The following is a 72,089-nucleotide window of genomic DNA, read 5'->3' as shown; positions in this document are numbered from 1 at the left end:
TCAGCTTCTGAGCACATGTTGATGCAAGGGTTGTCTGTGTTTTGTAGCCCGATTTCCAAAGCTGGGGTGCATTTAGTTCAAGATGCAAAGTGATATAAATTGTAATTTTCCCAATTAAACCTTAGATTAACTCTGCTACAGCAAAGGCCTCGATAGAGTGGATGTGGAGAAGTTTCCTATGGTGGGAGAGGACACGGTCTCAGAATAGAGGGATGTCCATTTAGAATGGAGATGAGGAGGAATTTCTTTAGCCAGAGAGTGGTGAATCTGTGGAATGCATTGCACAAGTGACTGTGGAGGCCAAGTCATTAAGGGCATAAAGGGATACGATGAGAAGGCAGGAGATTGAGGCTGAGAGGGAAATGGATCAGCCATGATGAAATGGCTGCCGCAAGAGGACACAGGTTTTCCCAGAGCTGAAATTGTTGCCACAAGAGGACACAGTTTTAAGGTGCTAGGTCCAGAGAAGATGTCAGGGGTAAGTTTTTTACTCTGAGAATGTTGAGTGCATGGAATGGGCTGCCGGCAATGGTGGTGGAGGTGGATACGATAGGGTCTTTTGAGGGGCTTTTAGATAGGTATATGGAGCTTAGTAAAATAGAGGGCTAAAGGTAAGCCTAGTAATTTCTAAGGTAGGGACGTGTTCGGCACAACTTGTGGGCCGAAGGTCCTGTATTGTGCTGTAGGTTTTCTACATTTCTATGAATTCAAGGTGGGGGGTTATAAGGGAGGCAGGGTTTGAGGGTCAGCACAACATTGTGGGCCGAGGGGCCTGTAATCTATGTTCTATGTCTTTTGACATGGTGGAGAATACTCAATTGTCCAAATGGCCTAATTCAGCTCCTATATCTTATGGTCTAAAACATTTGCTGGAAGTTTGGTGCAGCATTACGGCAAAGAAGAATGAAGAAAATGTGGGATTTGCTTGACACTATCTGTACTAAGATTTAGTCTGGTGATTCTTGTATGATTCTTTTGGAAGAAGAATAGTGACCAATTATACATAAAAATGATTTATGAATAAAATTAAATGATTTCATGCAGTATGTTTTATCTACCTCCATTTGCTGCTGATCATATCAAATACAATATGCAATGCAAGATTACCCCATGACATGTATCTTTCCAACTTCAATGTGCCTCAATTACATTTGCACAGAGGGCTCTTGTAAAATACATATGTTAGAGAATTAACAATTTTCTTTATAAAATTTTCCAAGCTGTTCAATATTTCTCTCAAATCTGAAAAAGAAATTTCTTCAAAAAATCTTACAAAGGCATATGTTTTTAAAGATGATAGTATTTTTATACATGATGCACCATCAATAACTCTCTCTGAGACGTAAAGGCGAGATATCGACTTTTATTGACTGAAAGAAGGAACAAGCAGTGGTTGACCACCATACTACATCCTGGAGACAGAGAGGCCGGGCTCAGACCTCAATCGCCCTTATACCGGGGTCTGTGGGAGCAGCCACAGGAGCAGTCAGCAGGGGGCGTGTCCAGACGGGTATATGTAGTTCACCACAATACAATTGATATTTTTGTGAACAAGTTTTTTATTCTCTAGCAGCCAAATAAATGTTTCCATCAGCAGACCTGCCAGTATTTCGAACAGCAGGAGATACTGTAGGTGGGATTCTTAATGAATATTTCTCCTCAGTACTTATGCAGGAGAAAATCACAGTTGATCAAGGGATAAAGGAAACAATTGGTGAGGACATTTGGTATTTCCAGGTTTCAGCACATTAGGGTGGTGTTACGAATGTGAAGCAACTCTGAGGGGCTGAAGGGTACAAAGTCGCCCCCTCCTTTTTGAGAATCGCAAAATTCGCTATTATTTCGGGTCTGAGACCTAGGAAATGAGAGAGAGACATCCAGAATACACAAGTTTTGGAATGTGTCCTGACATCAGCGGAACGGAACCACTGATAACGGCCATTGTCACTGTTTACGGAATTGTGTATTGAGTACTGTACTATTCATTTAAACCCCTCAGGGGACGACCAGAGTGGGCTGGTTGAGGGATTGCATCATCCCAACCTGATTGACATCTGAGACCCCATGAGTAAGGATAAAAGAGGGGTCTGGGGAACAACCCCTTTAGACGCACCAGGAGAAACGCTAGAGATCCTGTGACAGCGTTTTATAGCGAATGCCTGTGGGGGGCTCATGTGCCACCCTTGCCAGGGTGGCGGGCTCACCACGGAAGAACGGTTTAGCTAAAGGAGAGGCCACAATTGAACGGCCACGACAACGAGACACCTGATGGATCGAAATCATAAAGGTTGGAAAAACCTGTAGCGGTCAATGTTCCCATGATCTCTCTCTCTCTCTCTCTCCAACAAAGTGCAACACAGCGACAACCAAAAGACGGCAGCTTGTGGAACTGCAGTGAACTTTATGTTTCCATCGGACAATTCATTATCCCCTAGACAACGATAGAGCTTATTTCTTATAGATTATTATTATACCTGCACTTTTAGGTTTAGTATTGACGACGTATATTATCTGTATATTTGCATTGATATTATTTTTGTGTATTTTTACTAATAAATACTGTTAAAAATAGTATCATCAGACTTCAATGGACGTCTCTACCTTGCTGGTAAGTGACCCAGTTACGGGGTTCGTAACAGTGGATAAATCCTCATGACCAGACTGAATGCAAAGAAAAGAGAATGTGGAAAAGATCTATGAGAATGTTGCTAGGGCTAGAGGGCCTGAATGATAGGGAGAGGTTGGCCAGGCATGGCTCTATGACTCAGTAGAGGTGCAATTGAATTGGACGTAGAAAAAGATACACCATTTAAAGAAATGCCATACCTCCATTGACTCCCGGGAAAATCTGGTCCGTCCACACTCAGCATGGAGAAAGGCCAGTCAAACTGACATTGAGAACCAGTAGCCATGCATTGGGAGCACAAAGAGGCCCTGGGTAAGCAGCAGGAGCAAACTACCTCACAAACTGTAAACCTGCCCATCCCATCATCTGAACTATTAATGGAAGATTATGAAATTCACACACTGACCTCATCAGTTAACTCAGAATCATAAAAATGGAGTGGAAATAATTCATCTTCAATCCAGACACTTATCTCTCTCTCTCTTTCCCAGTTCTAATCAAAGGTCACAGATCCAAAGTACAGGTAGTTCATTTCTTTCTTTTCAGAAGCTGTTTGCCCTGCTATTTCTTTTCCAGCATGTTCTCTTTTGGTTTCAATGCCAAGGAACTGGTTAAGAAGGAGAAGAAATGTGTTTAATACTTTCTGATAGTTAAACTATGTATTAAAACTAAGAATTTTCTTGTGGAGAAGGAATTTGTCATTTGCTAAAATCTATCAGTGTTGGTACAATGGGCAATGTTACTGACAGATTCATAACATTGTGAAATAAATTCCACTCTGAAGGTTTGAGTACATAATCAAAACTGCTCTATTGAGGGAATGCTAATTTATTGGCACTGATATCTTTTACACAGATATTAAAAAGCAGCTTTATCTCCCATTATCTCTCAGATGAATATGAAAGATCCCTCAGGACAATTTCAAAGAACTAGGAGTCTACTCAATAATGGTCCTTTAACCAACAAATAAAACAGATGCAGCCTATCTGGCAAGTATGCTATTAACATGTAAATTATTCAGCAATGTTTGTTGAAGAAGAAATACCTTATGAGTTATAGATGGCCACAAATTGCCGGGCAATTCATTTTATTCTGCTAATGTACCTGTGAATTTTAACACATTAGTGTACTTAAGAGTGAATTATGAATTAAATTCATCACAGAAAGGTAGAACACTATTACCATTATGATAATTATGACTTCACTTCCATAATTTTGGTTCTGCATACATTGTAGCAAAGGCAAACCTTCAAAACAAATCTGAGACCTACTTCAGCATAATCTATATGGGGTGTAGACCAGGTCACAGGCTGTGATTATCAGTACTCAGAACCCACTTGAGTTCTCTTTGTAATAAACATGCATCTCAACAGCATTTCTTTATACTCCAAAACCCAATCCTTCCCAATCTGATATCCTAAAACATGACCCATCTCTCAGCAGGTAATCACCAAATTTCTCAGCATCCCCCCCCCCACAACAACCTAATTACCCCCAGTCTGAATCTTGAGGTCGTTGGATAGCTGACACTCTGGCTCACTCCATTATTGTGATGGCCCACACCCATCCCCCAACCACCAGAACCCAGGTCATGAAAGTAAAGCCCTTCCAAGAATTAGGTCTGGAAAGGCAATGCCTTGACCCTTGTGAATAATAAAATTTTGCAGCCATGAGGGCCTCGGCTAGCTCAATGCACAACCTCATCTGATGCATCTTTCTAGGACCAAAAACTGACTTGGCTTCAGATTATAACCTCTAGCATTCTCTGTGATATCATATCCCCTGATTCCTCACAGTTTATCATATTGCAGACCCACTAAAGAACCTTAAACTGAAGGTTGAGAGATAAAGTTCAACTAAAGAGCCACTCAATAGGATGCCCTGAACTGTTAGGTGTTCATCTATTTCATTGCTGTTTGTGGTACACCATGCCAATGGTTTGCTACTATTTAATAATGGGCACATTTCAAATGTATTTGTTATTAAGTGTGTTGCTGTCTTGAAACCATGAAATCAAAATACCTTTTTGTTTTACTACTAGATAATGCAACTAGAGCAAAGATAGGCTGCTTTATGTTGTATCATTAAACATTGCATGCAATTTTCAATATTTTTATCAGAAAATAAATGCAAATAGCTGTAATTAACTGATCTTTTAATTTTATCCAAATCTTTTTTATGACTTCTTGTCTAGAAATTCTACTGTACTCTGATGGATCTCAGTGTTAAATAAGTGATTACTGGGTACATGGGCCCTCTGATGAAAATGCACAGGCTGAAAACCAAACTTCTGATGCAACTGACGAAGTGGTGAGCATATGTGAAAACACAAACATGCCTGCCAGCTCTCATACTAACCTGCCAGTGGTTAGTGGCCAAATGGGCATGTGTAGTGGTTCAGCAGGGAGTGGGAAAGATTGCCTTGGAGTTTGGGATATTGGAAGAGAGACTAGGATTAGCAGACCAGCCATTGGTGATAATGGTAGTGGTGATGGGTGTGGGACCAGAACCAGACTGGGAGAATTAGTATTAAGGGCCATAAACTCATAACATGAGAATTGGGATCAGTTCTTCCAATAGGGCAGATGTGTGTGGAAGGTGTGTGGAATGAGGGTGAGGAGGGTGGTAAAGAGGAGTTTAAGGCAAAGAAGTGTGTGCTCCCAAATAAATATCGGTAACTTACCAGCTTCATTGGAAAGAGTACACGCCAAGTCAACGTGGCTGAATTACGAAATCTATAGACAAATATCTTATAGACAATCATTTCATTCCAGGTGCCCCTATGCCTGAAATTGTTCAGCTGAATTTAATCTGACTGAGGTCAAAGGACAAAGAAATACTGAATGTATATTTCAAAACAAAGAAAAATACTTGTATATTGCTGTTTAAGACACTGTTTTGTATTTGAATTTCAGCCATATGTCTCCCCCTTCTGGAATAAATAAGAAAACTTTCAGTCAGCTTTTTGGGAGAGCTAAATTATGAGTACAGTAATAGATACCATCCTTATCGTGGTTTGACTCCATAGCTAGTCAAACAATTGGTGTATCTTCATCACAAGGTGTTCAGCAGTTCAATAAGTCTCCCAACACCAATTTCTCGAGGGCAAATTAAAGTTGAGTATTAAGTCCTGCTCATTACCATTGATGACATATACCATGATAGATAAAAAAATTCCTATTATAATCTATAGTTTAAAATAAATTGACTACTTTATTCATATACATTACACAGCTACTTACTTATGCTTACATTGGTCCATAATTTTTAAGTGCTGTAACAGGAGCATAATGCATACAAAATTCTGCTAATTCATTTAGCATTCGTGAGATCATCAGTTGTTGAAAGCTGGTAAGCTGGCATACCCTCTCAGACGTACATTACGGAGATTAGATTATATTGCTTAATTGGTGTGATGTACAGATGATAGCTTTTTAAAAATGCACAAAATATCATTGACATTCTTCCACTTATCCAATTGTTTACATGTCATTAAAATATCCTAAGTATGATTTTATGGAACAGCTCAGTTTAAAGAAAACATTGCTGAATAATTCAGAAATACTGAAAACATCCCTGTAGTGAAAAATCATTGTACCAAATCAATATAAGCCATTCATTTTAGTTGTCATGACAATAAGCTGTCAGTATTTGCTATCATTATTTTCTAAAACTGACAGCAACAGTTAAATTCAGAAGAAACTATCAATAATATCCTTTTCCACATGATGTACTGTTGAAATCTTTGCCTTTTCAATCAGCACAGAATCAATGAAATAGTGTAAAATTCAACACTTCACTGATTGTTCTTGTAAAAAGCAAGGAAATTTATACTGCTAAATGGGCTTGTCTAAGGCAGATAAAGCCATTATTGCTCTGAATAACCTTATCCATCCAGAAAAACTAACTTTCCTTCCCTGGAGTCCAATTCCATCGGATAAATTATTTCAACATTCATGGACTTTTAAAACATTTTATAAATATTTTTAATGTTTATGATATTTTATCTATAAATTAAAGATAATAGTATCTTAATCAACATTATTACAATGTAAATTTTACCCAATGTAAATTTTTAATGGGTTATGAAAATTAGGGCTTTTTGGAAAAGGTGTTTTCAGAACACTATAGATTGATTGGTTGCTCAGCAACCAGGATGTGTCAATGTCTCTGGATGCCACAAGCCCCCTGCAGAAGGTGCCATAGAGCAAGGCACATCGGAAATGGAAATGTTGTGCCCCAGAGCTTGCTAAAACCTTGCCAGCAGAATTATTATCTTCTTATCACTGCTTTAAAATTAGAAAAATATATCAGCTGATATAGTTTTGCAGCTAATTCTTAATATGCAGCAGTTTCTATTTTAATCCCTTAATGTCATAGTCAAGCAAAACTGAAACCAGTCCTTCAGTGCACCCTATCTATGTCCACCATCAAGTACATATTTATATTAATCCCATTTACCAACACTTGGTCCATAGCCTACAATGTCTTGTTGATTCAAGGCTCATTCAGATGCTTCCTAAATTTTGTGCTAGTACCTACCTACCTCTGCACCTCTGGCAGCGCGTTCCAGATTGCAACCATCCTTTGGGTGGAAAAACTCTTCCTCAGATCCCCTCTAAACCTATTATATCTCAATGTTAAACCAATGTCTTCTGGTCGTGGAAACCTCTTCCATTGGGGAATGTTTCTCACTATATACTCTTCAATGCCTTTTATCATTTTGTGCAGGAAATAGCAATTGATCAGATGTGTTAAGATATTTTCAAATAATTTAAATTAAAACTTTTCTGTTTTACGTTGGCCATGTTGCCTTCACCCTTAAATCATCTCCTGAAAAAAAAGGGGATTTACAGAATGACTCAAGATAGGTGCTCTGGTGAGCAAGCCTCTGGACAGCTATTGATCAAGAGGTATGACCAGTGGACAAATGCAGGTGGGTCACAAGCCAGGGCCTGATCAACTGTGGCTCGGTAGACTGGGCGAGGGTGTCTGATGTTGAGAGACCCAAAATACCCGATGACCCCAGGTTACATCACTGGTGATGTGTCCCAGCCCATCCTAGGATGTGTCTCAGTACCATGAAGCTCTGATTTTAAAAAACAGATTTGTTTATCAGCTCCTCAGATACTGTCCAGAGATATTGTGTTCTTTAAGTGATTCACTGGGAATCCTGAATTAAGCTTGGGAATCTCAAATTAGCACATAGTCAACTTACTTCACCCATAGGGGCTTCCTAACTTCATTGTAGTGAACTGGGATTAAAGTTGGAAGCTGGCAGTTTTTCATTGCGTAATTAGATTCTATAAATTCAATTTCTGTCCACTCCCAGTGTTTCTGCATTTTGCAGACAAACATAAAGGTTGACACTGGTGTAAATAAGTTGTTAATTTTAGGATTAACAGTAAGTATGAGCTGGATAAATTTTATTGCTCATTCTGTTTTTAATATATATTTATCAATAATTTTAGAAGTGACCTATTACAACTCTCATTGTTTCACTAACATCTAGTTGACTATATATATTATTTGGTGTTGACACTTTGAGACATAATGCCTGGCATTTTAAACTATATTAATGCAGCTTCTGAATTTCATACGTCCTTCATCACTTTGGTTCTGGTGGTAGGAAGCCAGCAGAGCACTGATGGTGAAAATGATCTTGTGCTTTTATTTCTAAGGAAACCAGTGAAGTACCAATTTATATGGAAATGAGATTTTATAGTATTAGATCAAAAATCATTTAATGTATCCCATATTACAAGAATTTTTAAAATTTATATTAAAGAAACAAGATCCTTAAGTTGTGTTGTGGTCCTCCATGCAGAGATATTCACACACGTGGAACTATTGGAAATGGACAGTGACATCATCCTGTCATTATCACTTCCATGATTTTCAATCACGTAAATATGACTGACAAATAGAACAGGTTGTGACTGCCCATAAAGATTTTAACCTGAGGATTAAAGCTTGAATTTATATTACTTTAAGGACCCATGTGTACCTTGATAGTTTCCGAGAAATACTGTAGTGATAAGATGTTACAGGACAAGCTGTTCTTCGGTAAAATAACTTCTGTTTTCCTTCATCACTGATAATCACATTCCACGTAGCTTAACAGGTAAGGTAGATGAACAGAGGGCATGGGATGCCTCGGGACTGGCATGTTGGAGCCGTAATAGAAACGTGGCTGAGAGAAGGGTAGGACTGCAGCTCAATGCTCTGCGATACTGATGCTGTACATGTGACAGAGGTATAGGTAGGACTAGAGGGAGCTTTGCTTTTTGATAAGAGATTACATAACAACAGTGCTTAGAGGAAATATTCCTGAGCGGTCATCTAATCAAGCCATTTGAGTAGAAATTAGAAATAAGAAGAGTCGGGTCAACTTAGTAGAGTTATATCATAGACCATATCATAGCAATTATCAGTAAGTTTGTTGAGAAATTGCATACAGTTGTGAGAATAGAAGGGTACTGCTGGTGGAAGAATTTAACTTTCCCCATATCAGCTGGGCCACCCAGAGTGCAAGAGGCTTGGATGGAACAGAATTTGTGCAATGCATCCAATACAGTTTCCTCATACAATATATAGAAAATTCTATCTGGGAAAACAATACTGGACCACCTCTTAGGGAATGAGGTGGGCTGAGTGGCAATTGGGGACCACTTTGGGGCTAGTGATTACAATTCTATTAGTTCTAAAAGAGCTATAGACAAAGATAGAGCAGGTATAGAACAGGTCCACAGGTTAAAGCCCTGAAGAGGACCAGAACCATCTTTGTGGGCATTAGGCAGGATCCAGCTGGAGTTGACTGGATTTGGAAGGTAGGTTTAAAGGTAATCCAAAGAGGTTCTTCAGTTATATTAACAGTAAGAGGGTGAGTTGAGAGAGATTAGGTCCTCTTAAACCCCATCACATTGTGTGTGAAGTGCAGGAGATGGCTGAGAATTTTAACATCTATTTCTCCTCTATGTTTACTACAGAGAATACTGTTGATAAGTAGTGAGGTCTTGGATCATATGCTTATTATGAAGAATGAGGCATATGCAGGTTTGAAGTACATTATGGTAGGCAAATCCCCAGGGTCTGAACTAGTTCATCCCTGGACCTTATGGGAGACCAAGGAAGAAACCGCGGAGTCCCTTGTTATTTGCTTTGTCATTAGCCAGTGTGATGTTCAAGAAGATCAGAGGGTGGCTAAAGTTGTTCCATTGTTTAAGAAGATGGCAAGGATAGACCAGGTAACTACAGGTCTGTGAGCTTTACTTACTTGTAGGGATGTTACTGGAGGGAGTTCTAAGGGACAAGATCCACCATTGCTTGGATAGTCAAGACCTAATAAGGAATAGTCAGTAGCATTTTGTGTATGGGAGGTCATGGTTGATGAATATTTTGGAATTTTTGAAGAGGTAACTAAGGAAATAGATGAAGATAGAGCAGTGGATGGTGTCTATATGGACTTTAATAAGGTTCTGCATGGCAGGCTGATGTGGAAGATGAGCTTGCATGGGATTTTGAGGGAGCGAGGTGAATTCAGAATTACCCCGATGGTATGAGGCAGAGGGTGATGGTTAATTCTGCAACTGGTGACTAGTGGGTGCACCAGAAATCAGTGTTGGGACTTCCCTTATTCATTATTTATGTAAATGATTTGGATTTTAATGTATTTGGTATGATTAGCAAGTTTGTTGATGATTCTAAATTAGGGGGTCTTGCTGATAAGAGATCTTGATTGGTTAGAGAAATGGGTTGAGGAATGGAAAATGGATTAAACAGTTAAGTGTGAGGTGATGTATTTTGGACAATCAGACCAGGGTAGGACCTATATAGTGAATGGCAGGGCATTGATGAGTGCAGTGGGAAAGAGGGACCTGGAGATCACAAGTGCATAGTTTGCTGAAAGAGGCAACACATGTAGACAATGTGATGAAGGGGGCATTTAGTATATTGCCATTCAACAGTCAGGCCATCAAGTTTGGGAGTCCAGGGACATTATATTGCAGTTATGAGATCGCACTTGGTGTATTATATACAGTTTTTGTTTAATGGGTATAGGAAAGACATTCTCAAGTTTGAGAGAATGCAAAGGTTTAAGAAGATGCTGCCTGGAGTAGAGGATCTGAGTTATAAGGAGAGTTTGGCTACACTGGATCTTTATTCCTTGGAGCATAGGAGAATGAGAGGTGAACTCACAGACATTTATAAAATTATGAAGGGTATGAATAATGTAGATGGTCATCATGTTTCTCCCCCTGGTCAGGTATTCCAACACTACAGGGCACAGATACAAGATGAAAGGGGAGAGATTTAGAGTTATAGAGTCTTAGAACACTACATTACAGAAACAGGCCCTTCAGCCCATCTAGTTCATGCCATACCATTAATGTGCCTAGTTTCATCGGCCTGCACACAGACCATAGACCTCCACACCCATCCCATCAACATACCTATCCAAATTTCTCTTAAATGTTGAAATTGACCCTGCATCCACAACTTGTGCTGGAGGCTTGTTCCATACCTCACCACCCTCTGAGGGAAGAAACTCCCCCTCATGTTCCCCTGAAACATTTCACCCTTCACCCTTAATCCATGACCTCTAGTAGTCTCACTCAACCCCAGTGAAAAAAGCCTGCTTGCATTTACCCTATCTATACCCCTCATAATTTTGTATACCTCTGCCAAATCTCTGCTCAATCCTCTACATTCTAGAGAATAAAGCCCTAACCTATTCAACCTTTCACTATAACTTAGGTCTTCAAGTCCTGGCAACAACATTCTTGTAAATTTTCTCTGCGTTCTTTCAATCATATTTACATTTTCCTGTCGGTAAGTGACCAAAACTAGACAAAATACTCCAAATTAGACCCTACCAACATCTTATGCAACTTCAGTATAATGTTGATTTATGAAGTCCAAAGTGCCAAAAGCTTTCGTTAGTGATGCCACTTTCAAGGAATTATGGATCTGTATTCCCAGATACCTCTGCACTATCACACTTCAAGTACACTTTTGCTCATCATATAGGACCTACCCTGGTTGGTCCTCCCAAAATAGAACAACTCTTATTTGTTTGCATTAAATTCCATTTGCCATTTTTCAGCCCGTTTTTCCAGCTGGTCCAGATCACACTCAGCATTGATAATCTTCCTCACTGTCCATTACACCTCCAACCTTGGTGTCATCTGCAAATCTGCCAGTACAATTTACCACATTATCATCCAAATTGTTGATGTAGATGACAAACTACAATAGACCTAGCACTAATCCTTCTGGGACACCACTATAACAGACCTCCAGTCAAACACGCAGCCATCAACTAAAACTCTCTAGTGTCTCCTGCAAGGCCAATGTCTAATCCAATTTGTCACCTCATCTTGAATGCTGAGCAACTGAACCTTCCTGACCAACCTCCCATGCAGGATCCTGTCAAAGGCCTTGCTAAAGTCCATGTACACTGTCTTGCTTTTATCAAATTTCCTGGTAACTTGCTCAAAAAAACTCAATAAGATTGGTTAGACATGATCTACCACACACAAAGTCATGTTAACTATCCCTAATCAGTCCCTATCTATCTAAATACATATTTATCTGGTCTTAGAATATTCTCCAAGAACTTTCCCACTACTGATGTCAGACTCACCAGTTGATAATTTCCTGGCTTATTCTTAAACAACTGAACAACATTAACTATCCTGCAGTCTTCTGGCAACTCACATGTCGCTAAGGATGTTTTAAATATCCCTGTTAGGGCACTGCAATTTCTGCACTAGCCTCTCACAGGGTCCAGGGGAACACCTTGTCAGGCCCAGAGAATTTACTCACCCTTATTTGCCTCAAGACAGCAAACACCTGTTCCTCTGTAATCTGTATATGGTCCGTAACCTTGCTGTTGCATTGCCTCACATCCGTAGACTCTGTGTCTGTCTCCAGAGTAAGTACAGATGCAAAAAATACATTTAAGGTCTCCCCCATTTCTTTTGGCTCCACACCTAGATTACCACTCTGAGCTTCCATAGGACCAATTTTGTCTCTTGCTATCCTTTTGTTCTTAATATATCTGTAGAAGTCCTGAGGATTCTCCTTCACCTTGTCTGTTAGTGCAACCTCATTTCTTCTTTGAACCCTCCTGATTTCCTTCTTAAGTTTCTCTTGCATTTCTTATACTCCTCAAGTACCTCATTTGCTCCTACCTGCCTATACCTGTTACTCACTTTGAACACTCCCCCAAAGTTGTGCCAATCTTCGACCAATTTTCATACCATCAATCCTGCCCTTGACCTCTCCAAAATTTCTCCATTTTACCTCCCAAGCACCTCCCAATTTCTGGCAATTTTCTACCTAGCCCACCCAATCTCCCTAACATCTCACTCTGGTCTTATCTCCATCTCAGCCTCCAATTTTCTCTCGCCCTTGATCTTCCTACTAACCTCTCCTTGCCATCTCCACTCCACTGCTCTAATCATCACTTCCTAAACATGCTCCATCCCATGACCTTACTCCACCACATCTACCACCTTCTGCTATGATGGGAAATCATGGAAGAAAAGCTTATTATGGTAGTCCTAGTGAGTGCATATAGAGAGCCTAGAATTGGCTATTATAATGAATTCAACTCTCACAGGCTCACACCTAGCTGGTGAAGTCTGCAGTTCACTCTTGCTTCACCCCCTTCCTTGCCCCACTTCACTTCTCCAAAGAAATTACTCATTTCTAGGCCATAGTTCTTTTAAGCATTCTGCAGAGGTCAAGCTGCATGTATGTAAGAAGCAGCTCCACATCTTCCAGGTCAGGACACTTCTCTTCCAAAATAACTCATAGAAAATTGTTAGGAACCCTTGAAAGACAGAGCAAACATCCGTTCTTAACCATTTATATTATTTATCTGGGTGCTTCTGTTCTAGCTTCCATTCATACAATATATTGGCAGAATACAGTATCAGAAAAACACGTAAAAAATCGAGACACATTCAACACATAGTGCAAAATTGACAAATCTTGAGCTAACACCTGATTTGCAATTCTTAAGTCATGTGGAAACTAAATATTACTGTTCACAGTGTATTTCAGAAAGGATAAGGACGTGTGAAAAATGAGGAGAGCCAGAAATATTGACAAGTGACTTTATTACACTATTGGAAAGATGACTTAGGAGATACCAGAAAAAACACATCCACAATTACCCCTTGCATCCTACCATTAAGCCAGTTTTGGATCCATTTGCCACTCTCCCTTCCATACCATGAGTTTTATTTTTTTTATTTGTTGTAATGCATGGTTATTTGTGTGACTGCCACTTTCCTGTCAGCTTGAACCAGTCTGGCCATTCTCCTCTGACCCTCTCATTAACAAGGTGTTTTTACCCACAGAACTGCCTGCTGCTCACTGTACTTTTTTTTGTTTTGCACACCCATCTCTGTTAAATCTAGAGAATGTCCTGTGTGAAAATCCCAGATCAGTGGTTTTGAGATGCTTTAAACCACCCAGTCTGGCATCAACAATCATTCAATGGAGCAGCCATTATTAGAGTGAACAGCATTAAAGTGGACTTCCTTTGGCTCAACAGGCTTGGGCAAGAACAGGGGCAGGCTAGAACTTATGTTTGAGAAGTCAGAGATATAACAAGTGTAGGCAAGATGGTAGTTCATGCACCAGAACGCTCCTCTTGTGAGATGCGGAATTTCAAGATACCTATAAGTATCCCTGATGACTACATCTTTTCCAATATTTTTATTAGAAGAATACAGAGTACAAGAAAGTGTATATAAAAGGTCAGAAAAGATTTTAAAAAGCACCAGTTACATTATATCTGTTCATAATAACAACTACATTACCCCGTATTCATATAAGTTAATCAATAGTTATATTAAACTATATTAATTTATTACAAAAGAAAAAAAATCTAAACCCTACCAAGACCGAAGCTGTTCATTAAGGAGAAAAGAAGGTAAATAACTTCTTATATAATAAAAATTAATAATAGCCAACATCTGTTTAAATAACGAATTGAAGGTTTTGAAAATAATTCAGAAAAGGTCCTCACAGTGTTTGAAAGTCCTGACAAGATTCAGAAATTGAACAACGAATCTTCTCTAAAGCTAAACATGACATAACATTACATAGCCATTGAGCATGAGTAGGAGGAAGAACATCTTTCCATTTAAACAAAAGCGTCCTCCTAGCTATAAGAGAGCTAAAGGCCAAATATGTAATCGATGACTACATCTGCAAGAAGTACTTCCAACTTCAGCTCCTGACTGACAAGGTCAAGGAAGTACCGCTGTGGGCAATGCACTCAGGACCATCTCTGGAAGCTGTTAACTTCATAACAGAGACTTTTACTGAGGTGGTCACACACAGAGTGCAGGTTTCAGATAGCAGATGATTGACTACCAAGAGAAGCAAAGGAAGCAAACAGTCAGTGCAGGTTTCCCCTGTGGCCATTCCCCTCAGCAACAAGTATACTCCTTTGGATACCACTGGGAGGACAACCTATAAGGGCACACTAGCAGCAGCAGCCAGGCCAGTGGCACTGTGGCTCAGCAGGGAAAGGTAAAGTCAGGCAGAGCGACAGTGACAATAGTTAGATGAAGGACAGCAAATTCTGTGACCGCAAAAGAGAAGCCAGAATGGTGTGTTGCCTCCCAGATGCTAGAATCCAGGATGTCTCAGAGTGGCTGCAGAAGATTCTCAAGAAGAAGGATAAGCAATCTGAGGTCATGATGCTCATTGGCACCAATGCACCAATGACACGGGGGGGGGGGGGGGGGGGAAGCAGCCCTGCATAGAGAGTACAGGGAGTCAGGGAAGAGACTGAGGAGCAGGAATGCATGCAATATAAGGAATAAGGTTGATGATCTAGTAGCACAGTTAGAGATTGATGAGTTGTGGCTGAAAGAAGATCATAGTTGAGCACTCAGTGTCCCAAGAAGGCACACTGTATCGAAAGGATGGGCAGGTAGGCAGTGGGTGAGGTGGCTGATGCACCATCAATAACTCTTGGAGACGTGAGGCGAGATAGGCTTTTATTAGCTGGAAGAAAGCACTGTCAGCAGCAAGAGACCATCACACAACATCCTGGAGACTGAGGGAGGAGCAGTGCCTCCAATTGCCTTTATCCAGGGGTCTGTGGGAGGAGCCACAGGAGCAGTCAGCGGGGGGGGGGGGGGGGGGGGCGAGTCCAGACAGGTATATGTGGTTCACCACAGTGGCTCTGTTAGTAAAAAAATGAAATCAGATCCATAGAAAAAGGTGAAATAGGAACGGAAGATGTAGAATCTTTGTAGGTAGAGTTAAAAAAAACTGCAAGGGTAAAAAGACTCTTGAGAGGGAGAAGCATAAGTCACATGTATCAGTATTGCAATGGAATAAAGGAAATTACAGAGGTGTGAAAGAGGAGCTTTCCCAGGTGGATTGGAGGAGGATACTGGTGGGGATGATGGCAGAGCAGAGATGGGCTGACGTTTCTGAGAATAGTTCACAAGGCGCAGGATAGCCCAAGGAATGTGGCCATTTAGAACAGAGATGCGAAAAAACTTTTTCACGCAGAGTGGTGGATATGTGGAATGCTCTGCCCCAGAAGGCAGTGGAGGCCAAGTCTCTGGATGCATTCAAGAGAGAGTTAGATAGAGCTCTTATAGATTGTGGGGTCAAGGGATATGGGGAGACGGCAGGAACGGGGTACTGATTGTGTATGATCAGCCATGATCACAGTGAATGGCGGTGCTGGCTAGAAGGGCCGAATGGCCTACTCCTGCACCTACTGTCTATTGTCTATTGAAAGGGCATATAAAGTATCAATAGTGTGTGGGAAGTTGGATGATTGGGAATCTTTTAAAATCCAACAAAAGGCACTAAAAAGCAATTAGAAGGGAAGAGATGAAATATGAGGGTGAAGTGCAATGATATAGAACAGGATACTAAAAGTTTTTTTCAGTTATAAAAAGAGTAAAGGGGAGGAGGGTTGATATTGAACCACTGGAAAATGATGCTGGTGAGGTAGTAATGAGGGACAATGAAATGGCAGATGAATTTAATGGGCACCTTGCATCAGTCTTCATTGTGGAAGACATTGGCAATGTGCCAGAGATCCGTGAGTGTCAGAGAGCAGGAGTGAGTGCCATTGCTATTACAAAGGAAAAAGTGCTAGGCAAATTCAAAGGTCATAAGGTGGATAAGTTACCTGAACCAGATGGGCTACATCCCACAATCCTGAGAGGTTGCTGAAGAAATAATGGATGCATTGGTCATGATCTTTTAAGGACTAATTGATTCCGGCATGGTCCCAGAGGAATGGATGATTGCAAATGTCATTTGCACTCTTTCAGAAGGGTGGATGGCAAAAGAAAGGAAACTATAGGCCAGTTAGCCTAACTTCAGTGGTTGGGAAAGTGTTGGGAGTCTATTATTAAGGATGAGGTTTTGGGGTACTTGGACACTCATGATAAAATAAGTCAAAGTTAGCATGGTTTCTGTGAAGGGAAATTTTGCCTGGCAAATCTGCTGGAGTTCTTCAAAGAAGTAACAAGCAGGGTGGACAAAGGAGAGGCAGTGGATGTCATTTACCTTGACTTCCTGAAGGCATTTGATATGGTGCCACACACAAGGCTGCTTAACAAGATAAAATTCTGTGGCATTACAGGAAAGATACTGGCACGGACAGAGCAATGGCTGACAGGTAGGAGGCAACAAGTGGGAATAAAGAGGGATTTTTCTGGTTGGCTGCCGGTGACTAGTGGTATTTCTCAGAGGTCAGTAATGGGTCCACTACTGACCTAGGGGGATCTCACTGAAACCTTCCAAATGTTGAAAGGACTAGATAGGGTGGATGTGGAGAGCGTGTTTCCTATGGTGGGTGTATCCAGAACTTTAGGGCACAGCCTCAAAACGGAGGGGTGACCTTTTAGAACAAAGGTAAAAATAATTTTTTTTAGCCAGAGTAGTGAATCTACAGAATGCTCTGCCACAGACTGCGGTGGAGGCCAAGTCCATGGGTACATTTAATGTGGAAGTTGATAGTTTCTTGATCAATCAGGATATGGCAAGAAGGCAGGTATATGGGGTTGAGTGCGATCCTGGATCAGCCATAATGGAATAGTGAAGGAGAGTTGATGGGCTGGATGGCCTAATTCTGCTCCTATATCTTATGGACTTCTGGAGCCTGAAAATTTAGTCTGATCCATCTTGAGTACTAGCCTACAAAGTACCCAGGACATGTTTAGGGAGCAGTGACTCAGAAAGGTATTGTCCATTAATAAGGACCTCCAGCATTCAGGGTATGCTCTTTTCTCACTGTTACCATTAGGTGGGAGGTACAGAAGCCTGAAGGCACATACTCAGCGATTCAGGAACAGCTTCTTCCCCTCTGCCATCTGATTCCTAAATGGACATTGAACCCTTGAGCACTACCTCACTACTTTTTTAATATATAATATTTTTGTTTTCTTGCACAATTTTTAATCTATTCAGTGTAGATACACTGTAATTGATTTGCTTATTTATTATTATTTTATTTTTCTCTTCTATATTATGTATTGCATTGAACTGCTGCTGCTAAGTTAACAAATTTCATGAGACCTGCCGGTGATAATAAACCTGATTCCGATTGATTGGAAGAGGGCACTAGCAGGGATAACAGTAGAACAGCACTGGCTGGAATTTCTGGGGGAATTTCAGAAAGTGCAGTATAAATACAGCCCATAGATGAAGAAGTATTCTAAAGGGAGGGCAAGGTAACCGTGGCTGTTAAAGGAAGTCAAAGACAGCATAAAAGCAAAATTGAGAAAAAATTAGCAGGAAGTTAGAAAAACCATAAGGAATGAAAAGATAATATATGAAGGTAAGCTAGCCAGTAAGATTAAAAAGGATACCAAAAACTTTTTTTCAGATTTATAAAGAGTAAAAGAGCGGCAAGAATAGATATTGGTCTGCTGGGAAATTATGCAGGAGAGGTAGTAATGGGGATCAAAGAAATGAAAGATGAGCTCAATAAGTATTTTGCATCATTCTTGACTGTGGAGGACACGAGCAGTCTGCCAGAAAGTTGAGAGTGTTAGGGGGCAGAAGTGAGTGTAGTTGCTATTACTAAGAAGTTACTTGTGAAACTGAAAAGTCTGAAGATAGATAAGTCACCTGGACCAGATGGACTACGCCCCACAGCTCTAAAAGAGGTATCTGAAAAGATTGTAGAGGCAGTATTAATGACCATTCAAGAATCACTAGATTCTCGAATGGTTCCAGAAGACAGGAAAATTGCAAATGTTACTCCACTCTTTAAGAAGGAAGGAGGCTGAAGAAAGGAAGTTATAGACAAGATAGTCTGACTTCAGTGGTTGGGAAGATGTTGGTATCCATTATTAAGGATGATGTTGCAGGGTAGTTGGAGGTTCATGATAAAGTAGGCCAAAGTCAGCATTGTTTCCTTAATGGGAAATCTTGCCAGACAAATCTGTTTGAACTCTTTGAAGAAATAACAGGCAGAATAGACAAAGGAGAGTCACTGAATGTGGTTTACTTGGATTTTCAGAATGCCTTTGACAAGGTGCCACACATGTGGCTGCTTAACAAGTTAAGAGCCTATGGCATTAAAAGAAAGATACTAGTAAGGATAGAAGATTGGCTGACAGGCAGGAAGCAAAGAGTCAAAATAAAGGGGAACAATTCTGATTGGCTGCTGGTGATAAGTGGAGTTCCGCAGGGATTGATATCGGGACTGCTTCTTTTCATGTTATATGTCAACGGTTTGGATAATGGAATTGATGGTTTTGTGGCCAAGTTTGCAGATGACACAAAGATAGGTGGAGGTAATGTTGAGGAAGCTGGGAGTCTGCAGAAGGAGTTGGACAGATTGGGAGAATTGGTGGCAGATGGAATATAGTGTGGGGAAGTGTATGGCCATGCACTTTGATAGAAGGAATAATGGTGTAGACTATTTTCTAAATAGAGAGAAAATTGAAAAATCTGAGATTCAAAGTGACTTGAAAGTCCTCCTGCAGAGTTCCGTAAAGGTTAACTTGCAGGTTAAGTCAATGATAAGGAAGGCAAATGCAATGTTTGCATTCATTTCAATAGGACTGGAATATAGGAGCAGGGACGTAATGATGAGGCTTTTTTATAACATTGGTCAGACCACACTTGAAGTATTGTGGGCAGTCTTGGGCCCCTTATCTGAGAAAAGATGTGCCGGTATTGGAGGAGGTACAGAGGAGGCTCATAGGAATGATTCCAGGAATGAAAAGGTTAAATATGAGAAGCATTTGATTGCTCTGGGCCTGTACTCACGAGAGTTCAGAAGAATGAGGGGGAATCTCATTGAAACTTATAGAATATTGAAAGCCTTGATAGAGTGAATGTGGGGATAACATTTCCTATAGTGGGTGAGTCTAGGATCAGAAAGCATGGTCACAGGATAGAGAGACATCCATTTAGAACAGAAAAGAGAAGGAATTTCCTGAGCCAGAGGATGGTGAATTTGTGGAATTTATTACCATGAATGGCTGTGGAAGCCAAGTCCTTGAGTATATTTGAAGGTTCTTGGTTAGTAACTGCGTAAAAGGTTATGTGGAGAAGGCAGGAGAATGGGTTTGTGAGGGATAATAAATCAACTATGATGGAATGACAGAGCAGATTCTATAGGTTGAGAGACCTAATTCTGCTCCTATGTCTTATGGTCTTATTCCATGATCAAAGTTATTTTGATCACATTTCTGGTATATGGCCTGCACAACAACTGAACCTCTTGACCATGTCTGCACCTTTTACATATTGGGTTGCTACCACATGATTGGCTGAATAGATATTTGCATTAACAAGTGCACCTAATAAAATGGCCACTAAGTGTACTTTCACAATTTATGATGTTGTGAACATAAAACCAAACCACAGCCAATTCTCATCTCACGTATCTGGAGTTTTCTTTCACCACAGATCTTTTGATAATGAAGTATTCAATGAACCAAGCCCTAAACAACATCTAGTCTTCATCTAACTGGTGGCAGTGAACATTTGCATAATAAAGTGGGGGGCAATGAATTTGCCTGTGATGAAGCATCATCATTATTCCTGTTAAAAGGAACATAAATTAATATATTATATATCTATAAATATCACAGTACTATTAAATAATTCTTTACTACTGTCTTGCAAATGTCACATTCATGAATGTCTCCCAATAATGAGCAATCTGTTTTCGAACCAGCAAATAATGTTTTAGAAACAGATGCTCATTAACAATTGCACAAAACAATGTCAGAAAGGAAACAGTGGTGTATGAAAATAAATTGCAATGTTAAAACAAAAATTGTCATTATTACTTATTAAAACATTCAACTGGCAAGCAGCATCAATTCTTTTAGGGGGAAAAAATAGCTGTCAACAAAAAAGTGGACCAGACAGTAGCATCAATTGATAATCAGATCTTCAGCTTAACATCTTTATTTTTAACAGACATAGTTGACCTTTATTCAGCAAGGACATCCTCTGTAAGCCTTTTATGATAGCCACTGTTTGCATGACTGGATCATGTTAGATCTCACAGATAAAGACATTGATAAAGGCACTGAAAATAAATTCCTTACATTTATGAAAAAATGTTTTACCTCTCTCGTGTGAATTGGATAAAATATAATGGGGAATAAAGATACAACAGGAAGGGGCATGGAAATTAAACAAACATGTTGTGTTTCTCTTCATTGAAGAAAACCTTCCAAAAACAACATAGTAAAAAGAACTGAAAGTAATTAATATTAGTTATTAATGGTTAACAATGGTGATACGGTACGCACTCAACTGCAGTAGCCTCTAGGGTTTAGTTTCTTTGATTCTCCGGAGTATGGATAGTTGGAGCGGTCCCTTCAAAGACCCTGGCCTGCTCCACTAATTGGTGTCCATGGTTTATCGCCAAGATTTGGATATTTAAAGAGCACCTGAATTCAAGTTCAATGCTCAATCATCAGCTCAACCTTGGTTCTGTCTGCAACTCCATTTAGGATTTTTGTCTTGTATGGATTCTCATCTAGTCTCATCGGGTTCTCATCTAGCATCTTGTCAAGAACCCTGTTTTCCTCTCAGTCTCGAAATCATGTCTCAATTACTGTTTCAGATACTCCAGCACTTGGGTCCTTACCAACCTCGCTAGGTCTCTCAGAAACAGAGCATTAGGCTGGGCTCCAAGTGCTATAAAGTCCATATTAATGAGTTGGGATGAAGGAATCAAGTTTAATATATGCAAGCTTGCTGATGATATGCAGAGGATGGTGTGGAAAGTCTTTGTGATGACAGAGATTTACTAAGTTGTTGAGCAAGGACATAGCAGATGGAATATAATGTAGAAAAATATGAGGTCTTAGAAAATATAGAAAGGCATGTTATTTACTAAATGTTGAGAGACTGAAAGATGCTGTTGTTCGGAGAGGGCCTGGCTGTCCTATATACAGTATATATCCATAAAATTCACTATGCAGGTAGAAGATGCAGCTAGAAAGTCAAATATGTGCAGTCCTCTATTGCAAAAGTATTTGGATGCAACAGTAAAGATGTCGAACTACAATTATATAAGGTCTTAATGAAAAAGTACCTAGAATATTGTGTATATGTCAGACTCACTATCCAAAGAATAATATTGTTGTAATGAGAAAACTTCATCAGATTGACGTCGGGGATGGACGGCTTGATCTGAGAGATATTCAGTAGAACAGTCTTGTATTCAACTGAATTTAGAAGAATGAATAGTGATCTTGTAGAAACAAACAAAATTCATAAGGGAACTGAGCAGGGATGATATACTTCTGGAATCAGACACTACAGTCTTCAAATCAAGACAGATATTCGGGAAATTTTCTTCACCTAAAGGGTGATATATCTTTGAGATTCCCTACCAAAAAGGATTGTGGGGGATCAATTACTAAGAATATTCACGAGTCCTGGATAACAATAGAATCAGGAGATATACGTTACATGCAGTGAAGTGATGCTAAGATAAAAGATGTACTAGAACCTGATTGAATCACAAAGTGAACACAAGGGGCTGAATGGCTTGCTCCTGTCTTTATTTATTACATTTTTATGCTAACACTGTAGAATGCTGTACATGGAGCCTTACTCCTGTGTATGGGATACAAAAGGTTATTAATGGTACAGCTAAAATTCAGAACCTTAATAGTTTAAAAGTTCTATTTAATATCAGAGAAATGGTACCAGTTACATTATCACCAGCTACAATAAGAGGGCAGAAACTGTGCATGCTACAGTGAACTTTTCCACAATTGACAAATCTAGAGTCAAGCGTGCCATGTAGTGCCTACTAGTTGTATACACCATAACACACAAGGAACTTAGCACCATCCATGACAATGCCGTCCAGTAATAACATGCTCGGGTTGCAATTCCTGCTTCCTACAAGTGCACAGTAGCAGCTCTTTGCTTTTATTTCAGAAGCACATCTCCATGCTGGGATTTCAGTCAGAGAAAAATAAGCACAGTAAAATCAATTTGATAACTTGACTCCATCCAGATGAAGGGTCTTGACCCAAAATGTTGACTATTTTCCTCCATAGGTGCTGCCTAATCTGCTTAGTTGTGTGTTGCTCCAGATTTCTAGCATCTGCAGTTTCCAGTATCTCCCAAGCCTCATCCCTTAGATAAATTGATGCTCCCTTGAGGTCAGATGCAGCAGAGTTTCCAACATCATTAGCTGGGCAATATCCAGGAATTCTTTAATAAGTACTGCTGGGAGCATTGTTACTAAAGAAACTCATGCAGAAGACTCTCCACAACATATCCAGGGCAACTAATGATTTGTTTTGCTGGGTGCATTTATATTGCAAGTAAAGGTAAAACAATTTGTTTGAACTTATTTTAAACCTAGGAACCTATGCTTATGGGGTGAAGTGCTTTTCTTAAATATATTATAATTATGCAACTGAAACATCTGATGAATTCAGAGGCACAGAAATTTAAAACATAAGTTTTGGCAACCGTGACTAAAAAGCACCAGATCTAAAAAAGAGCAGGACCTGGAGGTACTTTCTGCAAAACCTGATATTGCATGGGTGATTAGGTACTTGGCAAGAGCCAAGAGATAGATATCATGTTTAAGTAGAGCATCTATAGTGTAAGTGAACCAGTGTTAGAGTGGGGAGTTGAGGCTTTGGCTCAGGAAGTGAAGGCTAAAGTAAGTTTCTTTCTTTCTTTCCTTCTTTCCTTCATTCTTTCTTTCTTCTTAATGGGAATGACAGTCAGGGCACTGGAGTGCTTCTCTTGCAGGATGTGAGAAGACATGGATCCAGTGCCCCTGATGACTACACCTGCAAGAAGTACATCCAACCGAAGCTTCTTTTAGACTGTGTTGGGGAACTGGAGTTGGAGCTGGTTGAGCTTCAGATCATTTGGGATATGGAGGAGTTGATTGACAGGAGATACAAGGAGGTAGTTAGATCCAAGATGCAGGACCGAAGTAACTAGGTGACTGAAGGAAAGGGGATAGGCAGTCAGTGCAGGGGACCCCTGTGGCTGTTGCCCTCAATAATAAGTATATTGTTTTAGATACGATTGGAAGGTACAACCTAGCAGAGGAAAGCCACATCTGTCAGGTCTCTGGCACTGAGTCTGGCTCTGTGACTCAAAAGGGAAGGGGACAGATAAGGTGAGTAATAGCAATAGGAGACTCCTTGGTTAGGGGAACAGGCAGAAGGTTCTGTGGATGAAAATGAGATGCACGGATGGCATGATGCCTCCTAGACTCAGGGAAGCAGTAAACCCGAAGCAACCTTACTGTTAAATTTGCTTGACTACTGAATACTTCCAGCATCCGCTTTTCCAAATTTTGTTTTGGTTATTTGGCTACAGTACTGAGGAAGACCAGTCAGTCCTTAATGTTGAGTTTATAAAACTAGGACTAATAAGTTCTTTTTGTGGTGTGTAGAATGTAATGTCTGCAAATGCAGTGAATTGAGATATAATAGTAATGGGACTATTTCAGTACCACAGCATATGAAACCTTTGTTTTTGCCTGTTGACTTAAGTAATCTCAGCAGAACGTCGTGATCAAATACTAACTGGGAGAGAAAGAAATCTGGAGAGTATGTCAAGCAAAAGACGGAGGTAGTTTGGTGAACCACAGCTAATAAGTAGGTACACATTTTTGGAATACAGCATGTAGATCCAAAAACAAAATGCTTCAGAGGATTGCAATTTGAAAATAAAAATTTAGAATCATGGAGATGTGAAGCCTAGAAAGAGATCTTTTAGTCCATCACTTCCACTCTGTCCATGGCACCCATTTATACTAAACCCATTTGCCTGCATTAGGATAATAGCCTTCTATATCTCAGTGCTTGTTCAAGTGCTTGTTAACTGTTGTGAAATTATCTGGCATCATCACCAGAACAAACAACGGTTTTCACGTTCCAACTACTCTGTGTGAAAAAGTTTCTCCTTAGAATCCTTCTAAATATTTTACCTCTCACAAACCTATCTCCTCTCATCTTAAACCAACTCTAACAAGGAAAAGCAGATATCAATCTATCCATCTCCCTCAAGTCACTCCTCAGCTTCCTCTATTCTAGGGAACACAAACCCAATCTATTCAATCTCATTAAAACCAAAATGTTCAATCCAGGCAACATACTGGTTAATGTCATGTGTAATCTTAACCTTCCTATAGTGTGGCAACCAGAAATGTGCATAATACTACCATCTACCTTCACATCCAAGTCTTTAATGCATATCACAAGCATCAAAGTTCCCAGCACTAACCTTCTGGGACAATGTTAGTCAAAGCCTTGCAATCAGAAGAGCAGCACTTCATCACCACTCTACCTCCTGTCATTAAGCTAATTCTGGGTCATTTATGCAATCTTGCTCAAAATCTCATGGGCTTTAATCGCTGGCACCAAACTCTAAATGGAAAGCTGTCAAAAGTCTTACCAGAGTCCATGTGCACAACATCCACAGCAATGACTTCAATATGATTAGATATTGCTTCAAAAATAATTAATCAAATTAGAGAAACTGAATTTATCATGAACACAGCCATGTGATCTATCCTGAATCAACCCATCTTATTTTCCCATAATTTTCCTACCACTGATTAAAGATTTACTACCCTGTGGTAAACTAGCTTACCCCTGTTTCCTTCCTTGAATAAAGGAACAATATTTGCTTTACTCCATTTATCAGATATCTCAGTTGTGGCTGACAAAGATGTAACAATCTTAGGCAGAGCTTCGACAATTTCCTGACATCCCTCCCAGTGCAACCTGGAATACATCTCATCAGGCACTGGGGAACTTCATATATTCTGAGACATTGAAACCATCTTCCTTCTTACTGTTAAAATGCTCCAGAATGCCATTGTCCCTCTCCCTGAACTCTCTATCTACCAAGCCTTTCTCCTCAGTGAATACAAATGAGTATTCATTTAGGACATTGCTCACAACCTCTGGCCCTTTGTACAGATAGACCTATGTGAAGTGCCATACAGGTACTTCAGGAAGACTATTCTTTTCCTAGGTACCCATTTTGTTCCTAATCTACTCATGAAATCTCCTGGGAATCGTCTTAATCTTGCCTCCCAATGATATTTCATGGCCCATTTCATGTCCAATGCTTCTTTTTTCATCACTCAATATTCCTTCATCCTGCAGGTCCCTAATCTTGTCATCCTTTTAAAAGACTCCCACCTGTCTTATCCAAAGGCAGTAACTCCCAAGTTACCTTCATCAGATCCTGTCTCATGTTATTAAAATCAGTTCCCCCTTCCGTCCCTAATTTATGACTTTACCTATACAGACCATTCCCATCCCTGTCCAAAATGATCTTGAAACACGGAATTATGATCCCTTTACCCAGGATGCTCCCCCCCCCCTGACACTTCCATGCTTGCCTCACTTCATTTAACTCGATTAAGTCTAACAGAGCACCTTCTCTAGAGGAATTATCCACATGCTAGCTCAAGACATTTTCCTGAATGCACCTCTCAAATTCCATCCACCTAAATCCCTCGCATTCAGGGACCACCAAGACCAGTCGACATTGAGATGAACTCTTTCACGAATATAGTCTTGTTACTCTTTTACTTCTGTAAGTGCTGGGCGAGTTTGGCCGGCATTGTTTACCTGAGCACCGTCCGGCATGGTGTGGAATGAGAAGGCAGCGGTTCGCACGGCAGCGCGGGTCGGCGGCGGGCGCTCTCGCTCCAGATGGCGGGGGGCGGGACCTGTGTGACTGGAGGGAAGGCCGGCTGCGAACTGCAGCGCGCGGGAAGTGCGGAGTGTGGCTGTTGGTCACGGGCTCGCCGGGAGATGGTGGACGTGTTCGCCGGGCACACGCTGCTCAATAGGGACGGCCAGGCGATGGACCCCGAGGAGGCGCTGAAGAATAAAGTTGTGGGCATCTACTTTTCGGGGGGCTGGTGCCCGCCCTGCCGCGATTTCACGCCGCGCCTGTGCGAGTTCTACACCGAGCTGATGGAGGAGTCGGAGCCGGCGCCGCAGTTCGAGATCGTCTTCGTGTCTTCGGATAAGAGCCAAGCCGACATGGAGAACTACATGGCAGCGATGCACGGAGACTGGCTAGCACTACCCTGGGAGGATCAGTACAAAATGTGAGTGTGGGCTTTCCTGTGTCTGAGGTACCACTGCTTTCCCCCAGCCCCATCTGGTTCCAGTGCCTGCACCCTTTTGCCCAACATCTCTCCCTTATCTGGTCCTACTCATCACTTCCTTTCCTATCAGATTCCATAATTAGTAGCCCTTGTCGCCACTCATCATCCCCAGACTCTGTCACTATCTCCATTTCTCACCTGGCTCCATTCCTTGTTCATCTGGGTCCATCTCTCGCCTACCACACTTAATACCTCACTTCTTAATGCTGGGCATTCTCATTCCTGAGTCAGGATCTCAACCCAAAGCCTGTGCTTCCACAGGCACTGCCTGACCCGCTGAGTTCCTACAGCAGTTTAACACATACAAAATGCTGGAGGAATGCAGCACCTATGGAAATGAATAAGCAGTCGGCATTTCGGACTGAGACCCTTCTTCAGGACTCGAGCAGTTTGTTTCTTTGCTCCAGAACCCAGCACTTGTAGCATCTTGTAGCCTCTGTTTCTGCTAAATGGCAGCTGGTGCACTGAACATGCTGATAATTTGGGGGGGGGGGGTGTCTGCAAGTGTTGGAAATCTGAAATAAAAACGGCAAATGCTGGAAACACTCAGCGGCGCAGGCAGCATCTGTGGAAAGAGAAATAGATTTGACATTTGAGATCCTTCCTCAGGAGAGGTAGGGCCATAAATTCGAAACATTAACACAGAAGCTTCCTGGCCTGCACAGTGTTTCCAGTTTTTTGTATTTTATTTCAGATAGGAGAAGAAGAGGGAAGTGCAGGAATAATTCGGTTTCTGATTATGACTGCAATTATTGTTTCCAATGAATTATTCTTTTTAATGACAAGGAACAGAGAGCATCTGGGATAAATTCTAGTTGTAATGTCATATTCCGGTACAGTGGACTGGAAGAGAGTTTAGGCTATCCTTTTTGACATGCCTTAGAATACTATACACTTGTACTAATGAGACCATTTAATGCATGGCAAGAACATGTAAAGAAGGGACCATTAACAACTATTCTTAATCCATGTTGTTGCTATGTACTTTTATTAAATGGTCACACAGATGAGGGCAAGTGCAAGTGAAGGACAACAATATGGAGCATGAGAAGGACACAATTAATCATGACTGTTATGGTATTACAGATTTTATTCAACCCGCTTTGCCACAAGCAAAGATATTCTATGCCCTTAACTACTACCTTATGTCAAATACCTATCCAATGAATATATATCTGATTATACGTATTTCGTATAAGAGCCATGATAATTAAGAGGTTCATTGCACTGGAATAAAGTGGGTTCTTAATAGAATTGAGAACTGGCATCTGTTCCTGAAAGCACTTTCATTTTTACGTAGCACCTGCATACTGTACCAGCTAAGTTGTGCATGAAAATAATATTAACTTCCAAAATAGATGTTTTGAAATTGTTCATATGACGTGTGTTGATGACAAGGCCAACATTTAGTGTCCTTTCCCAATTCCCCTTGAGATGCAAAAGTAATATTCTGAACCAAAGATTAAAAACAACAAAAAAAAAATCAAATTCACAGTATATTGCAACCCATGGTGTGTGGTGTTGGAGTGCTTAGGGTGATGTTCAAGTAAGCTGCTTTGCCATGGGTGATTTTGAGTTCTTTTGGTATTGTTAGAATTACACTTATTCAGGCCTCAACACTTCTGATTTGTGTATGATGAAAAAGCTTTAGGGAATTATGAAATTAGTTATTTTCTGCAGTGTATCTAATATTTGCCTAGCTATGGTTCTGACAGTTTTTAGAGAAGCAAAGTCATTGTTCTAACATAGTTAGTCTAGAACACTATCCTGCAAAACACATTCAGATGAGATGACTGGTATCCAGTAAATGGTTCCAGCTTGTGTAGTCTTCCTCTATTTTTTTTACCAAGACTGTAATCCAATGCTTGGTCAAATGTTGCTTTACTGTTTCCTGCAACATTTCTGGAATTCACCAGTTTTGATCATATATTGAGGATTTAATAATTTTGGACATAGAGTGACTCAGGCAAAACCCATTCTGCTTCAGTGAATAAACTGTTGGTGACCAAGAGCTGCTTGATAGGATTGTCAGCAATTTCTTGCATCACTAAGCTGATTGGATAGTTGGTGCTTAGTTGGATATACTGTATCCTATTTTGTAAGGACATAGCTGGATAACATTGACCTTTATAATTATGGGGCTTAAATGGAAACAACTGGTTGATTAAAGCTGGAATATTACCTGGTCCAAAAACACAAAATATTGGAAATAGTGAGCAGGTCAGGCAGCATGTGTGAGAGGAGAAACAGTTAATGTTTTGGGTCAGGGGTGTATGGTTAGAACTGGGAAAGATAGCAAGAGAAAGGCATGTGAGATTTTCTATCTTAATGAAATGAAGTACAAATGGACTTTTTTCCTATCTTCTACAGAAAATAAATAATATATTTACTGCAATAGTACAGATGAGTCAGTAACTTGCTCATTCTAAATATGTGCAAGAAATCATTGTGTATTAAGAAGCAGGAAATTATATATTGCATCTGGAGTTGATGCACTGGAAAACAAGCACTCAACTGTGTGGTTGTACTCAATGGACTTGTGTCATAGGGCCAGTATTTTAGTATTAAGATTTGTTTCAGATTTAATAAAGTAGGGTTATGTCAGGTAACATTTTTGGTCTGACCCCTATCTTCAAACTAGTTAAGGGTTTAGTAAGATACACAAACACCCTAAAGTTGATCAGTTTTCAGTATTAAACTGCTTTACAAGATGCTTAGCAGACTTTATGAAAGAATTGTTGGATATTTCAGAATCAGAATTAGAATAAGATTTAATATCACTGGCATATGTCATGAAATTTGTTTTGCATCAGCAGTACATTGCAATACATAAACTACGAACTACAAAAAGTACATATAAAAGAATCAACTTAAGTAAGTAGTTAGTGCAAAAAGAGAAAAAATAGTGAGAATGTTCATAGGTTCATTGGCCATTCAGAAAGCGGATGGCGGAAGGAAAGAAGCTGTTCTTGAAACATTGTGCATGTCTTCCTATACCTCCTCCCTAATGGTAGCAACGAGAAGACGGCATATCCTAGGTGATGGGGGTCCTTGATGATGGGTGCCGCTTTTCAATACATCGCTTTTTGAAGGTGTCCTTGATGCAGGGGCACCTTCTGCTGCTTTTTCCAATCCTGTGCCTTGACCCCTCTATACCAGATGGTGATGCAACAAGTCAGAATGCTCTCCATAGTACATCTGTAGAAATTTGAGTGTCTTTGTTGATGTACCAAGTATCCTCAAACTAATGACATTTAGCTACTGTTTTGCCTTCTTTGTAATTGCATCAATATGTTGAGCCCAGGATAGATCTTCAGAGATATTGAAGCCCAGGTACTTGAAACTGCTCACCCTTTCCACTGCTAATCACTCAATGAGGACTGATGTGTGTTCCCTTGACTTCCCCTTCCTGAAGTCCACAATCGTTTCCTTGGTCTTCCTGATGTTGAATGCAAGATTGTTGTTGTGACATCACTCAATCAGCTGATCTATCTCACTCCTGTATGCCTCCTTGTCACCATCTGCAATTCTACCACCAATAGTTGTGTCATTGATAGAGGGCGTTTGAGCTGTGCCCAGCCACACAGTTGTGGGAGTAGAAAGAATAGATCAGTGGGCTAAGCACGCATCCTTGAGCTGTGCCGGTGATATTGTCAGCAAGGAGATGTTATTTCCAATCCACACTGACTGGTCTCCCAGTGAGGAAGATGAGGATCCAGTTCCAGAGGAGGCCCAGGTTTTGGAGTTCGTACATTTGTCAGCAGGGCAGTTGGAAGTGGGGATTCCTGTAAACCAGCGCATTATCCCCATTAATGTGTTTTTTTTTGAAGGGGAACTGCATTTGAGACCCAAGTCTGCAGTCTGTGGTTTACCGATTTTGAGTATCGACAGGTTTTTTAAAAATGTCCTAAGATGATGTGCTTACTGAAGTGCCCATGGCTGTGACTGGATTTCAGCTGGAGTAGTCCTAAAGGGAAATATTTGATGATTCACCTTGGAACTGCATACAAGATGCTACTTATCGGTGGCATCTTGAAGAGATGTATTAGTTGAGTTTCTTGTCAAGGTTAGGGTGTAGAACAGAGGTCCTGGGGGGAAAAAAAGAATTTGCTGGCAAAAATTCAGTAGAAAGACAAAATTCAGTAGAAAGGCACTTATACATAGAAGTTCAATTGCATTTTTAAAAAATACTTTGCAAATACCATTAAAGTTCAGTGCTTAATTATTTAACTTTGGAATAAGAGGGGAGCAATCGCTTTCCTGTAGTTATACTATAGGCCCCTCAATAATTAACAGGAATTAGAGGAGCAGATATGCAAACAAACTACAGAAAGCTATAAGAATATATGTAGTAGCATGACATTTTAACATGCCCAATATTAACTGGGATTGTCTCAGTACTGTACAAGGAACTTGGATGATGCAGAATTTAAGTGAGTCCAAGGAAGATTTTTGAGATAATGTGCATTGTCCTACTAGAGATGGGATTGTACTTGACCTTGGCTTGGGAATCAAAATTGGGCAAGTGGGGGAGTATTTTGAGAACAGTGATCATAATTCTGTAAGTTTTAAGATCATTATGGAAATGGATCAGATTAGTCCACAAGTTAAGGTGTTAAACTGGAGAAGGCTGATTTCACAAAGCATAAGAGGGCCTAGTGAAAATTGTTTTGGAGCAGATTCTTGCAGGAAGAAAAGAAGATGAAAGGTGGGAGTCTTCCAAGAGAAATAGTTGAGAGTTCAGGGCCAACATGTTCTGGTAAAGATGGAACTTAAAGATGGCAAGATTAAAGAAACTTGGATGAAAAAATATTGATGGCTTTGTCAAGTAGAGAAAAGGGAAAATGGTAAGTATAGACTACTGTAATTGAGGGTTTCTCTTGAACATAGTGTGTAAAAAAAGATGTTAAAGAAAGAAATTAGGAGGATAAGAAGGGGGCTTTAAATATTGTTAACAAGTAAAATTAATGAACATCCCCAAATATTCCATAAATATATCAGGAAAAGAGCAGAGAGCTAAGGAAGGAATGGAGACTAACAGGATAATCTACATGTAGTTAAGACATGTGGATGAGGTTCTAAAAGATTACTTTTCATTGGTAGTCACCAGTGAATAATCTGGAATAGCTCAGAATTAAGAAAGAGGAAGTTTTAGAAGACACAAGATGCATAAGGGTTGAATAATCCACTGATCTAATAAGATCTATTCCAAGGAGAAGAAAACTGGTGCACTGACAGACATTTTTGCATCTTAGTTAACCATAGGTGAGTTGCCAGAAGGCTGAAAGATGGCTGATGTTGTTACTTTATTTAAGAATGGCAGCAAACATAAACTGGTTAACTATAGATCAGTAAGCCTTGTCATTGTAATTGGTGAAAATCTGAGGAATAGGATTGATATACATTTGGAAATGCAAGGACTGATGAAGGATAGTCAATGTGACATATTGGAGGGGAAGTCCTGATTCCTAAATTTAACAAGGTAGTTAAGAATAATGATAAAGACAGAATGGTAATTCTTCTCTATGTAGATTTTAATAAGGCATTTGAGAGGGCCCTTCATGGTAGGGCAATAACAAGGTTTAGGCCAGGAATCAGCAACCTTTACCACTGAAAGAGCCATATGGACCCGCTTCCCACAGAAAAGAAAACACTGGGAGCCACAAAACCTGTTTGACATTTAAAATGAAATAACACTGCATACAATGTTTTTTTTTTGCCTTTTTGCTATGTATAAACAAACTATAATGTTTTGCATTTATGAAATCGATGAACTCCTGCAGAGAAAATGAAATTACATTTCTGCATGCAACAAAAACATTTTGAACTCCGAAAAAAAGACATTGGGTTGAAGGTTACTACATCGTTAGCCTACCTTGGATCGAAAAATTAAAAGAAATCGCGCACTGGTGGGTGTCAGGCATTGGCAGTGGTGACGTATATTAATAGCGATTAAAAACACGTTGTAGCGATGTGCTACACGCAGCGCTAAAATAACGACACGGAGTGGGTAAACTGCAGTCAAAGATAACTTTATTCGAACTACACAGCCTTGCTTTTAAGCCTCTCTCAACCTGCCCCCCGCCCCCCGTGGGCGCGGATGCTCCAAAAGACACATACTCACAAACCCCCGTAGGCTATCACCCTTATCCGGAACGCTGGCAAATTGTGAGCCGGTTCGGATGTGCCAGGAAATGGGTCGCCACAACGTTTTATTTAGATTGTACAAGATCACCATAATCTGCAAATTTAGAATTACATTTCAAAAACTAACAAACTAACATAAAATACATTTTAATTAAATACTCATCATTTATTTTCCAAAGCCACAGGGAGCCGCAGCACAGAGTTGAAAGAGTCGCATGCGGCTCCGGAGCCGCAGGTTGCCGACCCCTGGTTTAGGCATATGAAATCTAAGCCGCTCTGGCTAATTAGATCCAAAATTGGCTTGGCAAAGAAGCCAGGTGGTGGTGGTGGAAGGGTGCTTTTCAGATTTTAATTCTCTGATCAGTGGAGTACCACAGGGATTGTCTTAGGACTCTTGTTTGTGAAATATAATTTTTTCTGGCTCCTTCCTCATTCCTTTCCAGTCCTGATAAAGGGTTCTGGCCCAAAATATCAGCTCTTTAATTCTCTTCATAGATGCTTCCTGACCTGCTGAGTTTCTCCAGTATTTTGTGTATTACTCTGAATTTCCAGCATCTGCAGAGCATCCTGTGTTAGTGCTTTCTCTGGAATGTCTGAGGCTGAGGGCAGATGGAAGGAAGTTAATAAAATTAAGGGAAGCATAGATAGGGTAGACAGACATAATCTTTTTTCCAGGAGTTGAAATTCAAATACTAGAGGTGGAGAAAGTTTAGAGAGATGTGGGCAAGTTGTTTTACACAGTGTTGTGTTGTCTGGAATGGGCTGCCAAGGGTAGCAGTGGAAGTAGATTGGAGGGTGATGTTTAAGAGGGTTTTAGATTGGTCCATGAATATGCAGAAAATGGATCATTTGCTGACAGAAGAGATCGGTTTAATTTACCGTTGTGTTTTCAGCAGACATTTGGGCTAAAGGGCTTGATCCTGTGCTTTACTGTTCTCTGTTTTATATTAATGACTTGGATGTGAATGTCTGATTTCTAATTAGCAAATTGACAGGTGACAGAAAAGTTGATGGTGTTGTGGGTAACACTATTTGATTAAGAGAGGGACCATGGGATGTAAGTCCTGAAAGTGCAGTACAAGTAGATAGGGTAGTGAGGTGGCATGCTTGGTTTCATAGGTTGAGGCATAGAATATGAAAGTTAGGATGTTATGTTGCAACTTTACAAATCAAGTGGTTAGACCAGGGGTCAACAACCTTTACCACTGAAAGAGCCACTTGGACCCGTTTCCCACAGAAAAGAAAACACTGGGAGCCGCAAAACCCGTTTGACATTTAAAATGAAATAACACTGCATACAACGTTTTGTTTTGCCTTTATGCTATGTATAAACAAACTATAATGTGTTGCATTTATGAAATTGATGAACTCCTGCAGAGAAAACGAAATTACATTTCTGCATGCAACAAAAACATTTTGAACTCCGAAAAAAAGACGTTGGGTTGAAGGTTACTTTTAAGTAAAATACTCAACGTCTATTTCAGTCCTTCTTGTATTTATGAAAAACGCCAAACTTAAATTTGCCGCCAGCAGCAAACCAAAAATAACGTCAGCCAGCTGTCAACCTGAAAAATAAAAGGACTATTTCACTGAACAATGAAAACATATGAATATACGTAAAATAATAGGCAATTAAAATATTTATCATACTTGTTCAGGTTGACTCACACCTGACAATGCAGTCGTATTCAGTAGGGATGAATCGATGCTTAGGGGAGTGACCGTGAAGGATAATGTGTTTTTTTTCCTCTCTGAACTCACAGAAGCGTTTCCCAAACGATGTTTGCATTGCGATGATTGCAGAATGTAAATACTCCGAATTTATCATGTCGTGACCTTGTTTGAACTCTCTCAAATTGGGGAAGTGAGACAATGTGCCTTTCTGTAAATCTCTGGCAAGCAACGTCAACTTGCGCTCGAATGCCAAAACATCCTCCAACATGTGCAGGGCTGTACGTCCTTACCCCGTTGAAGAGCTGTGTTCAGCGTGTTCAGGTGCGCTGTCATGTCTACCATGAAGTGTAGCTTTTCCAGCCACTCTGGCTGTTCCAGCTCAGGAAAGGTGAGCCCTTTGCTGCCCAGGAAAGTTTTCACTTCTTCCAGACACGCGACAAAGCGTTTCAGCACCTCCCCTCTGGACAGCCAGCGATAAAAACACGTTGTAGCGGTGTGCTACACGCAGTCAGTAAACTGCAGTCAAAGATAGCTTTATTCGAACTAAACAGCCTTGCTTTTAAGCCTCCCTCAACCCGCCCCCCATGGGCGCGGATGCTGCAAAAGACACGTACTCACAAACCCCCGTAGGCTATCTCCCTTAGCCTGAACGCTGGCTAATTGTGAGCCGGTTCGGATGTGTCAGGAAATGGGTCGCCACAACGTCTTATTTAGATTGTACAAGATCACCATAATCTTCAAATTTAGATTTACATTTCAAAAACTAACAAACTAACATAAAATACATTTTAATTAAATACTGACCATGTAGCGGTGTGCTACACGCAGCGCTAAAATTACGACACGGAGTCGGTAACTGCAGTCGAAGGAAAAAACTTTATTCGAAATCTTCAGCCTCACTTTTAAGCCTCCCTCAACCTGCCCCCCATGGCGCAGAGGCTCCAAAGCTCTGTGCTCGCAAACCCCCGTAGGCTATCTAATTGTGAGTCGGTTCGGATGTGCCAGGAAAAGGGTCGCCACAACCAATTATTTCCCAAAGCAACAGGGAGCCGCAGCACAGACGTAAAAGAGCCACATGTGGCTCCGGAGCCGCGGGTTGCCAGCCCCCGGGTTAGACTGTACTTGGGAGTATTGTCTGCAGTCATCACACTGTAGGAAGTATCTGGTTGCACTACAGGAAATACAAGGGAGATTCACCAGGATTTTGCCTAAATTAGAGAGCTTTAGTTATGCAGAAAGATTGGGTAGACTCGGCTTGTTTCCCCTGGAAGAAAAGGGACTAAGAGTTTATAAAATTATAAGAGGTCCCAATAAGATAGGTGACCATAATCATTTTCCCATGGTAGGTGTACAATAACAAGGTTTAAAGCAAGAGAAAGACACTTAAAGGGAATTTGATGGGAATGCATTTATTATACAGAGAATGCGCTGCCAGAGTAAGTGGCAGAATCAAATAATTATTAGTTTTGAAACACTGAGACATGCACTTAAATGGTCAAGAAGGTTATGAACTTATCGCAAGCATCAGGATTAATGTAATATTGTGGTGGGGGGAGGGGAAGGTCAGCATCAATGTGGTGGGTTGGGGGGGGGTTCTCTGCTGTGCAACTGTATGATTTTATTTCTATGTTTTTTTTTCCATCCTAAAGGATATTATATTCTTCATCTTTACACCCTTTCCTGTTTGTTTTGAATGTGTCACAAAACAGCAAAGTGTCATCTTATAAGCTTCAAAGTGTGAAAGGGGATTGAACAATATTGATTATTTTCGAGCAGGTGGTAAGGTTTTTACTATGGAGTAATGAGTTCAGATTTAGTTAAATGCAAAGGTAGAGGCCTCAATATATATGTATAAAATGTCTACTAAACCACAATACAGCCTTGTAATCAGCTTCTTGTTTATTTTCTGTGCTATGGATTTAAAATTAAGTAGGCTTATCTTAATGTTATCCCATTTGTTGTTTATAGTAGATCTCAAGGTGAATTTTCTCCATAGAACAAAAAAATGACAGCTCTTTTGCAATTTAGCATGGTCCTTTACAGTGAATAACTTTTTGGAGATTGATGAATAAGATTGAATAATGATTCCGCACTATCATATACGTAACATTCTGAGTTGCCTTCAATGGGCAAAAATTGTTCCAATTGATTCGGAATAACAGATTTTACAAAGAAGTAATTTAAGTCATTGTGGATGTGCCATCCTCTAATATTCTCAGTCTCATTTCCATGTACCCTTTGAAAAATTACTTAAATGTAAAATATTAAAAAGCTTTTGTAGAATGTAGCTGCTCAGTTCATGCTTGTGCATAAATCCAACCCATCAGGTCACTCACATAATATATTTTGATGACATTAATTTTTTTTATAGCCTTGCTCATAATTTCTGGTTACTAAATTAGCCCTTTGTATCTCAGCACTGGGTTTGATCTACTTTCTAAAATAAAAGATGTACTTCTAAAGCCCATTCACAATAATAGAATGCATCAAAGCACTTTACAGATAAAGTAGTATCTTTTGAAGTGTACTATTATAGCATAGAAGAAAAAATGCATTACCAATTTGTACACAGTGTTACGAACCCTGTAACTGGGTCACTTACCAGCAAAGATAGAGAGGTCCGTTGAAGTCTGATGGTACTATTTTAGCAGTATTTATTGATAAAAATACACAAAATAATATTAATGCAAACATACAGATAATATACATTGTCAATACTAAATCTAAACACGTGGGTATAATAATAATCAATAAGAAATAGCTCTATCGTTGTCTAGGGGATAATGTATTGTCCGATGGAAATATAAAAGTCACTGTTAGTTTGTTCAAGCTGCAGCATTTTGGTTTGAGAGAAAGACGGGTTTAAAACTTGCCCAGTCCTTTTATGATGTCAATCCTTCGAGAATTGGTTTCCCCGTTGTTAGCTAAAAGCCGTTTTTCTGTGGTAAAGGGCACCGGTTCCGGGGCAAATGGAACCGAATGCACGTGGCCTCCCCACTGGCTTCTGCTATTATGGGATCGCTAGCGTTTCTTCTGGTGCGTCTGAGGGGCTGTTCCCACAGACTCTCTTTTATCCTGACTCACAGGGTCTCAGATGTCAATCAGGTTGGAGGTGATGCAACCAGCCCACTTTGCCTGAGGGCTTCCACATAGCACAGTTTTGTAATACACAAGTCCGTCTCCAAGAGACAATGGCCGTTTCCCCGTAGCTTTATATCGCCGGGGGGGGGGGGGGGGGGTCAAGACATTCCACACGTCTCTCTCTCTCATTTCCTGGGTCTCCTGACCCAAATCAATAGTGATCTTGTGATTCTCACAAAAGAGGGGGCTACCCCACACCCTTCAGTGCTGTGGTACATTCATAACACTCCCTTTCTTCAAAGCTTTTTCACCAGCGGTGAAAACGAAGTAATACAGAGTCTTACAGGATTTTAGAATCTAACACAATACAAAAGCTTTTCCTTTTCACTACAGTTATACATTCAATTCAGCATCTAAACAGTTAACGATTACAGTGTCACTTCCTTTAATACCTTAACATCTTGTACCTTACTAAAGTCTTGTAGCATCAGACTTCAATTTAATAACCACCTATTTTTATTTCTTTCCTTCAGCAAACAAAAACTAAGGAGTTGTGATCTTAGCTTACGTGTATCTACAAAAGTTCATGCAAATACTAATCTTTCTTTCTTTTTCAATCTTTTTATTGAGTTTCATATATACATATAAAAAAAACATAACATAATAATGAGTAAATTATGAATACAATAGACTTGAAATCGCGTTAATAATAAGATAACAATATCCTATTAAACAACAACAGAAAAAAATACCTTAATCAATCAAGTCCATATGATTATATATGAAAAAAAAACAAAAATAACCGTTAAAAAAAGAAAAAATTTGAAAATATGTGAAAAAAATATATATTAAGAAAAATAAAACACTAAACTAAACTAACAAGGGCAATAATAATAGCTTACAAGTATATGATAGTGTCAAAAAACTCCAGAACTCCATACCTGAACATGAATAAGCAGAAAGAAGGCCTGGAAAAGGCCAAATTAATTCATATGAAAATGTCGAATAAACGGTCTCCAAGTTTCTTCAAATTTAATTGATGAGTCAAAAATAGTGCTTCTAATTTTTTCCAGGCTCAGATAAGAAATAGTTTGAGAAAACCACTGGAACGTGGTAGGAGGATTTACTTCTTTCCAGTTTTGTAATATAGACCTTCTGGCCATTAATGTTACAAAAGCAATCATTCATCTGATTGAAGGGGAAAACTGATTACCATCTTCATTTGGTATGCCAAAAATTGCAGTAATAAAATGAGGTTGTAAATCTATATTCCAAATTGAGGAAATGGTAGTAAATATGTCCTTCCAATAGTTATGTAAAGTGGGACATGACCAAAACATATGGGTCAATGAGGCCACTTCTGAATGACATCTGTCACATTGAGGGTTAATATGAGAATAGAATCGAGCAAGTTTATCTTTAGACATATGAGCTCTATGTACAATTTTAAATTGTATTAAAGCATGTTTAGCACATATCGAAGAGGAATTAACCATTTGCAAAATTTTTTCCCATTTATCTGTTGATATATCGAAGTTCTTTTTCCCATTCTTGTTTAATTCTAACTGATATTTCTGGTTGTATCTTCATAATCATATTATAAATAAAAGCTACTAATCCCTTCTGACAAGGGTTTAAGGTAAAAATCAAATCTGTAAAATCCACTAAAGTTGAATTAGGAAAAGATGGTAAAGCTTTATGTAAGAAATTTCTAATTTGTAAATATCTGAAAAAATTAGATTTAGGTAATTCAAATTTGTTGGAAAGTTGGTCAAATGACATCAAAGTATCTTCAAAGAAAAGATCACGAAAACATTTTATACCTTTCCTTTTCCATATGCTTGATCTGTCCAAGAGGGTTTGAAAAAGAAATTAAGTAAGATAGGGCTATCAAGAACAAAGTTTTTCAAAGTAAAAAACTTACGAAATTGAAACCAAATTCGTAATGTATGTTTAATAACAGGATTAGATATTTGTTTATTAAATTTAACTAAATCAGCAGGAAGACAAGAACCAAGAACAGAGAATAGAGAATATTCCTTTACCTCATTACATTCCAAATTTACCCACTGTGGGCACAATGGTGAATCCAAATCTAGTTTCCAATACATTAAATTACGAATATTATTTGCCCAATAATAAAATCTAAAGTTAGGTAAAGCTAAACCACCATCTTTTTTAGATTTTTGTAATTGCCTTTTACTTAACCTAGGGTTTTTATTTTGCCACACAAATGAGGAAATTTTTGAATCAATGTTATCAAAAAAAGATTTAGAAATAAAAATTGGTAAGGCTTGAAATAAGTATAAAAATTTTGGTAAAATCATCATTTTAATAGCATTAATCCGACCAATTAATGATAAAAATAAAGGAGACCATCTTGTAGTAAGTTGTTGAATTTGATGAAGCATAGGTAAAAAATTCAATCTAAATAAATCTTTATCTTTCTTGGTAATTTTTATACCTAAATAGGTAAAGTTATCAGTAACAACTTTAAATGGTATCCTATCACTCAATAAAGTTTGTGCATTTAAAGGAAATAATTCACTCTTATCTAAGTTTAGTTTATAACCAGAAAAAATACCAAATTGAACCAACAAGGATAAAATAACGGGAATAGACCTATCAGGGTCAGAAATATATAACAGCAAGTCATCAGCATAAAGTGATAATTTGTATAACTTCTCATTACGGGTAATACCAAAAATATTAGGAGATTCACGAATAGCAATAGCTAAAGGTTCTAATGCAATATTAAATAATAAAGGACTTAAGGGACAGCCTTGTCTCGTACCACGAGATAATTGAAAAAAAGAGGATCTATAGTTATTTTTAAGAACAGAAGCAACAGGTTTATAATATATTAATTTAATCCATGATATAAAGTTAGGACTAAAATTAAAATTTCTCAATGTATTAAATAAGTATGTCCATTCAACTCTATCAAAAGCTTTTTCAGCATCTAATGAGATAACACATTCTGGGATTGTGGGTGGTGAAGTATGAATTATATTAATCAATTTTCTAACATTAAAAATGGAATACCGATTCCTCATAAAACCAGTTTGATCTTCTGAAATAATCTGTGATAGTACTTTTTCTAATCTAATGGCTAAAATTTTTGTAAGAATCTTAGAATCTACATTTAATAGTGATATAGGGCGATAAGATGTACATAAAGTAGGATCTTTATCTTTTTTAAGAATTAGAGAGATATTAGCTTCATAAAAAGATTGAGGTAATCTCTTCTTAGCAAACACATCATTAAAAATTTCACATAACCACGGAGAGAGCAAAGAAGAAAAAGTTTTAAAAAATTCTACTATATAACCATCAGGACCAGGAGCTTTCCCTGAATTCATTGATGAGATAGCCTCTCCTATTTCCACCATAGAGATAGGAGCATCTAACAGGCTATGGTCTTCATCTATCAGTTTAGGAATATTCAAATTGTTAAAAAAAATTATCTATCATGGACTGGTCACCATCAAATTCTGATTGATATAAAGATTTATAAAAATCTTGAAAAGTATTATTAATTTCTTTATGATCAGTAGTTAAATTACCGTCTTGTTTGCGAATTTTAATAATTTGTCGCTTAGTCGAAATAGCTTTTAATTGATTAGCTAACAGTTTGCCAGTTCGATCACTGTGAATATAGAATTGAGCCCTGGTCCTAATTAATTGATTTTCAATTGAAGAAGATAATAGTAAACTATGTTCCATTTGAAGCTCAACTCTCTTCTTATAAAGTTCTTTGGTAGGAGTCACGGAATAAATCTTATCAATTTCCTTGATTTTATCCACTAATAAAGCAATATCTAAATATCTTTGTTTTCTTTTACCAACAGAATATGTGATAATTTGTCCACGGATAAAAGCCTTAAAAGAGTCCCAAAGTATTCCTCTGTCGATTTCTTCAGTATAGTTTGTTGAGAAAAACAAGTCAATTTGCTGTTTTATGTAGGTGATAAATTCTGGGTCTTGAAGCAAAGTAGCATTAAGCCTCCAAGATCTGATATTATTGGAATAGTCCGAAATCTTAATAGATAACTTCAAAGGTGCATGATCCGAAATAGTAATAGAATCATATTTACAATCAATAACATCCGTTAATAACCGATGATCAATAAGAAAATAGTCAATTCTAGAATAGCTGATATACATGTGAAAAAAATGAAAATTCTTTATCTTTAGGGTTCAAAAACCGCCATATTTCTGTAATTCCCGAATCAACCATAAAAGAATTAATAAGTAGGGCTGATCTATTCGGAAGAGTACGGATAGGTTTAGATCTATCCATCAAAGGATTCAAACAACAATTAAAATCTCCACCCATTATCAACATATATTCATTTAGATTAGGAAGGGAAGTAAATAAACGTTTAAAAAATTCAGGGCAGTCAAAGTTTGGAGCATAAATATTAACTAGAACAACTTTCCGATTAAAAAGTGAGCCAGTTATCAACAAAAATCTACCCTGTGGGTCAGAAATAATTTCATGATGTGTAAACGATATTGAGGGGCCTATAAAAATAGACACACCCCTAATTTTAGCGGTACAATTCGAGTGAAATTGTTGACCCTTCCAGAACCTAAAAAAACGTTGATTATCCTCCCTCCTGATATGGGTCTCCTGTGCAAAGATAATATTAGCGTTCAGTCTATGGAATACTTTAAATATTTTTTTACGTTTAATCGGATGATTTAAACCATTAGTATTCCAGGAGATAAAGTTAACAGATTTATCCATCATGCTAATATTAGTTGTGTGTATCATAAAAGGTTAAAAAGACACATAACCCACAATTCAGGAAGGAGGAAAATTGATTCAGGAGCAACCGGAGAACATGACACCTCAACAATATTTGTGCTGTCTTTACGACAGTTATTTAGTTTATAATATTTTCGCTTAGTAATTCATTCAATAGTGTTTTCTAGTTAGAATTAGAAGTGTTTAAAGTATATTCATTGCATGTAAAATATATCGGCATGCGATGACGTCACATCCGGTTTCGCCGCGTCTTGTGGGAAAATACCGGTTTGAAATTAGCGCGAGGGTGGGGGCTTACTACGAGGCTCACCCGAGCAGAAGTTGTTTTGCAGGCATGAGAAATCACAGTGAGAGCAACGCTGTAAGTTAATAGATAATCGATATATTGAACTAAGATGTTAATGCCGATCCTGTTAGAAGTAACGACGGTAGATAATGTTTATGCTTTCGTTAGTTAAAGAGTCGCGGATAGTTTGCATGGAAGTGTATTTAAAGTAGTCAATGGAGCAGGTAAACTCTCCCTGTATACTGCACCTTAGTGTAATGTAGTTATAGTCACCTTTGCAAGTATTTACACTTGAAATGTGATATTAAGGAAGGAACAAATACTGTATCAATCTTGTATTGTTTTATCAACAGTTTTCACCATATGTTAATGTGAAGAGTGAACAGTAAATGGTTAATCTTACTGCGATCTGGTTTCATTGACTGTGGTTTATCTCGACGTTGAATTCGGCGTTATTAGTACACCCGAAGGAGAACGTTACAGTGAAAAAGCGGCATTATCAGGTGTTTCAAGTGCTGCAATGTCAGCTCAATCCAGCATCAAGTCGACGCCGCCCAGCGACAAGGGCAGTAAACCGACCTCAAGTAAGCCCACCCGGGCGTTATCAGGTGTTCCAAGTGCTGCAATGTCAGCTCGATCCGGGATCAAGTCGATGGCGCCCAGCAACAAGGGCAGTAGAACGACATCAAGTAAGTCCACCCAGGCAAGAGCCAAGGCAGAAGCCGCCAAGGTGCAACTGCGTTATGCCAGACAAGAAGCAGTTTTGAAAATGAAACAGGCCACCAGAGAAGCCGAAATCCAGAAAGAAAAGGCTGCCAGAGAAGCCGAAGCGGCCGCCCGAGAAGCCGAAATCCAGAAAGAAAAGGCTGCCAGAGAAGCCGAAGCGGCCGCCCGAGAAGCCGAAATCCAGAAAGAAAAGGCTGCCAGAGAAGCCGAAGCGGCTGCCAGAGAAGCCGAAGCGGCCGCCCAAGAAGCCGAAATCCAGAAAGAAAAGGCTGCCAGAGAAGCCTAAGCGGCTGCCAGAGAAGCCGAAGCGGCCGCCCGAGAAGCCAAAATCCAGTTGGAAATGGCAAAAATATCGACAGAGTTGCAAGTGCTGCAGCTAGAAAGAGAAGAAGAAGCTGCCATGGCGGAAGCAAAGTACATAGAAGAAGCTGAAGGGTCGCGTGATCTGACCGCAGTAAGATCTACTTTAGAAAGGACCAGACTGGAACGCACAAGCGACTATGTACAATCTCAAATAGACAGGCAGGCTCGTCTCCCCTCTCCATACGTATTCGATAACTTCCCCAGCTGCGAGGAACCTCAGAGAGTCACGATTGCATCACATCCATACGAGGAAGGAAATTTACCCTCACGGCTCCGTGATGAAGTCAAGAATGAAAGAACCGACAATGCTCCTTCACCCCCACAACAGGATGGCGGGGAGGGAGAGGTTCACTCCAGGACAACAATTGTCAGCTCGAACTGTACAGAAGTTTGCAGTCAAACTCAGTCAAGCCGTTCTTGTTCCAAGATCTGCCTCACTGAGGTGTACCCTGAAGAAGCACAACAAGACATTACCAAGCGTAAAGTAACCGACGAGACGCTAGGTCAGTCAGTTTTCGTTCAAACCGAGCACGGAAACAAACTTGCACAATCAGCTCAAGATACCATTTCTTTAAAACCCAAAGACACCAAGGTCTTCAGAGATGAAGCAAATAATGGGGTTGCCCCATTGCCTTTCAGAGAACCACGCTAGCGCTCACCAGATAACAAAGAGCAGGCAGTCAAACGGTTCACGTCCTTACGGAAAACCCGGAAAAGGAAACCTGAGATGCAGCAACACACCCGATTGGCCCACGAGGTACTGTGCACCCTAATGGCAGAGGTCACAGCCATTATAAACGCACAATCATTCCTACCTGTGTCTTCTGACCCAGAAAACCCCTTTATACTTTCGCCATCAACGCTCCTTACGCAGAAGGCAGGAGCACCTCCTCCACCAGGAGACTTCCCAGACAAGGATTTGTACACAAAGCAATGGAGACAAGTCCAGGCTCTGGCGAATCAGTTCTGGTCCCGCTGGAGTCAGGAATATCTACCCTCATTGCAACAGAGATGAAAGTGGACAGAACCCCACAGGAATCTTCAAGTTGGAGACTTAGTCCTGCTCAGGGACAAGCAAATCGCCCGCAACAGCTGGCCAATGGCCAGAATCACTGCTACATTCCCTAGCGAGGATGGACATGTCAGGAAGATCGAATTGAAGACTACCGACCAAGGCGATGTGAAAATTTACCAAAGGCCAGTTACAGAAGTTATTCTACTTCTACCCAATGACTGATTAAGAGACTAAGTTTGTACTCTGCTCACTGTGACCTTACGAAGGTCAAGCGGGGAGTGTGCTGTCTTTACGACAGTTATTTAGTTTATAATATTTTCGCTTAGTAATTCATTCAATAGTGTTTTCTAGTTAGAATTAGAAGTGTTTAAAGTATATTCATTGCATGTAAAATATATCGGCATGCGATGACGTCACATCCGGTTTCGCCACGTCTTGTGGGAAAATACCGGTTTGAAATTAGCGCGAGGGTGGGGGCTTACCACGAGGCTCACCCGAGCAGAAGTTGTTTTGCAGGCATGAGAAATCACAGTGAGAGCAACGCTGTAAGTTAATAGATAATCGATATATTGAACTAAGATGTTAATGCCGATCCTGTTAGAAGTAACGACGGTAGATAATGTTTATGCTTTCGTTAGTTAAAGAGTCGCGGATAGTTTGCATGGAAGTGTATTTAAAGTAGTCAATGGAGCAGGTAAACTCTCCCTGTATACTGCACCTTAGTGTAATGTAGTTATAGTCACCTTTGCAAGTATTTACACTTGAAATGTGATATTAAGGAAGGAACAAATACTGTATCAATCTTGTATTGTTTTATCAACAGTTTTCACCATATGTTAATGTGAAGAGTGAACAGTAAATGGTTAATCTTACTGCGATCTGGTTTCATTGACTGTGGTTTATCTCGACGTTGAATTCGGCGTTATTAGTACACCCGAAGGAGAACGTTACAATATTAATAATTTAAAGTCGGCCCATAAACTAAAAGCAAAAAAATAAAGAGCAAAAGCGTGAAAAAAGATCCCTACCCCCTCCCCCCACCCTTCGAAAAAAAGCCAAGCGGCAGGCGCATAATCTAATACTAACATTACCCCCATTTCAAGATGGCAGCTCTATAAAAAGATTAAAAGAAAACTATATAACACCCAGATTAAGATATAGAGTTGCAAAAAGAAAATATATATCAATCAGAATTAAAAAAACTAATATAATAAAACAAACAATCATTAATAAAAAAAAAGTATAAACATCAAAATTTGAAAGTGTAATATACCTTTAAAAAAAAATCCCGTGTTCAAATACAAGATGATGTTTCAAAAGCAAAGACTTATGGGAAGAAGAAACGCCATTTTGAAAAAGCCATATTACTAAATACAAATGTGAGTTCAGCAATCTATTAAAAGACAAAATAGGATTAAAAAAAAGGGATGTAATAAACAGTACAATATATATAAAAAAAAGACCAAAAATCCAAAACATTCGTCCCATTTCTAAGTACAGGCAAACAAATAAATGCTTACAAAAAACAGAATCTTACGGGAAAAAGAAACGACATCTTAAAAAAAAAGTAAATCATTATTGCAAAATATAAACGTATATGACCAAAACAGAAAGAAGAAAAAAAAGAAGATATTATAAAAATTAAAAGGAACATCTATAAACAATGATGATAGTAAAAAAAACCAGACCTGTAGATCAAAATAAGAAGTTATAACCCAGCTTCATAGGTTAAAACTTAAAGTAAAAAGATATCCTCTCTCCGAAAAATCTTCCACATAACACATAGTTCAAGTTGCACTAGAAGATCGAAATTCTTCAGCAAATTTCTTCGCTTCTTCCGGAGTGTTAAAAATTTGCTGACTGTTGTCGTTCAGCGTAATTCTAAGCTTCGCTGGATACATTAAAGCTTGTTTAAGTCCAATCGAGTAAATCTCTGCCATCACTGGTTTAAAAGCGATTCTGGCTCTCATTAACTCGTAGGAGTAATCCTCAACAATTCGAAATTTGTTGGGATTGTAAGAAATCATACCTTTTTTACGAGCTAATCGAATTAAAAGCTCTTTCTCACGAGGATAATGAAGGCGAACAATCACCGCTCGTGGTTTATCAGTCGTAGACGAAAACCTCGCAACTCTGTGAGCGCGGTCAATAACAGGTTTAGTTTGCAAACCTTCATCACTGAAAATTTCCCACAGTAATTTAGAGAAAAATTCAGTTAAATCACCGGACTCAACTCTTTCGGGAAACCCGATAATTCGCAAATTCTGTCTGCGAGATCGATTTTCGAGATCAGTAATTATAAACTTATACTGATCTACAGTTTTAAGAGTCGATTGTACCTTCTTATCCAACACTTCAATTGTACGTACTTTTTCAACAATTAATTTTTCAAGAGTCGCCAACTTATCTTCATGCCGCTGAATATCCGATGCCTGCGACTGAAGCTTAGTATCAAGCGATCTAACAACTCCTTCAAGTTCAGACATTTTCATGGTAAGCTTGTTTTCCAAACTTGCCATTTTACTTTCCATCTTGCTTTCCAAACTTGCAAGTTTAGTGTCCAGAAGATTAGAAATTGCATCGATAGATAAAGGCTCCTTAGACGATTTCTTACTTGTAGCCATTTTAAGTTCGACAGAGTTAGATCAAATATAGTTTTAGGAAAAAAAGAGTCAATCGAAAATATCAACTCATTTGATTAAATTCGAAAAGATTTGATTAAAGGGTGATTATAGTTAAAAAAGTAAAGAGCGCCTAAAAGGCAGGTGTTTACGTCGCCATCTTGAAACTCCTCCCAAATACTAATCTTTCTGTTGCTTACAAACTTAACAGGCAGGCTTCCATGGGGTTGTCTTTATTATTCACATGGTTTGTCAAAATCCCGTAAAACCGGCTTTTGCTATTTAAAAATGGCATCCCCATTAACCGTCACCTCTTTTCCAGTTAGTTCCCACGTGGGGAGCTTGGGTACCCTGGCGAAATAGGCCTTTGCCTGCTTCTTTCATAGGAGTTATTTTATCAACACCGTGTCCCATACTTAGACCATCTTCGGAATTTCCACCCAATTCTTTAATTTTACACAAGTTGCTAGCTTTCTCTTCAGGACCCTTCAGGCTATTAGTTTTCAGTTTGAACTCTTCGTTCAAGCAGCATTTCAAATTCTGCCTTTTCACACCACTCTCTGGAATAACAATAGCACGGTGGGGGGGGGGGGCATCATCTTCCAACTCAATCAGTAAGCGATCCGCAGGCTTTAAATTTTCTTCATTCGATTTGGGAACTACATATTTCCCGTTTCCTTCAACAATAATATTTATCTCCCGACATTTGATATCCGCATTAACTTTTAACACACCTTGGAGCACAAACACCTGAGAACTCTCACTTCCCACTATTACCAAGGTTAACCCTTTCTTCACTGAACCAAGTCTATCTGACCCACAAGGATGTCCTTCCTTTTCAACTGAATCAAATACCTCAGACTTTTTCTGAGCTCCATTACTAGGTTCACTACCACGTGCATCCACTTCTTGGATACACTCAAATGGTACATTTGCCTCTTTCTTTTGGACCCGTACCCGATCCAAATTCTAAATTCCCCTGATTCTCCCAGCTACTCTCTGGGCAACTCCCTTCCGGAGTAAACTCAACCCCGCGGGCTGAAACAACTTCATCTGCCAACCCAGCAGACTTCCTCAAGGTAAGGGCCCCCTTTTCATCTAGGACTACCCTCATTTCATTATCGGGAACACCTTCTTCAAACAGTTCTGCCAAACCAGACAGATCATCCCTGTCCAACTCTGGACCTTTTAACCGCTCTATCTGTTCCTCATCTTTATTTTCTGCCTCTAGAATTTTTCTCCTCATTAAGGGCAGGTCTACCTCCTCTCCGTTACTCTCTTCCACTTTACTACTCTTCGTTTTACCACCCTCTAAGCCCTCGTGGTACAGGGTCGGTAAAAACGTCTCGGCCAAATCGAAACTGGTTGGATCTAAACTGCTCCCTTTTTCAGCTGCCTTTCTCGACATGCTGCGAGTGATCGCGCATGCGGGATAGATCTTGGAATCTAGGGGCGGGGCCGCAACACTCACCGGCCGGCTTGTCAGCATCATTGCTGACCAAACCTCACCACCTGCTAAATCGTTACCAAGAAGGACGTCCGCGTCAGTTCTCGGGAATTCTGATCGCACCCCTATTTCAACTGGTTCAGACGCCAGCTCACAATCCATAATGACCCTATGTAAGGGCACCATTTCCGTCCCTTGGCTTATTCCTTTCACAGCTACCATTCCCGTCTTGCAACCAAAATCTAGTACCTTACTGCTGATCAACGACAGCTCAGCCCCCGTGTCTCTCCAGATCCATAAGGGAACTGTTGTGTCTCCCTCCCTCACAGACATGGTTCCGTGTGACAGACAAGTCTCAGAACCTTCTCGTACTCTGTCTACCCGGGGCTGTCTTGTCGATTTACTGATTACCACGGCACATCCGATAAGGACTGCTGCTTTCCCTTTTCCTGTCTGTTTCCTCAGAGCAAAGCACCTAGATGCAATATGCCCCTCCTTTCCACAATTAAAACAGGTCAAGCCCGGAAATCTCTGGCCGTCTGGCCTTTCCCCCTCAACCTTACCATTAGCTACCGGCGGGACCTCTGCCTCAGCTGGTGGGCTTTCTCGATCGTTCCCACGGTCTCTCTGGGAACTTTTATTCGAGGAAAACTTTGTTTTGTGGGTTAGGGCATATTCATCTGCGAACCTAGCAAATTCTGAAATGGACTTATTTGGCTTCTCATTCAAATACATGCAGATATCCTCCGAAACACAACCTTTAAATTCCTCAATCATAATTAACTCCCTGAGACGCCAATAATCCTCGTCCACTATTTCCGCTGTACACCAATGGTCCAAGAGCACACCTTTCTCATAGGCAAACTCGGTATACGTCTGATTCCCCAATTTCTTTAAATTCCTGAACTTTTGTCTATACGCTTCAGGTACTAACTCATAACTCCGGAGAATGGCCGCCTTTACTTTGTCATAACTCTCCTCCTCTTCCTCCTCCATGGACAATGCCATATATGCCCGCTGTGCCTTCCCTTTTAACACACTTTGTAACAGCGCCACCCACTGATCTCTGGGCCACTTCTGCTTCACTGCCACCTTTTCAAAAAGCAAGAAATAACTACCAACATCCGTCTCCTCGAACGGAGGTACTAACCTCAACTCTCGACTAACATTGAACCGCTCCTTTCGGTCTGACCCTTGATCTCTTCGCCCTTGCCTTAACTTCTCCATCTCCAAGTCATGTTTCCTTTGTTTCTCTGCCTCCCCATACTCTCTCTCCTTCTTGGCTCTCTCTCTCTCCTTCTCGGCTCTCTCTTTCTCTTTCTCAGCTGCTTCCAGCTGTTTTAACTGAATTTCATGCTCTCTTTGTTTCTCAGCTCTTTCCTACTCCCGTTTCAACTCTAACTCCTTTAGCTGGAACGCATGCTCCCTCTCTCTCTCGGCTCTTTCATTCTCCTTCTCAGCTGCTTCCAGCTGCTTTACCTTAATTGCATGTTCCAACCTTAATTTCTCCAACTCTAACTGAGCCGTCCCACTAGCTGGTACCATTTCAGGGATATTTTCCAACACCTCAGCTGCAAACACATTCTTCCCAATATAATACTGAGTTATTGCCCTTCGCACCTCCCACTTTTTCATTGACAACCTCACCTCTGCGAGGTTTAACCCCTTCGGCAAATTTATCAAGTCTGATTTGGTGGCCGCCTCTAGCGCCTCCAGAGTCGGGTTTTCTATAAATTCACCTACGTCCATCTTTGCTGGTTTCCTGTCTGGCTACCCGCGTAACCAGATCCAAGTTTGGACTTACAAGCCCGATTCACTGGCCCTCCAATTTGGTATCAAATCCCGGACGAGCCCCCAAGTTGTTACGAACCCCGTAGCTGGGTCACTTACCAGCAAAGATAGAGAGGTCCGTTGAAGTCTGATGGTACTATTTTAACAGTATTTATTGATAAAAATACACAAAATAATATCAATGCAAACATACAGATAATATAAGTCGTCAATACTAAATCTGAACGCGCAGGTATAATAATAATCATTAAGAAATAGCTCTATCGTTGACTAGGGGATAATGTATTGTCCGATGGAAATATAAAAGTCACTGTTAGTTAGTTCAAGCTGCAGCGTTTTGGTTTGAGAGAAAGACGGGTTTAAAACTTGCCCAGTCCTTGTATGATGTCAATCCTTCGAGCGTTGGTTTCCCCGTTGTTAGCTTGATGCACCATCAATAACTCACTCTGAGACGTAAAGGCAAGATATCAGCTTTTATTGACTGGAAGAAGGAACCAGCAGTGAGTGACCACCATGCTACACCCTGGAGACAGAGAGGCCGGGCTCAGGCCTTGATTGCCTTTATACAGGTGTCTGTGGGAGGAGCCACAGTAGCAGTCAGCAGGGGGCATGTCCAGACAGGCACACGTAGTTCACCACATTCACCTCCCCTTTGTTTTAAAAGAGTCCCCATGTGGCGAAGTTTCTTACAGGTTAAGTCTATCAGGTGGTTGAATCTGTCGCTGCGATCTACGTAGCACCGGCTGTGATTGCACAGATGCCGGCGGTGCCGGTGATTGCACAGGAGACGGAGGTTGTGCAGGTTCCAGCCCACTAGGCGCCAGTGATCCCTCATGCATTTGCGAGGCGCTTCGTATATATGCGTACGAAACGCCCGGTATATGAGTGTCGTGAGGAGTCTTTGTAGGGCCTGGTGAGCGTGGTGTCACCTCGGGTACAGGGTTCATAGTTACCGGAGAGTGTTCAGGGTAGTGGTCTGCTGCACCTGCGGGCGCCAGGTCGCGGACAGAGACCGTGTCCTCCCGCCCTTCGCGTAAGACCACATAGGCATACTGGGGGTTCGCATGTAGAAGGTGAACCGTCTCGACCAGCGGGGAGTATTTATTACTCCTCACATGTTTCCGGAGCAGCACTGGCCCCGGGGACGTCAGCCAAACTGGTAGGGTGGTCCCAGTGACAGACTTCCTGGGAAAAGAGAAAAGGCATTCGTGAGGGGTGGCATTGGTGGACGTACATAACAGAGAGTGGAGTGCCTCAGGGAGGACCTCCTGCCATCGAGAGACCGGCAACCCTTTTGACTTATGGGCTAAAAGTGTGGCCTTCCACACTGTGGCATTCTCCCTCTCCACCCGTCCATTTCCCCAGGGATTATAACTCGTGGTCCGACTAGTAGCAATGCCCCTAGCTAGCAGGTACTGGCGCAGCTCATCACTCATGAAGGAGGACCCTCTATCACTGTGGATATAGCAGGGATACCCGAACAGAGTGAAGAGCTGGCGCAGGGCTTTTATCACTGACGTGGTAGTGGTGTCGGGGCAGGGAATGGCAAAGGGGAACTGTGAGTACCCGTCGATAACATTGAGAAAATAGACATTGCGGTCAGTGGAGGGAAGGGGGCCCTTAAAGTCTACACTCAGTCGCTCAAAAGGGCGGGTGGCCTTGACAAATTGCGCCGTGTCAGGACGGTAGAAGTGTGGTTTGCACTTAGCGCAAATTTGGCAGTCCCTGGTCATCGTTCTGATGTCCTCCGGGGAGTGCGGCAGGTTCCGGGCTTTCACGAAATGGTAAAATCGGGTGACCCCTGGATGGCAAAGTTGTGCATGAAGGGCGTATAGCTGGTCGAGGTGTGCGCTAGCACACGTTCCCCGGGATAGGGCATCAGGGGGCTCATTGAGTCTGCCAGGCCGGTACAGAATATCATAGTTGTAGGTGGAGAATTCTATTCTCCACCGCAAAATCTTATCATTTTTGATTTTGCCCCGCTGTTGGTTGCTGAACATGAACGCAACTGAGCGCTGGTCGGTCAGCAAGGTGAACCTTTTGCCAGCGAGATAGTGCCTCCAGTGCCTAACAGCCTCCACTATGGCCTGGGCTTCTTTCTCCACCGCAGAGTGCCGAATTTCAGAGCCTTGGAGGGTTCGAGAAAAGAATGCTACTGGCCTGCCTTCCTGATTGAGGGTAGCAGCCAGAGCAAAATCGGAGGGAATGGTCTCGTCCACTGCATGCATCGTAGCTTTGGCAATGTCCCCTTTAATGCAGCTGAAGGCCGCGCAGGCCTCAGCAGAGAGGGGAAACGTGGTAGACTTGACCGGGGGCGGGCCTTGTCTGCGCAATGAGAGACCCATTGGGCGTAATAGGAAAAAAAACCCAGGCACCGTCTGAGGGCTTTGAGAGTGGTGGGAAGAGGGAGTTCTAACAGGGGGCGCATATGGTCGGGATCAGGGCCAATGACCCTGTTTTCCACGACATACCCAAGGATAGCGAGGCGGGTGGTTCCGAACACACACTTGTCCCTGTTATAAGTAAGGTTCAGAGCTGCGGCCACTTGGAGAAATCGTTGGAGGTTGGCGTCGTGATCCGGCCAGTCGCGACCACAGATGGTGATGTTATCCAGATAGGGAAATGTGGCCTTCAGTTGGTACTGGTCCACTATCCGGTCCATTTCCCTCTGGAAGACAGAGACACCATTCATGACACTGAAGGGGACATGCAGGAAGTGATAGAGCCTGCCGCCCGCCTCAAAGGCAGTGTAGCAGCGGTCCTCTTGGCGGATGGGGAACTGGTGAAAAGTGGATTTCAGATCTATTGTCGAGTACACCTTGTACTGAGCTATCTGGTTGACCATATCCGCGATGCGGGGTAGGGGGTACGCGTCAAGCTGCGTGAACCTATTGATGGTTTGACTATAGTCCACGACCATCCTATTTTTCTGCCCAGTCTGAACAACAACCACCTGGGCCCTCCAAGGGCTTGTGCTTGGCTCAATGATCCCCTCCCTAAGCAGCCGCTGCACCTCTGACTGAATGAAGGCCCTGTCCTCTGCGCTGTATCTCCTGCTTTTAGTTGCCACAGGTTTACAGTCGGGAGTCGGGTTGGCGAACAGCGGTGGGGGAGGGACCTTGAGGGTGGAGAGACTGCAAGTGGTGTCGGTAGCGCAGCTGTCGGCATGGTGCTGGATGGAACGTGTGGGCACGTGTGTGTGTGTGGTCAGTAGTGATGAAGACCCACAGAACTGAGGATTCCTGACAGTGAGTGGTGGGAGGGGCCCGTCATATGCCATAGTCACACTTTTGAGATGGCTCTGGAAGTCCAGCCCCAATAGCACAGGTGCGCACAGATTAGGCATGACCAGTAGCGCAAAGTTCCGATATTCTGTGCCTTGAACCACCAATGTCGCTACACAACCCGCCCGGATGTCTGGAATGCGACCCAGAAGCCAAATCGATCCTCCGACTTACCGGCCGTGTTGCGAGTCCACAGCGTTGCACTGTGTCCGGGTGAATAAAACTCTCAGTGCTGCCCGTATCAAACAGGCATCTAGTCCTGTGCCCCTCCACCAGGATGTCCATCATTGACCGTGCAAGCTGGTGTGGGGCGCTTTGGTCGAGGGTTACAGTGGCCAGAGTTGAGCCATCGGGGTACCCGATAAACACCAGCGGGTCGGGGGCGGGGCATGCTGATGCCGACAAAAATGGCCGCCCACATTCGGGCATGCAAGATGGCGGCCCCCATGTCTCACCCGCAGCACTGCCCGACCCCGCTCGTAGTTTAGATTTACAGACCATGGCGAAATGGCCCTGCTTTCCGCAGCTGGAGCAGGTCGCTTCTCACACCCGGCAGCGTTTTCGGGAATGTTTTCCGACTCCACAGAAATAACACAGCGCAGGCTTTTGACGGGTCGCAGCCGTGGTCGGGTTCGGGGAGCTCGTGGAATCGCGACTGGCAGTGACGTTGGCGAATTCGCTCGCGGGAACCAGCGGTAGCGGGTTCTGAGGCGTCCACGGAACCAGCGGGGAATTGCGCGGCTGGACAGCGTCAGCGTGGTGCAGAGCAGTTTCCAGAGTGTTGGCCGTCTCGGTCGCTGAGCGCAAGGTAAGATCGACTTTTTCCAGCAGCCACTGGCGCACGTACACTGACCTCAGTCCTGTCACAAAGGCATCTCGTACTAGCAGCTCCGCATGCTGTTCTGCCGTGAGCGTCTTGCAGTCACAAGTTCGGACGAGTGTCTGTAGTGCTCGGAGAAACTCGGTGCTCGATTCTCCAGGCCGCTGTCGCCGGGTAGCTAAACGATGTCTTCCGTAGATGGTGTTCACCGGCCGCAGGTACTGTCTTTTGAGGGCGTCCAGTGCCCCATCGTAGGTCGGCAGGTCTCTGATAATTGAATAAACTTTTGGGGTGACCCTCGAGAGGAGAATTCGGTGCATAACGGCAGGGTCAGTCGCACGAACCTCCTCCAAGTATGATTGGAAGCATGCAAGCCAGAGTTCAAAAGCAAGATCTGCTTCAGAGTCTTGGGGGTCCAAATCCAATCTTTCCGGACGTAAAACGGTTTCCATGTTTTAAAACTTCCAGTCAATAAAATTGATGCACCATCAACAACTCACTCTGAGACGTAAAGGCGAGATATCGGCTTTTATTGACTGGAAGAAGGAACCAGCAGTGAGTGACCATCATACTACATCCTGGAGACTGAGAGGCCGGGCTCAGGCCTTGATTGCCTTTATAGAGGGGTCTGTGGGAGGAGCCACAGGAGCAGTCAGCAGGGGGCGTGTCCAGACAGGCACACGCAGTTCACCACATAGCTAAAAGCCGTTTTTCCGTGGTACAGGGCACCGGTTCCGGGGCAAATGGAACCGAACGCACATGGCCTCTCCACCGGCTTCCGCTATTATGGGATCGCTAGCGTTTCTTCTGGTGCGTCTGAGGGGCTGTTCCCACAGACCCTCTTTTATCCTGACTCACAGGGTCTCAGATGTCAATCAGGTTGGGGGTGATGCAATCCCTCCCTCAACCAGCCCACTTTGCCTGAGGGCTTCCACATAGCACAGTATTGTAATACACAAGTCCGTCTCCAAGAGACAATGGCCGTTTCCCATAGCTTTATATCGCCGGGGGGGGGGGGGGGGGGGTCAAGACATTCCGCACGTCTCTCTCTCATTTCCTGGTTCTCCTGACCCAAATCAATAGTGATCTTGCGATTCTCACAAAGGAGGGGGCTAACCTGCACCCTTCGGCCCTTCAGAGCTGTGGTACATTCATAACAACAGCAATATCTGTGAACAACAGTGAGCTCACAGAGGCAAAATAAAAAGAGTAAGTTCCATTGGCTCCTCCATTTAACTAGAGAAAGGTTGATCTGATCCTTGGCTTTATTTGCACGTCACACACTTTGAACTTCTGATTTAAAAAATGATCGGATCATCTGTTCCACAGTTGATTGAGAGATTGACCAAAGTATTGGGAAAGTTCCAATTTTCATCAAAATAATGGGTTTGGATTTCATATGTCTACCTAAGGGAGCATAACCAAGGCCTAACAATTTGTATAGATTTAGTATTACCTCATTGATATATATGTATTGATTATTAAACTGAGAGTCCAAGATTTATTAATATGCAACATTTTGTGTCTGAATCATATGTGTCGTTGCTTTTTCATTGTTCTCTTTACTCTTAGGGTGTGAAGCATTGTGTCATAGGTGATATTCTCTAACTGTTTGCCTTACTATTGTAGAAATCTTTGTTTCCTCTGTCTCAATCTATGGAATCTGAGGAGTTCTAAACTTGCCTTTATTTTAAATTCGCTGTGGATTATTTAATGCGCTGTGGATATCACTAATGAGGTTAAAATCTATTTTCCTATCTTTAATTACCACTGAGGGGGTGTTGGTGAATGATCTTATTTAACTGCTTCCATCCTTCAGAAAGGGTATTTCCATTGTGATTTTGGGAAGGTTTTACATTTTAGATGAGTGCTCTTGGACAGCCATTGGCTAATGAAATCCATTTTGCCATACTTCATGTGCAGTAATTTTCACTTCATCTCTGGAAGGTTTTCCTGGATGTTTGCGAAGAATTTCAGGATGTATATTGTATACACTGTGACATTAAATGTACCTATTAAATTCAGCACTTTATACCATGTTTGAGTTAAAATCTGAAGTTAATGGATGGCATTGTTAGAGATATCATCTTTTTCACTCAGAATAATGAGATTGGACAGTGATTATCTGAATTGACTTTATCCTGTATTTTTTAATTATTGATGGGATATACACTCAGTGGTCACTTTATAAGGTACAGGAGTGGAACCCAGCGCAGTCTTCTGCTGTTGCAGCCCATCCACTTCAAAATTTGACGTACTATGCTCTTCTACACAACATTATTGTAACATGTAGCTATTTGAGTTATTGTCATTTTCCTGTCAGCTTGAACCACTCTGGTCATTTTCTGACCTTTCTTGTTAACAAGGTATTTTCACCCAAAAAAACTGCTACTCATTGGATGTTTTTTGTTTCTCCCACCATTTTTTTTGTAAACTCCAGAGACTATTGTGCGTGAAAGTCCCAGGAGATCAGTGGTTTCTTAGATACTCTTAACCACCTTGTCTGGTACTAACAATCATTCCACAGTCAGTCACTTAGATCACATTTCTTCCCCATTCTGAACCTTTTGACCATGTCTGCATGCTTTTATTCATTGAGTTGCTGCCACATAACTGGCTGATTAGGTATTTGTGTTAATGAGCCGTTTACAGGTTTAACTAATAAAGTGTCACTGAGTATATATACTTGGTTAATATTCAGCATTTGTTTGGTGGATGCCAATGTTGAAATTATTGGAATATCAAAGCCAGAGAGGAGGTTAATACTGGTACTAAAGTCTTCATTTATAGAGCTGTCAAATTTCATGGTCTTGGCTGTATCCAATTTTATATCACATAGAATAGATCAATTGGCTGAAGACAGGCTTTTGTGGTAATGGGATAAGTGGGAGGAAGCAAGGATAGAACATCCGCTGATACATCTGATTAAATATGGTGCCAGAGGTAGATGGAAGTTACTTCAGTTAGATTTTAGGCTGTAAAGATGTTCTTAGGACAGCTACATATGCTAAGCAATTGAATTGTTCACTGCCATCCATGACTAGCCATGTAGAACTTTATCGATAGATCATTGGTTGAAGGGCTGTTTAGTTGTCTATTGCATACTGTTTAATCTTGTAATGTAGTGTTGTCAGGTTGCAACGTTATTTTTAGGGACACTTGTTGCTGGGCTTGCCTTCTGCTCTTACTGTTGAGCCAGGGTTAATCATTTTCCTTAATTGTAATGGTGGGGTGAGGAATATGCTGGGCCATGAGGTTTGAAGGAATTAAATTCTGCTTTTGATGCCATCTACCTCATTTAGCATGAAGAAATAAAAACTTGCAGATGTGAAAATTCAATGAAAATACAAAATGTTAAAAGTAGCTTCAGAGCTACCTTTCAGTCAGGTCCACATTCAAGATTTAATAAGCAGAGCTTCATGGCGGTTTTCTCTGAGTTGGACAATCAATGTCAGGGAGTGCGTAGAAAAAGCTAGCTTTCAATCAGGAGGGCGATTGAGATTTTAAAGGCAGAGCTGTGTGGCAGTGTTTCTGAATTAAGGAGCAACCAATCCACAGGATGCAGAGCATAAAAGGAGCTACCTTTTGGTCAGATCTGCGTTTAAGATTTAATAAGCAGGGCTTCATGGCCGTTTTCTCTGAGTTGGACAATTGGCATGAGTGCATAAAAAGAGCTAGCTTTCAATCAGGAAGATGATGGAGATTTTAAAGGCAGTTCCTCTAAGTTGAGGAGCAACCAAACAGCAAGAGGGATTCATTGGAAAGGGCCAATAAAAATAGCACAGGTGCAAGCAGCGTGGCCATTCTTTAGTGTGTTCCAGTGTTTTGAGTGGCTTTGGCTCATCATGCTTGGGTGCGATCAGGCTTTCGCACTGTTGAGTATTTTAGGTTTCTCTTTTTCTGTTCTTATTTGTTCATGCCTTGTCTTGGTGCATATCGGCACCAATGACCATAGGTAGACAAGGTAAGAAAGTCCTGAAGAGCTAGGTAGAAAGCTGAGGGAGGGTTTAAACTACTTTGGCAGAGGTATGGGAAGTAGAGTGATAGTGCTGAAGATGAGGTAGCTGCTTTACAGAGACAAAGTGTAGTAGGAAGAGACTGTTGACTGGACAAAATTACAATCAACAGGATGAGTTGCAATGAAAAAGGCAGACAAAATTGAAAAGGGCGAATTGACAAGGCTGAAAGAAGGTGATAGCTCGGAGTTTAATGTCCAAGGATATACATTGTATCAAAAGGACAGACAGGAAGACAGAGGGAGTGCTGTTGCTCTGTTGATTTAAAAAATGAAATCATTGGAAAGAGGTGACATCAGGTCCAAAAGGTGTTGAATCATTGTGGATAGAGCTAAGGAACTGCAAGGGTAAAAAGACCCTTATGTGAGTTGTACACAGACCCCAAACAGTGGTAAGGATGTGGTCCACAAATTACAACAGGAGATAGAAAATGCATTCTATAAGGGCAATGTTACACTAGTCATGGGGGATTTCATTATGCAGGTGGATTGGGATAATCAGGTTGGTGCTGGAATCCAAGAGGGAGAATCCGTAGAATGCGTACGAAATGGATTTTTAGAGCAGCTTGTGGTTGAGCCCAGCAGGGGATCAGCTATTCTGGATTGGATGTCGTGCAGTGAATCGGAATTGATTAGAAAGCTTAAGGTAAAAGAACCCCTGGGCCAATGTCGTGGTTTCTCGTGCCCCACAAACAACCAGGAGACACAGAAGATTCTTCAAGAAGTATTAAACTTTTAATTTGCAAATCAAGCTGAGACAGTCATTGAGCTAGTTGCTGATTGACCACCGATCCTTGTGCATAGCATTTTTTATAGCAATCTCCTGGTTTCCTTGTATTAGCATATCCAATCGGTCTACAGTTGCATATCACAAGTATATCCACCACTATTGTTTCTACCTATTGACTTAATCATGTTCTAATCTACATCTCTTAGCTACCTCTCATTAACACACCATTAACACACATCTTAAGAATCTTACATTCTTAAGATTTCATTCTCCTACTAAATTGGATACATGCATAGCAAATAGCAAACTCAGACTACATAATCTACATCAAAGCTGACTACATAGTTTTGGTTACACAGCAAACAATGCAACTTTTATACTCCAATATATCCCCCTTCCAGAGAAAGAAGACGAAGAGTCCGCGCACAAAAGCCCCAATAAACTCAAGCACTTATTCCCAAATTTCAGGTTAAACTATAATTTTCTGTGCCAAGATCTCAAAGTATTCTCTCCCTGTTACCCTGGGCCACTGAGCCAAAAACCTGTCCCTTTGTACCTGAGACAGGGAAAAAGACTCAGAAGCCCTTACAATCTACTCCCATTGTCGTTTTGCTCTTGTTCATCCTGCAGGTGTTGTAGGCTGTAACTTTCTCCACTAAGCTTGCTTCAGTAATTGCCACGAGCATCGGAAATTGTTTGGTTGCAGCACGCACTACAAGAGACTTGAGACAAGGAAGAAAACAGCACAGCACAAGCACACAGCTCAACAATACAATACTAAAATTGCTATTTTAGTCAGCCATGCTCCCCATCCTCCGAGTCTACTTTCTAACCAATCAAATAACTGATGTACGAATCCTGCATTCTGTGCACATACCTGGCACTGTGACAAAGTCCACTGAAGCCTGTAAATAAGGTGACCAAAAGCCATCCTTCTTTATTTTCTTTATCACTTCCCCCCCTTGCACAATGGTCAATTCCATGCGCTTCTGAAATCAGAATAGTCAGTAGAGGGGTGGGCGCTACCAACAAACCGTCTTCCATGCTCCACAAGACTTCTGGGTTCTGCTTGGCCCCCCTTCGTCTCCACATTGTTCTGCCAACGTTGCCTTACCTTTTCAATTATGTCCTCTACCACAGGTTCTGGAGCTAGGCTTACCTGGGGGGCAATGACAGCTGATGTACATCCAGACGCTTTTCTGACTGCCTCGTCTGCAGCTTGATTTCCCTTTGTTATTACATCATTTCCCTTTTTATGTGCCTGGCATTTTACTATAGCCAATGCTTTAGGTTTCATTATGGCTTTTATTAAGTTTAGAATTTGCTGACAATGTTGTATGGGATCTCCATTGCTTTTTTTTAAAAACCTCTCTGTTTCCACACTGCCCCGAACAAATGGCATACTCCATAAGCATATGCCGAATCAGTATAGATGTCTACTTTCTCCCCTTCCATCATTTCACACGCAGCTGTCAGGGCTTTGATTTCCGCTAGTTGGGCAGAACACGGTTGGGGACAGGACTCCATCCTAATAATCTTATAGCTCAACTGATCCTGCTGCACTACTGAGAACCCTGCATGATTTCCATCATAATCCCTATAACAAGAGCCATCTATGAACAGAACATTTCAATCTGCATCCTCTAGTGGTTCTGACCGTAAATCTGCTCTCAATTTGGCAAATGTCATCGTCTTCCTTACACAATCATGGGGTTCTCCTTCATAGCCCAAAGGGACAAAATCGGCTATATTACTGGTAGTGCATCTCTGTATAGTTATATCTGGAAATGTCAATAGCATCTGATACGCTGCTGTCCTGGCTGGCGTCAGTGCAAATTTCCCTCTTTCCAGCAATTCTGCTATTTTGTGGTGTGTGTACAGAGTCACAGGATAGCCCAGGGTTACAGATGATGCCTTTTCATATGCATAGTACAGCGCCGCCAATCCCTGATAACAGGGTGGATACTCCTGAGCCACCTCATCTAGTCTCGTACTGTAGTATGCTATTGGCTGCTTTGTTTTTCCTGTGCCTGTCTCTTGTGTTAGAACCGCTGTGACATAACCCTCCTGTCGGTTGGATACATACAAATGAAAAACCTTCTCATAGTCAGGCAAAGCTAATGCTGGTGCCGACTGCAATTCCTGCTTAATAGTATTGAAAGCTATCTCCACCTCTCCATTCCACTGTAAGCCGTTCTTCCAATTTGTATGTCCTGCTTCTTTCATTATCTTTCTCAAAGGTGCCACAATCTCAGCATATTCTCCTATCCAATCTGAGCTGTACCCTGCCATTCCCAATAACGTCATCATCTGCCCTACAGTCTGGGGTTTTGGGACCTTAGTTATTGCCTCAATCTGATCTGGTGCTATCGCCTTCACTCTCTTGGATATTACCCTGCCTAAGTATTCCACTTGCTGCGTGCAAAATTGCAGTTTCTTTTTGGATACTTTATGTCCTCCGTGCGCCAGCTTCTCTAACAGAGTTATAGTGTCCTGCTCACACTGTTCCTTACTGTGGGAGCAAATCAATAGGTCATCCACATACTGTAACAATGTACTTTCCAATGTATGCCCTCTAGGTCTGCCTTCAACACCTGATTAAAAACATGTGGTGAATGTTTAAACCCTTGCGGCATTCTGGTATAGGTATACTGAGCACCTCTGTAAGTAAATGCAAACAGATACTGACACTGGTCGGCTAGAGGAATGCTGAAGAAAGCTGAACACAACTCAATCACTGAAAAGTAACTTGCTTCTGGTGGAACATTAGTCAAAAGCGTGTGTGGGTTGGGGACTACCGCTGGCTAGTCCTCTACCGCATCATTTACTGCTCGCAAATCATGCACCAATCTCCACTTAGATTTATCTGCTTTTAAGACCGGCAGCAATGGGGTATTGCATGGACTGTTTGTTCTTTTAAGCACTCCTATTTCAAGCAACTCCTGCACGGTCTATGCTATTCCCTCTTCTGCTTCTGGCCTTAGAGGGTATTGTGGTCTCCTGGGTGGAATTGCTCCTTTTTTCAGCCTTATTTCCACCGGACTAGCTGTTTTTATTTTCCCTACGTCTGTGTCATGCTGTGACCACAGAATAGACGGCAACTCATCTAACCTTCTATCTTTCTGCTGGTATCTTTCCTTTCCCAGCAATGGCATGTGTGGTTGGGGAGTTATTTGGACCTCTCTCACTGTCCCTACCATATCTACACTTATCATTAATTTAATGCAATACTAAGGGTCCTAATTCTTCAGACTGATATCCCTTGTTTACCAACAACATTACATGGGGCGCAGCCTCCGGTATCCTGTACCATTTTTCTAAAAAGGTGTTCCACTTAACTTGTAAACCTGCCCCTTGCTTTCCAATTATCACAGCCTCCCCTTCCAGGTGCTGTTGAGTACATGCCTCCAGGTGCCATCTCTCCTCTAACTCCCTGTTCTGAGTCTCGTCAAAAATCACTGTACAATGTAGCTCAGATTTGGGCATTACAGCCCTGGGTAATATAGCCTACACGCCCTTTTTCCATTTTTCCTAGGTTTCCTGAATCTGATCTGTGAAGTCTCCTATCCAAAAGACATTAGCCTTGTCTTCTCGCACTATCAATTGAGCCCCTGCTCTTTCCACACTCAGCCCATTTCTGATGCATTCTAATTTTAATTCCAGTTTCAATAAGGCATCTCTGCCTAACAAATTAAATACTAGCACCGGCAAAACAATTCCTTTATTTCCCATTCTCAACTGCACTGGAGCCGTGCACTGTGTCAACTGTGTTTTCCCCGAGAACCCTACCGTCTTAATAAACTTTCCTGACATGGGAAGGTGAAGGGCAAACTGTGGCTGTACACAAGTGTACATGGCTCCAGTATCTATCATCATTGGTGTCAGTTGCCCTTCTAACATAACCTGAACAATGGGTTCCTCGTCTGCCTCCCTTGTTATCATTGGGTAATGTCCCTTCCCACTCGAGTTCTCGGGGCACCCCAATACCTCCGCTTGGGCCTGTGAGGGCTGGTCCTTGGCGAAACTTTAGTTTCCTTCTTATCGGTTCCTGCTGGTGTGTGACAGGCCATGGTGTAAACGGACAATCTCTTCTCATGTAACCTGGCTGATTACATCCCCAGCACAATCTCTCTACCTCTCTTTCCCCGTTTCCTCACTGGTCCCCTCTGCCTATGGCTCCTCTGTCCCCCTCCTTGGGACTTCCAGTCCTGTCTGGGCTGTTTGAATTTAGTCTGTTCCTGATAGGGCATTTGTGGGAATGCTCCTCCAAAGATGTTGATTATTGGCATGGGGTTTTCCGGCCCTTGTCTTATAGTATGATCGGTTCCTCCATATAGTGGTGCTTCATCCAGTTCGATGGCTGTACTCGGACCGGTGGTTGCTGGCAGCATCTTTTTGCTTTTCTCTTTCTTCTTTTTGAGTTCTTTGAGCTGCATTTGTATTAACTTTCTTTGCACCTCTTCCTGCTGCTCAGCCAACCTTCGTTTGTCTTTCCGGTATTTCTCAACTGCATGGACTACGTGGTCTCTAAATTCTTGTGGGGTCTTTGACGTCAGCCCAACCACTTCCTCCAGTTTGGATTTTACTTGCGGAGGCATTGCATCCAAAATGCTATGTCGGAAAAGTGTGGTGATAAATAAGCTATTTTCCACCTCTTGCTCAGTCTCCAGTCTCCACCTTTTCAATTGGTTTTCTACGTAGGCTGCTGGGTTTTCAGTGTCTCCCAGTGGATCCCCCTTTAAGGCTTTGGGGTCCACTTTGGGTGGATAAAGCTTCCTGAGGGCCTGCCATACCCTCTGCCTCACTCTGTCAAACCCGTCTCCATTCTTGGGTCGTTCAAGTTTACTATGCCAGCCATTTCCATTAGTTTGTTAAATTTGGAGGTTCCCATCAACCTTATCAATAGTGCCTTCAAATCTCCCATAGCCAATAATCGTCCCGCCGTTTCCTCTTCAAAGTCTCTATTCCATTTCCCTGCTCCTTCATGTAGATTGGTGTAACCCCCTGGGTCGCCTCAGGATGGCTCAGCTTATTCTCGTCTAGGGGGAGCAGCCTTCGGCCCCGCCAAACTGGGTAATCAGCTGATGTGGATGCTGTGTGATGTCCCCGCCTCGCCCAAAAACAGACAGTACACCATATGCGATTAAATGAGTACAATTTATAAAGGTTACTATAACTAAGTGATTAATAACGATACAGTATATATGAAGAGAAAAAAATAAAGAAAAGGCGCCAAACTTATCAAAGTCCAAACCACTTCGTGCACAACCGTTGGAGCTCAATTTCTGAAGTCTTCTGGCCACCATTCGATCCCCTCCAAACTCCTCGACTCGCAGCTCAGGACCCTCCGAACTCCTCGACTCGCAGCTCAGGACCCTCCGAGTGGTCAACCAAGCACATCTAGCTTCATACCCCTCCTCGGAGTACCTCCCGGCCTTGGGGTCCGATCCTCGCCCAACTTACAGCATTGCGTCCTCTCTCTCGACCCCCTCACGCCGATCTGCCCAAAAGCCCATCAACCAAAGCTTACAGACTTAGAAGAAAGAACATTAATCCCCATTTGGTTTACAAAGGAATACCATTCTCATTATCAGTAAATTGTAACAAACAAGCTTCCAGCGCTCTCTCGCAACAAAGAAACATTCCTGCTTTTAACAAACAAAGAAACCCTTTCCCAACAGTACCAAAGAAAAAAAAGAAACCCCCTTTACATTGGGCAGAGTGTTTTCAGCCCTTCTTGGTTCTGGGATCCCCAAGGGGTGTACTGCACTTGTCCTGATCCTTTAACTAACAACGGCATCATTCTTCCTCCTTCTTCCCACCTGCCCTGGCTCTCCTCGCCTGACTCCCCATCTGTCTCAGGGTATGTCTTTACTGCCTCCCACACGAATTTCTCTGGGATCCTCTTCTTCCCTCCGTCTCCCTGTGGAATCCCTGCTTTCTGTCCTGATTCAATACTTGGTTGGCCCCTGGAGTATTTTTCGCATCTCCTCCCTCTGGCAATCCCCTCTCAGTAACTTATCTGGCTCTCTTTCTACTTACGCAAGTCACTCCCCTACCGCCTCCTTCTGCTCTTCTAGGCTTCTGCCTCCTACCTGTTCCCCACAAATTCTCGCATCCTCTCTCTCTCCACTTAACTCTTGCTCCTCCAATGAGTCACCTTCTCTTTCTTCCTGTCCGTGTCTGTACACCTGTGGCAGGGACTCCTCATGATCCTTACTCGTGCTTGATTCCCTTCTCTCTTGTGTTTCTCCAAGACTCTCATCTCCTATCTTCTTTCCACTTCCTCTTGAATGCCTCATCTCTTCCTGCCCTGATGAGCCACTTTCTTTTCTAGTCTGTTTATTTCTGTGGTATAACCAATACTCCTCATACTCCTTTCCCTCTCTCAAGTATTTCATCCGTTCAATCCCTTCTTCCATTTCTCTCTGTGCCTGTTCCACCTTTATCCTTTCTGCCTGTATCTCCTTCCATATCACCACTTTTTCCTTCTCGTATTGTCTTTTTTCCTCCTCATTAACCCAAACTTGTACTTCTCCCTGCATGGTTACTGTTCCCTTCAGCAGTGGGCACTGCTTAGGGGTTCCTTCCTCTTTTATAGGGAGTATAGGGAGGGGGCTTTTCTGTTTCTTTCGCATCCGGGTACGGAGCTGAAGCCAGCTTCTCACTGTACCTTCCTCTCTCTCTAACAGGCTGTTTCTCCAGCACCTTAGTGTCTTCCTCGCATGTAATCAATATTCTACCTGTCCTCCTCAGCCTTTCTCCCTCCATTCTGAAGAGTTTTAGCACTTCCATTTCTCGTTCTTTTTTTTGCCCTCTTTTCTTAGATTTATCTTTTGGTTTGTAATTTTTAATTAGTACCTCCATTTCTTCGCACAAGTTTACATCAAACGTTCCTTCTCTTGGCCATTTTGTGACCAGGTTTTTGGTTCTCTTTTCCCATTTTTCTGAAGTTTTTGTGATCTCATATTTATTTACCGGGAATTTTTTGCTCAGAATCTCTACTGCCATTCCTTTACCTGTCATGTTGTTCTCTCTTTTTAAAGTATTTCAGAGATTCACAGTTCGTTTACTGGATATTTACTCTAATCCTATGCCTAGTCTATCGTCTGTCTACCAGCGCTTTAAACTATATATTGGACTGTCCTTGTTTCCTATTCTGTTCTGCCCGTACAGACCTCTATTCAGAGCGATATCCACAGAACTTTCTCTTTGCACCTCGTCTATTCAGACCCTTATCTCTTAAGGCGGTATCCACGAGGATTTTCTCTATTTTCCTTTCCCTGCCTGTTCAGACCTTCGTTTCATACAAAGCGGTATCCACAGGGACTTACTAACACCACGTGGAATTTTTCTTATTAACTTATTTGTACTTACCCTCACTGCAGTGTTCTTGATCAAATCCTCTGAGCCTCCTGTTAACCCCCAATTCTGCCAGATTCTTTGGACCGGAGAGACCCTTCGGCAGTGGTTCCACACTTCTGAGACTCCAAGACCTCCCCAAAACCATCAGAATTCTTAGTCCAAATTGTCGCAAAAAGTGCTTACCTTTTGTTTGGGTGCACCCTTAATTATGTTAGCCTTGTGGGGGTCCCTAGAGGACTGGGAAGCATCCCCAATCTGCCGTTTCCTTTCCGCGGGTCTCTTTCCGGTCCTGCCGTGGTCGCAAATTTTGTTGTGGTTTCTCATGCCCCACAAACGACCAGGAGATGCAGAAGATTCTTCAAGAAGTATTAAACTTTAATTTGCAAATCAAAGTCATTGAGCTAGTCGCTGATTGCCCACCGATCCTTGTACATAGCATGTTTTATAGCAATCTCCTGGTTTAGTTGTATTAGCATATCCAATCGGTCTACAGTTGCGTATCACAAGTACATCCGCCACTATTGTTTCTACCTATTGACTTAATCATGTTCTAATCTACATCTCTTAGCTACCTCTCATTAACACACCATTGTCTTCTGCATTCTTAAGATTTCATTCTCCTACTAAATTGGATACATGCATAGCAAATAGCAAGTTCAAAGCTGACTACATAGTTTTGGTTACACAGCAAACAATGCAACTTTTATACTCCAATACCAACTGATCATAACATGATCAAATTCACTCTGAAATTTGAGAAGTAGAAGCTAAAGTCAGATGTATCAGTATTGCAGTGGAGTAAAGGGAATTACAGAGGCATGAGAGAGCAGTTGCCAGAATTGATTGGGAAAAAAACACTGGCAGGGATGATAGCAGAGCAGCAGTCGCTGGAATTTCTGGAAGCAATTCAGGAGGCACATCCAAAAGAGGAAGAAGTATTCTAGAGGCAAGATGACACAACCATGGCTAACATGAGAAGTCAAAGCCAACATAAAAGCCAAAGAGAGGACATATAATAGAACAAAAAATAGTGGTAAGTTGGAGTATTGGGAAGCTTTTAAAAGCAATAGAAGGCAACTACAAATGTCATTAAGGTAAAGATGGAATATGAAAGTAAGCTAGCCAATATTCTTCAGATGCAAAGTATAAGAGAGAGTTGAGAATGGATATCGGACTGCTGGAAGACAATTTTGGAGAGGTTGTTATGGGGGACAACAAACTGGAAGATGAATTGAACACGTATTTTGCATGAGTCTTCATTGTAAAAGATATTAGCAGTTTGGTGGATGTTCCAGGTGTCAGGGGTCATGAGTTGTATTAAGTTACCATTACTAGAGAGAAGGTTCTTGGGAAACTGAAAGGTATGAAGGTAGATAAGTCACCTGGCCCAAGTGGTATACATCTCTGAAAGAGGTGGCTGAAGAGACTGTGGAGGCACTAGCAATAATCTTTCAAGAATCACTAGATTCTGGAATGGTCCCAGAAGACTAGGTAATTGCCAGTGCCATTTCACTCTTCAAGAAGGGAGAGAGGCAGAAGAAAGGAAACTATAGACCAGTTAGACTGACCTCAGTGGTTGGGAAGGTGTTGGAATTGATTATTAAGGATGAGGTCTCAGGGTACTTGGAGGCACATGATTACAAAAAATAGGCCATAGTCAGCATGGTTTACTCAGAAGAAAATCTTGCCTGACAAATCTGCTGGAATTCTTTGAAGAAGTAACAAGAATAGACAAATGAGAATGTTGTGTACTTTGACTTTCAGGAGGCTTTTGACAAGGTACCACACGAGGCTGCTTAACAAGCTATGGGCCCATGGTATTGCAGGACAAATTCTAGCAACAATAAAGCTGTAACTCATTGGCAGGAGGCAAAGAGTAGGAGTAAAGGGAGCCTTTTTTGGTTGGCTGCCTGTGACCACTGGTGTTCCACAGGGGTTTGAGTTGGGACAAGTTCTTTTTACACTATGTATCAATGATTTGGAAGATGGAATTGATGGCTTTGTTGCAAAGTTTACAAGAAATATGAAGATAGGTGGAGGGATGGGTAGCTTTGAGGAAGTAGAGAGGATACAGAAGGACTTAGACAGATTATAAAATTGGGCAAAGAAGTGACAGATGAAATACAGTAGCAGGAAGTGTACAGTTGTGCACTTTCATAGTAGAAATGAAAGGGTTGACTGTTTTCTAAATGGAGAGAAAATACAAAAAGTGAAGCACAAAGGTACATGGGAGTCCTTGTGTAGGATTCCCAAAAGGTTTATTTTGAAAATTGAGTCTGTAATGGGGAAGGCAAATGCAATGTTAGCATTAATTTCAAGACTAGAGTATTAAAGCAAGGACATAATGTTGAAACTTTATGAAGCACTGGTGAGAGGCCTCACTTGGAGTAATAGTGAGCAGGTTTGGGCCCCTTATCTTAGAAGGGATGTACTGAAATGGAGGATTCGAAGGAGATTCACAAAATGATTCCAGGATTGAATGGCTTGTCATATGAAGAGTGTTTCATGGCTCTGGGCCTGTATTCAGTAGAATTCAGAAAAATGAGCGGATGTGGAGATGATCTTTCCTATGATAGAAGAGTCTAGGACCAGAGGACACAACCTCAGAATAGAGGGGTGTCCTTTTGGAGTGGAGATGAAGAGGAATTTGTTTAGCTAGTGGGTGGTGAATCTGCAGAATTCTTTGCTCCAAGCAGCCATGAAGGCCAAGTCTTCATGTACTGTATATTTAAGGCAGAGAGGTTGATAATTTCTTGATTGGTCAGGGCATGAAGGGATGTAGGGAGAAGGAAGGAAATTGGCTCTGAGAGGAAAATTAGATGAGCCATGATCTTGTACTTAGGTCAAGCATCACCTGTGCTGAAAGAAATGGTTAATTATTAAGTCAATTCAGTTCTGATGAACAATAGACAAGTTGAAACATACTGTTTCTCTTTAGGGATGCTGCTGGTCCATTGAGCATGGTATTTTGTCCATGCAACCATAATGGATGTATTCTGCATGAAGTCATACACTCTGAACTCATGAGGACAGTGCTCTGGCTACTCCTTGTCATAGATAGACCTGTTTGATATAGGTAAATTGAATGCATGGTTACTGTTCTCTTCACGCATTGCCAACTGAAGACTCATTTTAGTACCCAAGTCCTTCAGGACATTGCCAGCAAGGATGTTCTGAGCCATTCTTAATGAAGGATATTAAAACAGCCAAACAGAGTACATTCTGTGCTTCAGCTACTCTGTTTTCCAACAGCTGTTCAACATGGTGTTCATTAACTCACCATCCAAGACAGGATATTCAGTTGTAATCAAACTTCCTCTTGTCTGTTTAACATCGTATTGCTTATGCTGTGTTTTTGCCCTCCAGGTATGACAAAACAGTCATATCCACACAAAACCTTCAAGACTCTTTCTCAGTCCCTGCCAGGTTGTGTGTGATTAATGATCGAGTCAGTTCTCCCCATTTGGAGACCAGTTCCCAGATATTCTTTGGGGATGAATTCTTAAATGCAGCAAGTTGGAACTTATTTATTAAATGTGATTTCTTTCATATATCCATGACAACTCTGCCCAATCTTTTTATGTGAAAAGAAATGATCGAATTTCAATTACTCAGTTTTAGACACAAGTTTTTCTCCTTTGGTTGATCCAATCTATTGAGATTGGTAAATATCTCACTGTGGAAAATTTTAAATGGGATTAGACTTCACACATTATCCTGCTCACATGACTAACTGTTATTTCCTTTAAGTTACCTTTCATTACCACAATACCTGCACAACCTATTTTTGAAGGTAAGACACTGATTATAAATTTTGGAACATGGAGAAATAGAGGAAGAGCAGTAGATGGTAGAAAATGTACAGTTGAAATAAAAATGCCAGGCATACTTAACAGGTCAGAGAACATCTATGGAGAAAGATTCAGTTCACATTTCACATAAATGACCCTTTATTAGATAGTGAAATATCTGTTTTATTATGCAATGCTTTACTAATACTATTCTTTGTGTATCAGAGAGTTGAAGAAGAAATACTGCATTACAGCAATACCAAAACTGGTCATTGTGAAACAAAATGGAGATGTCATCACTGACAAAGGACGTAAACAGATACGAGATTATGGTTTGGCGTGCTTCAGGAACTGGATTGAAGTAGCAGAGATTTTCCAGAATTTTTCAGCTAATTGAAAGTTATCTTGAAATCAATCTTTTCTAGATATTAGGGAAGCCTATCAATTTGAATGTACATTTTTATAATTGAAATATGTTCAAAATGAAAAAAGCTTGTGTATTATTTTAAATAGCTCTGTAACTAAATAGTCAACTATGCAATTATAAGCAGTTTGTACAATGTTTATAAAATATAGTAGAGAAATGTCATTTATACTGTAAATTAGTTTTATTGCTTTTAATAAAATATTACTACTGTTTTAACTGCACTTTTAACAAACATAAGATTTTATTGCATAAAATCAGACTGCTTAAGCGTGATTGTCAGGAATTTGCAACTTTAGTCTCTGTGGTACTCAGTAGAACCAACTATTTTACTGAACGCATTCGTTCTAAAATTGAATAAGTAGTTGCCTTCTGGGAGTGTCTTAAATGGGAAAACTGCCATGAAATATTGAAAATAAAAGTTACTGGACAATGAGTGGAAGTA

The 72,089-nt window shown here is 41.2% G+C and overlaps 1 protein-coding gene across 1 annotated transcript; it reads left to right on the top strand.

The window, feature by feature from the left end:
- Positions 1-26,928: 26,928 nt before the first annotated feature.
- On the top strand, positions 26,929-71,617 carry nxnl2 (nucleoredoxin like 2). Its single transcript, XM_059969892.1, has 2 exons — positions 26,929-27,230; positions 71,446-71,617. Exons 1-2 carry the CDS (start codon positions 26,929-26,931, stop codon positions 71,615-71,617), a joined length of 474 nt encoding a protein of 157 aa, XP_059825875.1.
- Positions 71,618-72,089: the final 472 nt, after the last annotated feature.

The sequence above is a fragment of the Hypanus sabinus genome, chromosome 5 (genome assembly GCF_030144855.1).
Source record: "Hypanus sabinus isolate sHypSab1 chromosome 5, sHypSab1.hap1, whole genome shotgun sequence".
NCBI lineage: Eukaryota > Metazoa > Chordata > Chondrichthyes > Myliobatiformes > Dasyatidae > Hypanus > Hypanus sabinus.
This window is presented reverse-complemented; position numbering and strand designations above follow the sequence as displayed.

What these genes read in the sequence shown, in the direction of transcription:
- nxnl2 (XM_059969892.1), top strand. Translation starts at nt 26,929, where the DNA reads ATGGTGGACGTGTTCGCCGGGCACACGCTGCTCAATAGGGACGGCCAG. An exon ending in TGGGAGGATCAGTACAAAAT is followed by an intron (nt 27,231 to 71,445) that starts GTGAGTGTGGGC and finishes TTTGTGTATCAG; the next exon opens with AGAGTTGAAGAAGAAATACT.